Here is a 72089-nt window from a genome sequence, read left to right on the forward strand (position 1 = left end):
CAGTTGTGAGACTTTTATTTTCAAGAATAATTTTAATGACCGCCCCTCTGAGGCAGTTCACTTTCAATACCTAAACTTATAAATTTTCAAGACTTGCAAAACACAGATCCATTATTTTCCCACCTTCATTGGAAAGGAGACAAAGAAATTGCCTCTGGCATTAAGAAACCCATGGGCTGAAATAACTTGAAGCCTGTTGATTCTATTAACAATAGCCCACTTTGGACAATTTAGCTAGAACCTCTGTCTCCCAAAAGCTCTCTGCCTGGGGAGTGACATAGGTTTTTGAGGTGCTTGCCCTTCCCCTGCACCTCTGGAAAGCTTAGCAGTTAGCTCTCAGTCCTTGGATGATTCTGTAAATATCTGATAGGTTTGATACAATCGCTTGATCATTTTTTTTCCCCCTGAAATTATGCTCCAGAAAAGATCTCTGTGGATAGTTTTGAAGCATAAGTCAAGACTATTCTTCTGTTCTTAGTAATCTTGGCCCATATATTAACATTTAATATAACATTTAACTTGACTTTTGACTAATGCTCGCCAATAAAAGAGATGGCACATTTCACAATGTAGACTTCTACATTGTTCCTATTCATCTCAGCTTGTATATCCTCAATGTTCATATGCAAGTTGAACTGGGCATCAATGCTCATTTTGTCTGTTGGAAGAGCCATGCTCTCCTCCATGACATTCATCTTGGCCGTCTCTCCCACTGGCCATACTCTACCAAATCAGCTAGTGAAACACCTATTTTTCTTCCTAATTTGATACCAAATTCTGACTAATTTACCACAGGAATTAAAGCAAGATAACCTTTAAATCGACTATGTAAACCCATAAAAATTATAAGCAGCGGAACACAATCTTACCGCTTAATACACAGTATGTGTTAGAGTTTCTATGACCCCAATTTAAAAACTCATGAAACAGGTACCAGTCACAGGCATGAAGGTGACTATAAATTCTTTCAGGAATCCTTTCAAGACAACCTTTGCTATTAAAGTGAATCAGCTGTGGCCTTCAGAAATTCAACATCTTCAAGGAAGAGAGGAACAATGAGTATACACTAACCACCCCCCCCCCCAACTGCCCCCTCACCAATTCTACCGGTTTTGCTTCTTGTGGTTTCAGTTACCCAAGTTCAACCATGGTCCAAAAATATTAAATGAAAAAAATTCAAAAATAAACAATTCACGAGTTTTAAATTACATGCCATCCTGAGCAGCGTGATAAAATCTCGCACAGTCCAGCTCTGTCCTGCCTGAGACGTGAATCATCTCTTTGTTCAGTGTTTCCTGCCCGTTAGCCACTTAGTAGCCTTCTCAGTTATCAGATCTACTATCAGGGTATTGCAGAGCTCGTGTTCAAGCAATCCTTATTTTATTTAAAAATGTCCCCAAAGCACAAGAGTAGTGAGGCTGGCAATTTGGATATGTCAAAAAAAAGTCATAAAGTGATTCCTTTAAGTGAAAAGGTGAATGTTCTTGAAACAAAAAAAGAAAAAAAAATCATATGCTAAGATCCTATACACAATGGGGCACCATGATGGAATCATAACATTCTTCTGAAGAGCACTAAAGCACGAAATGAGATAATCTTTATACTCTTCCCAGCTCTAAATTTCTATGACCAGGTGATTATTTCATTATACTTCATATTCCTTCCATCTTTCTCTTTCCTACAATCTTCATTTATTGAGCACATAACATATTCTCCACACTGGCAACAAAAAAGAGAAAAGACAGTTAAATACCTCAGCCTGCTAAAACCCTTTCTTTCCCAATCAAATACCACTTATCTGTTTCTATCTCCTCAATATGTCCAGTGATTTTCTCCTAATCTCAGATATATGTGCACTTCTCTTCTGGAACTGATTACCTTTGTCTCTTTGTATTATAATGATTGTTTCTACTTGTCTTATCCCATCTGTTAGATTACAGTATCATCAAATTCAGAACTGTCCCACTGGTCTTTGCGTATACATGGAATCCTATAATAACAGATATGATATGAATTGTATATTTCTAATTACTATAATAATACTATATAGTACAAAACTGAACATTACCAAAAAAACTATATAAAACTAAACAATACAAAAGTATATGAGTAAGAAAGAATGCTTCATCTTGTCCCTCACTGCCCTCATACCCAAGTAAGTTTACTTCTCAGAGGTAGGTAATTGTTAACATTTTGGAATACATCTTTCCAGATTTTTTCTATATACACACATACACATGGGATCATTTTACTTTTTTTTTTTTTTTTTGGAAAACAAAAATATCAGAGCCTGCTAAATATATTGTATTGCAATTTGCTTTTTTTTTAAAAAACTTAATATATCTTGAGCATCCTTTCATGTCAGAATATATAAAACTATCACATTCTTTTTAAAGGCTGTGTAATATTTTTGATGAATAAGTGCATGACTCAGTACAGGATGAGCCCAGATAGGGTCTTAGTAACCAATATCCTTCCACTAAGGTGAAACATTAGCTGCAATGTAGAGAAAGTAATGGAAATAATGTAGCACTGTTCTTCATAGAAATAAGGCCATTGTCATATATAATAAAATGTGGAGGGTAGAGACAGGGAGGTAAGCTGTGCATTGATTTTTCTGGAAAATTTGACAGTGAATTGTTTTATACTATTTCTGCTAAGCTCTCAAGTAAAAAGCTACAAAAAAGAAGGAAGACTTGTTTTCCAAAACTCTTCCCAGATAAGGAAATGGTTCTATATTGAGACATATTGCCTAGGATGAGACAACTGGGTTCAATACTGAAGCACAAGTTGTGTGATATGAAATTCATTCTACTGTGTTTGTTAGTTCAATGTGACAGGGAGGAGGAAACCAGGGGAATGAAATGAAGAAACCATTTTTTCCTGATGCAAAAAAGGTAGTGTAGGGCTTGTGTTACAAAACAAGACAAGACAGGCTTGGCGGAAAGTAGGTCACTAGCATGTGTTTACACAGATTTTATTATGTACGTAAATTGTACATATAGCCATTCTGCTGCCTAGAGTTATAGAAAAATTAATATGTTGACATTTAAATATTTTAACTTGTATCTTAAATCTCTGGAGAATTTGGACGATATTCATAATAGCGTGCAACAAGTTCTACTGTAAGAGAATCGTTTATAAACAAATAATCATTAAACGATATTAATCCTAAAAGAAAGTGCTAAATGAAGGGGTTTTTTAAAGGTAAAATTAAGAAGAGGATCAGATGTGAAAATATCCCAGTAGGACAAGAAGACAGAAGTAGTAGTGATAACACTACCTACTGACAGTCACATTTTATTGAGTAGAGCACAGTGCCTGGAAGTTTAGTTTCTGTAGGCAGACTGCCTCAGAGTTAATTCTGGCTCAGAATTAACTAATTAATTAATTAATTGCTGCTTCTATAGCCCTGGGAAAGATATTTAATTTCTCTATGCCTCAATTTTCTAATCTGTGAAATGGGCATAAAAGTAACTACTTCCTGATTTGGTTTAAGAGTTAAATGAGTTCATACAGGCAGTGTTAGATTATTATTTTTTTAGCATGACTTGCTGAGAAAAATTAATGTTCATTTAATTCATATGTGGCACGCATATAATGCCCAAATCTTACATGCCATTCTCTTCACCCTTTCAATGTTATTATAAGGTAGACATTACTATTCTTTAAGAATGGTGAAATTAGCAATCCAAATGCCAAAGAAACATACACAGATAGAACAGCTAAGAAGTCAAAGAAGAGGGATTGTACCCAAGCCTTTGTGCCACCAAAGGCCAGTCTCTTTAGACCACAAGATGGCTCCACAGAGAAAACATTTTCAACGTTTACTTTGGGGACTTGGAAGCATGTAGACTGGCTTTGAAACAGTTTTCCTTCCCCCCTTTTATTTCATATTACTATTTACTCTAAAACAGAGGCTGACTTAAAGGTTCTAATACTTTTCTCTTTTGGCCACGCATGTTCCCTCTGAGCTCTCTCACCCTTTTAATCGTGGCGTCTTCTCCTTTCCTAGAATTAAGGTATCCATGTATTGGAGGGGTAGCCTTTCAGCAATGTAAATTATGTAAATAATATATTGAGACTGGCCAAACATGAAGCCCACTGGATGCATCTATGATTAGGGTGAAGCAAAGTAGATGGGCAGAGGTCTTCCTGTACTTGCAAGTCAATAGTTTATTCAAGGCATCTCTGCATAACTCCTCTGTCCCTAGTATACACCTCTTACTTTCTACCCCCAGCCACAAACACATGAGCACACACATACAAGTGCATGAGGCGTGCATGCTTTTGCTTTGCCTGTGTCTGTATATCTCAGATGCTTTTACCCCTACACAGTTGCAAAATCAACTCCTTAAAAACAGGGTAAATAGAGTTCTCTGCATAAAATAGTACTAATAAGCATGCAAAGGTACTAATGAGGAGGTCTTCATAAAATAAAATTTTTCTAGGTTGTTTCTTCTTTAAGGTGTAAGGATTTTTGTTTTAGACTTGAGACACTATCTTACTTTTATGACACAGTTTATTAGAAAGCTCTCCAGAGAGGGATCCTATTTAGAAGATATAAACTCTTATGGAAATAAGGTAAGGGAAGTATGGAAAAACAAATTGTCCGGTTTGCATATCCTCGAGGCCAATTGCTGTATAGTAATAGTTTTATAATTTATTACCAAGGCTTTTTTCCCCTTTCCTGACTTTTACAAGGTGGGCAGTGACAAAGACATGTACCACCTACCCCTCAGTTCTAAACTTTAACCCCATCTCTTTAACAAAGGCCTCCTTGATTCTTCTAACTCATACCAATCCTCACCTTCTCTGGACCTCTGAATACATTGCATTATAATTGGTCTTGTCACCCTAATGAAGATGCAAAGCTGTGTGTAATTTCATATACCTATTTTCCCCAATAGATTTTACATTTCAGAAAAACATCACGATGATTGACAAATCTACTTTCATGCTTTCAACATCCTGCCCATGCCACTGGATACAGTGAATACTTAACTTATGTCCATTAGATAAAAATGAACCAATGGCTAAACCAGCAAGGAATTTATCTTCCCAACCAGCTTGGGAAATCTGGCATAGAGAGCAGGAACCTTCCAAATTGTCCAGGTGCAGTCAATAACCTTTGAGCATCCTTGGTCCTTTCAATACCATTCTTCCCTGTTCTAGAGTAGCAATCAAGGCTAACCCTAGGATAACACATAATTTTAATACTTTCAAACAAACGTTCTCATATTTTCTATCTTATTTCATTATGTCACAGAGAAAAGCTGCATGCTACTGCACCTTATATAATTCTTAACTCCAATGTGATCAAGAGTCTTAGGAATTCACTTAGGGAAAAATCATAGATCTACCCCAAAACAGTTAGACATTAATTATAAGGAAGTCTAATAACACAGATGAGAAACTAGGAACTTTTCTGCTCTCTGTCCACACAACATTAGGGCGATATTGCAGCAAAGCCTGTCAGGGAACCCACTGCAAAGGCCTTTTCTTTCTTCCTGCTTTTGTTCTAGCAATCATTTAAAACTTTTCTACTATGCATAGGATCCTCTTGGCACCAACCATATCTATACGTAAATTTAGGTAAAGTTAACATCTTCAAAGCACAAGAAATAAGAGTTGATTTATACATTTTGGAATAAAATGCCAAAATAAAAATCTTGGAATACAGGCAAGATACTATACAATCAAAGAGTGTCTTATAATCAATTTGTTCCATAATTTTGGAATTTAATATAAATGAGTAAATTGAAAAGCTACAATTATTTTGCTTCTATAATATCATCTTGAAACTAAAAATTAGGTCTGAGGCAGAAGCATGATTCCCATCACAGTGGCCAACACGTACAGGCATTTTTCCATCTGGAGAGCGCTCTTATTTTTTTTAGTAGCACTTGGAGGACTGGTATTATAAGGATGTTAATACTACAGAATCACTTTTTAAAGGCCTAATTTGTGATTAAATTGAGGCTATTTCAAGTATGGCGAACCCTGTCTAAATGTAACAAAATAGCCCAAATAATTTAATCATGAAAATACAGGAACGTGTTACTGTGTGGTTGATGCAATAATAGAGCGTTTCCAGTGAGACAGCAGGTGAGTAGTTCTGGATCATCCCTCCTGGATTCAAATGTTGGCTGTGGCTTGGCACCAACATTTGCAATTTTTTTCCCCAGCAAATATCATTGGAGATGACCTGGGGTATTGACTGGCTGGGGGTTCTTCGACAACAGCAGAAATTCCAGAAATTCTGCTTAATTTGTGACCATTTCCTCAGCTTGATCCCCAGAGACTGGGCCAGAGAACCTTGGGAACAACATAGAGATCATATTTTTGCCTACCTTTCACACCCAACACCATTCTAGAAGGTGAGACTTTTTTAAATTGAAGGATAGTTGATTTACAATGTTATATTAGTTTCAGGTGTACAACATAGTGGTTTGATATTTTTATAGATTATACCCCATTCAATGTTAATATAAAATATTAATTATATTCCCTGTGCTCTACATTACATCCTTGTATCTTATTTATTTTATATCTCTGAATCCCCTTTCTTTATCTTGCCCCTTCTCCCACCACTCTCCCCATTGGTAGCCACTAGCTTGTTCTCCGTAGACTGTTTCTGTCTTGTTACATTCACTCATTTGTTTTATTTTTTTAGATTTCACATATAAGTGACAGCATACAGTATTTGCCTTTCTCTGACTTACCTCAGTAAGCATAATACCCTCTTGGTCCATCCACGTTGTTGCAAATGGCAAAATTTAATTCCTTTTGTATGGCTAATATTGCACTGTATATATATGACACATCTTTTATTATCCGTATGTCTGCTGATGGACACTTAGGTTGCTTCAATAACTTGACTATTGTAAATAATGCTGCTGTGAACACTGGGGTGCACATATTTTTTCATTTTAGTATTTTTGTTTTCTTTGGGTAAATACCCAGGAGTGTAATTGCTGGATCATGTGGTAGTACTATTTTTAATTTTTTGAGAAACCTCCATATTGTTTTCCATAGTGGCTCTACCAATTTACATTCCCATCAACAGTGGATGAGGGTTTCCTTTTCTCCACATCCTCACCAAAATTTATTATTTGTTGTCTTTTTGATGATAGCCATTCTGACAGGTGTGAGGTGATATCTCATAGTGGCTTTGACCTGCGTTTTCCTGATGATTAGTGACGTTGAGCATCTTTTCATGTGGCTATTGGTCATCTGTATGTCTTCTTCGGCAAAATATCTATTCAGGTATTCTTCCCAATTTTTAATCTTTTTTTTTCTATATTGAGTGGTATGAGCTTTTAATATTTTGGATATTAACCCCTTATTAGACATATCATTTGCAAATATCTTATCCCATTCAGTAGGTTGTCTTTTGGTTTTGTTGATTGTTTCCTTCACTGTGCAAAAGCTTTTAAGTTTAATCAGGTCCAATTTGTTTAATTTGCTTTTATTTCCCTTGCCTGAGGAGACAGATCAAAAAAATATTGCTAAGACAAGTCAAAGAGTATACTACCTATGTTTTCTTCTAGGAGTTTTATGGTTTCCAGTATTACATTTAGTTTTTAAATCCATTTTAAGCTTAGTTTTTATGGTGTGAGAAAACGTTCTAATTTCTTTTTTTTACATTTAGCTATCAATTTTTCCCAATATCATTTACTGAAGAGACTGTCCTTTCTCTATTATATATTTTTGCCTTATTTGTCATATGTTAATTGACCATAGGTGTGTGGGTTTATTTCTAGGCTCTTTATTCTGTTCCATTGATCTACATGTCTGATTTTGTGCCAGTACATTATTGTTTTGATGTCTATAGTTTTGTAGTATAGTCTGAAGTCAGGGAGCATGATATTTGCAGGTTTGTTCATTTTTCTCAAGATTGCTTTGGCTATCTGGGTTTTTTTGTGATTCCACACAAATTTTAAGATTATTTGCTATAGTTCTGTGAAAAATGTCATGGGTATTTTGATAAGAATTGCATTAAATCTGTATATTGCTTTGGGTAGTATCAACATTTTAACAATATTAATTCTTCTAATCCATGAACATGGGATTATCTTTCCATTTATTTGTATCATCCTCAATTTCCTTCATCAGTGTCCTAGTTTTCAGAATATAGGTTTTCACCTCCTTGGTTAAATTTACTCCTAGGTACTTTGTTCTTCTAGATGTGATTTTAAATAGGATTGCTTTCTTGGTTTCTCTTTCTGATAGTTCATTATTAGTGTATAGAAAAGGAACAGATTTCTGAATATTAACCTTGTATTCTGAAACCTTACTGAATTCATTTCTTAGTTCTAAGAGTTTTTTTGTTGAGACTTTAGGTTTCATATATATATATATATATATATATATATATATATATATATATAAAATCATATCAGGTGCAAATAGTGAGAATTTTAATTCTTCTCTTCCAATTGGGATGCATTTTATTTCTTTTTCTTCTTTGATTGCTGTCACTAAGACTTCCAATATGATGTTAAATAGAAATGGCAGGAGTGAACATCCTTGCCTTGTCCCTGATTTTAGAGGAAAAGCTTTCAGTTTTTCAGCACTGAGTGTGATGTTAGCTCTGGGTTTGTTATAAATGACTTTCATTATGTTGAGATATGTTCCCTCTATACCAACTCTGTTGAGAGTTTTTATTGTGAATACATGTTGAATTTTGTTAAATACTTTTTCTGCATGATGATCATTTGATTTTTATCCTTCATTTTATTAATGTGATATATTACATTAATTGTTCTGCAGATACTGAACTATACTTTCATAGCTGGAATAAATCCCTCTTGATCATGGTGTGTGATTCTTTACATATATATATATATATTGTTGAATTAGGTTTGCTAATATTTTGCTGAAGACTTTTGTATCTATATTCATTAGGGATATTGGCCTGTAATTTTTTTTTTTTTTTTTGTAGTGTCTTTGACTGGATTTGGTATCAGGGTAATAGTGGCCTCATAAAATAAATTTGGGAGTGTTCTGTCCTCTTCAATTTTTTTGGAATAGTTTGAAAACAATATACATTAACTCCTTATATGTTTGTTAGAATTCCCCTGTGGATCCATCTGGTCCTGGACTTTGGTTTGTTGGAAGTTTTTTGGTTACTGATTCAATTTCAATACCAGTAATCACTCTGTTCAGATTATCTATTTCTTCCTGATTCAGTCTTGGAAGACTGTATGTTTCTAGGAATTTATCTATTTTTTCTAATGTCCAATTTGTTGGCATATAACTGTTCATTCTCTTATGATTGTTGGTATCTCTGTGGTATCAGTTGTAATTTCTCCTCTTTCATTTCCTATTTTATTTGGGTCCTCTTTCTTTTTTTCATAATGAGACTATCTAAAGATGTATGCATTTTGTTTATCTTTTCAAAAACCAGCTGTTGGTTTCATTGATCTTTCCTATTGTTTTTATTTGTTTTTGGTCTCTATTTTTTTTTTTTCCCTCTCTGATCTTTATTATTTCCTTCTGGAAAGGGAAACTTTTAGCCCACTCTTCTTACAGAACAAAAGCTATGTGGAAGATGTGAAACAATTCCAAGTAAAGTGATATTAAAAGCTGTGTTACCTTCAGGTTTTGGGGGGTTTTTTTTAAGATTTTTTTTTTTTTAACGTGGACCATTTTTAAAGTCTTTATTGAATTTGTTACAACATTGCTTCTGTTTCATGTTTTGTTTTGTTGGCCACAGGGCATGGGGGATCGTAGCTCCCTGACCAGGGATTGAACCCACACCCCCTGCATTGGAAGGTGAAGTCTTAACCACTGGACCACCAGGGAAGTCCACCTTCAGGTTTTAATTTATGTTACATCCATATTACAAATACTGTGAGGTGATGCTTTGAAGACTATCACTGATATAGAAACTGACTCATGAGAGATTCAATATTTATAAACAGGGAGTAGACTTATAATATGGTATATATGAATGTATTGTGGAGAGATCTATGAGAAACTGGAACAAAATACTTTAAATGCTTTTTCTAGGAGGAAATAGAAGAGATGATTTTCGTTTTCTTCTTTAGAGTTTTCTTTCTTCAAAATGTTCTAATGTGGCTTCCCTGATGGCGCAGTGGTTGAGCGTCCACCTGCCCATGCAGGGGACACGGGTTCATGCCCCAGTCCGGGAAGATCCCACGTGCCGCGGAGCGGCTGTGCCCGTGAGCCATGGCCGCTGAGCCTGCGCGTCCGGAGCCTGTGCTCTGCAATGGGAGAGGCCACAACAGAGAGAGGCCCGTGTACCGCAAAAAAAAAAAAAAGTTCTAATGATGTTGCATTATCTTCCTCACCATGGGGGCGGGGGGTGGGGGGAAATGTACCCTTTCGAAGATTTAAAATGGGAAATAAATACCTCTTCTTTTAATTATAATCTCTTTGCCCAAAATTATAATCTAAAACTAGTGTAGAGAGTTAGGAATCTGGCTTGATGGGCAAAGACTCCGTTTTGAGATATATGGAGTCTGCTTAAGCTTATGGAATGTTCTTTCTGTTTCCAAAAGGTGTCTTAAAACACATTGGAAATTGACGACTATAATTCAACAAAGATTCTCCTTTGCTTTAGCAAATTCTGACATGTATTCAAAGTAGTAGAAAGAGCTCTAAAACCCAGGAAGCTCTTCATTTTATTGTGACTGTCTTTACAAAATTTTGATTAACGCCTCTGCTTCACTATAGAAAAATACACATGGGAGACAAATTGCTTTGTCCAGTGAGTCAAGTTCCATATGAACATTGTGCAATTCTCATTCACATGTTTCGATGGAGTCTTCTCCAAATTAAAATCTGACACAGCCCTGAAGCCAACTGGCCTCTTTGGCTTTCATTATATTCCTATGTGCTTCACTCACAAAGGGCCAGATTGTAGATGAGAAAGTGAAGCTGAGAGCTCTTGAACTAAGAGCCGTGGAACATTACATATCCGAGGGTAGTGCAAGTGACTGGGATGCCTGGAACAAATAACTTTCTACTGATCCATTGTGAAAATTCAGCAAACTCAATAGCCCTCTGAATTCCTCATTTCATTCCTGGAGACTAAAGTTGATTCTTGTACTTATTTGCTGGCTAACATCCTGTCCAGAGTCTTTTAAGAAAGGATTCTTATAAATTATCAGCAACATTCTGCCTGAGTTTCAGTGCTTTAGATAGTGAGCACTGCAATTTGCTGGCTGACACTGCAATAGAAAATATTAACTTTCTGGCATTTCCAGTTCAATATTCAGAAAGATTGGGCACTCTTTAACACAAGATCTGCTATGTATTTACCAAGGGACCTTAAATGAGATGACTAGTAAATGGATCTAAATTTCTCATTTGTATTAAGGGGATAATATTACCTTTTTTATGCCTATCTCATGGAGTTTTGGTGAAGAAATAAGAAATTGGAATAACTTGAAAATATAAGAAACACAGTATTATGTCACACTAACTTCCACAAACGTCCCGATATGTCTACCTGAAAATCAACAAAATTCCTGATTTATCTCTTCTCTGATGTTGCTACTTCTATACTTTTATAACAAGCTATTTTGTACTGGCACCTTCTTTCTCTCTCATTAGTATAAACTCCCTCTACTCCTATCCTACTTCCATCCAGACTCCAAATGAATTTCTAGAAATCTCTTCATATGCATTTTTTTTTTCTATGACTGGGGAAATAAAAGAGAAGTTTAATTGGAAGAAAGAGTTGGATACTTGCCAGGTACCTTGGGCTGGTTTTTGGTTCCCAATGGAGAAAGAGAATGCAGAGGCAAAATCTAATGGAAGCAATTTTTAGCAAAGATATGAACGTTTTGGGGCACATTCAGACCTGACTCTGTCCCAAGAGACAAAGTATGTCAGAATCAGGAAGAAGATCCTTCTCACTACATCTGAATGGGACTCAACACTGTGCTGACACTCAACATTTTTGGTAACTCTAAAGACAGAAACTGTGGCATGCACATTGACTTTTTTAAAGGGATAGAGCGGCAGTAAACTTCACTTTCTAAAAGGATTTACAAAAAGCAGGTGCACAAGCTAGAAAAAGACAGGAAAAACAGGGTACAAGTTTCATGGTCACCTGTTGGTAACAGGTGGGCTAGAATCATACATGAAACATCCCTGTGGGTGCTCTTACCTTCCCAGGAGCCCTTGACAGAGGGGCATGCGATGCAACTCTTACTGAGTTAATCCAATCAAGACACGTTGGACTATTTCTTCCACAGCTATACCTCTCTGCCTCTCTATTTCCTCTTCTCTTCTCTCCCTCTTCTTTATTCTCTTTTTCAGGGTTCATAGTATTTAGTTGTATTTTCTGAGTTATTTCTGGATTCACTTAAAATTCTGTTTTCTCATCTACATATGCAGTTGGGGTTATATCATGTTCAAGAGTCCTTTGCCAATCACCAAACTATGATTTTTTGAATCTAATGACAGAGGAGATCATACAAAAAGTGTATTGCATGGGCGCCAAGTCTGGGCTCATACCCCCTAATCCTATTCACCAGGGAGAAACTTTAAACCTGGTGGAGTAGAGTATGTGAAAACTGGAATTTCACACTCCCTTCCCTTATGCAAAGCCATAAAGTCACTTCCAAAGCGGGTTTCTGCCAACTTCCATTCTGACAGGAGGTGGTATAAAGGAGGGATTAAGGGCATGGGCTCCAGAGCAAGGTTGCCTCCGTATGAAACTCAGTCCTTCTACTTACTAGCTTTGTGGCTTTGGCAATTTAATTAACTTCTTTATGCTCCCACTTTCCTCAACTGTAAACTGAGGATGACTGCAGTATTACCTAAGTCATGAGTTTGTAACAAGGGTAAATAAATTTATATACAAGTGTCTGTTACATAATTTATATAATATAAAATTTGATGATAATCAAGAAAGAGTTACTCTGACAGATTAGAGTATTTGTCACATTAAAATCATTGTCTGATTATAATTTTAATATTCCCTCTAAGTCTGTGCCTCCCACGAAGGCTGGACCAAATGGCACGTGAAACATATTTGATGACTGTTAGTTAAATAACTGAAATCTTCGGGTGAAGCCCTTCATTTCTTTCATTAAAGGAAAAATTCTGATTGACAAATAAATTGAATATTCTGCACATGGCACTACAAGTTATAGAGTTAAATAAGTCACAGTCTTTGTTCTCTGAAATCGTTTAGTCTATTTCTTTTAATCCTTAAGATCTCAAATCTTGGATTCTCAGTTTATAGAATAGTTTACAGAATTCAGATCTCATATTGACGTAGAAGATTCCTACATGGCGAGGAGTTGGAGAGGACGAGAGCAGCAAGCTTTAGAGGGAAAACTAGGGCCTGCCTCCTGCTACCACTGGGCAAGTTCATGGAAAGGACCCAGTAGGATTAGGTCCAATCAGCCCTGGGCAGGGATTATGTCTTCATTTTGCTGTTTTTCTTCCTGACTCTGTGGACTGGCATTCGGAGGACCCAGGAACAGGTTGTTGTTAGCTCTGCTACACATTAGAATCACCTGGGAGCTTTCAAAATGTATTGACTCTAATGTATTTGCTCTTGGGGGAGCTTGAACATCAACACTTTAAAAACCCTCCCAAGATAATTATAACGCATAGCCAGAACTGGAACCCAGGGGAGGAAGTGAAGCTGTTGTAATTAATTATAGCCTTACTAAGGAGGTAGAAGTTAGCACAGTGATTTCCAAAACATGTTTCGGTGGTGTAACTAGAGTTACCAACTTGTCCTGTTTCGCCCGGAACTTCCCAGGTTTATCACTAAAAGTTCCATGTCCCTGGAACACCCCCTATCCCGCAGTCCCAGGCAAACCAAGATAGTTGATCATCCTAGATATAACAAAAAATGACAGAAAGTTATTTTATTTATAATATTCAGTATGAAAATGTACTGCAAATCTATGGATATAAACAATTATATTTAATGCCAAATTTTTAAATAATGGAAACCACCAATGTGTTAATTTTGTGAGGTAATTGTATTTGAGCGCATGTCAGACTTTATAATAAAATGACTCCTGTCACTTCTGTACCTATATTTAAACATTTTAAAAGATGTTTCCAATTTGCAAGTTTGTTACCCTGCACTTTATTTTTAAAGTCATCCCTGAACAAGTCTGTTCACAAAAAATTATGCGTACTCTCACGAAAGTGTATCACGTTCAATCAAGTGCTGAGAAGGTTTAAGTACATCTGCTCCATGATTGCTCTTTTAACAGCATCAGAGTCAGTTATGCAAGAACAAGGAAATGCACAACAATCCACAGTGGTATCATTTTAATAGATATTTTAGGCTTCATTTTAAATTTTAGGTGCTTTTTTCTGACTTTCATTTTTAATAAGGAATACAAGCAATTGTAAAATGTTCGATGGTGTTAATTTTATTTTGAATTATTAGTAAGGGTTGGTACATAGTAGGCAATCAATAAGAATACGTTAAAAGAAAGAAGGAAGGAAGGAAGGAATGGGGCAAGGGGGTGAAGGAGGGAAGTCTTTTCTACTATTCTTATGGAAAGCTCTTTGGGGCTACTGTATTTATGGAAAAAACAATCTTAAAATTGCATTGTAAAGTCTTTAGAAAAGTTTCATTACCAAACTTCTAATCTGTGTGAATTCATACTTCCTTTTTGATATCTAGCCAAGATAAAACAGTAATAATTAGATGTAAATGCTGATTTCAAATTTGTTCTCTAATTGAAGAATTATACACACACATATATATTTAAAGCGTTCTTGAGCTAAAGTGACACTGAACTAGACAAGGCATAAAATTAAGTTTCTGGGTTTAATCTTTCTGGATCAGTTCTGTGGGGAGACAAATGGATTACTTCATGGATTGAGAACACAATTTAGCTTCTAGATACATGAGATAATTCGTCCCCCCCCCCATTTATTCCTGGAAATTAAGTTCCACAGTTCTCTTTGCAGTATCTGCCTGATGGGGCGTGTTCTAGCACAGAGGAAAGCTAAAGACGTTGGCCACCCAAGTCAGAGAATTTGTACATATTCACTGGGCTCAAGGTAGATCTTAGTTGCCTGAAAATTGCCGAGAGGTGGTATGTCTCTCAAGTTAGATGCTGAAACTTGGCAGTTTACCCGAAGAAACACCAGTTTTGAAAGAGTAAGAGATGGGGAGTTTGATTCTGGTATTAGAGGGCTGCTACCATGACTAAAAACAGCTTTGGAGATTCAAGGGAAAAGCAGATAATAACCTTGTCTACTGGGACAGCCCCTCAAAGGGCTCAGATTACATGCACGTACATTGATTTGCTTCCTATTTTTCTGTCTAAATCCAGCTGAAGCTGTCAGCTCTCTGACACACTTGAGATCTTGAGTCCTGGTCACACTGTAACTCTAGCACATAGTGATGCTTGATGAAAGTATGTCGGATAAACCTTCCTTTTCACAGGCCATCCTGTACACCCAGATGGAAGGGTGGAAAGGTTAAGATGAACAGGAAATTTGGAAAAGGTTCAGCAGTATAAGTTATTACAAGTCTTTTGATAATAGAGCAGTATTAAATTCATGAGACACTGAAAATTGAATTGCTGAGACAAGAGCTATTGTGACTAGAATAGCAAATGTCAGATCATGAATCTATTCACATGGCAAGGATCAAAAGATGATTAGTACAGGTGACAGAGCTGATCTACTTTACTTGAAACATTGAGGCTTCATTTGGTTACTAGGAGGTAAGAAGATGGGCTGCAAACATTTCTTCCATGTTATCTGTGCTCTGTGTTCCAAACTCTTTTAGCCTTCAGAGTTTGGGAGATAAAAGCATAGCAAACTTGTTAATATCAATTTCATAATTTCTTCTTACCTATTTCTTCTTTCATGACTTTTGAAAAATGCACAACTGGTCTTATATCAATAGGCATTTATATTTTCAAAATGGCTCTATATCTTATGGAGAGTAAAAATGAAGTCAATAGTGATTCTCTGGGTTCCATTTGCATGAATGCATTTATATAGGGTCTATGGCAAGAGAAAGGACTTATAGAGTGAGAGTTAATCGCATACTGAGGTCAGGATTTAGAGCTATTAAAAAATAAGTGGATAAAAATCCTATTATATAGGAGTTTTTCCTTAGAACACCAAACCCAAAAATCTGTAAGAACTTCCTCCCAATCCTTGATTGACTGATTGATGGATCAATCTGTGTATTTACTTATTAAAACATTATCAGAAATATCTTTTAGGAACATCTATATAAGATGCTATGTGTCTAGGCCAGAGGCTTTCAAACTATAGCCCATGAGCCAAATCCTGACCATTGCCTCTTTTTGTAAATAAAGTTTTACTGGAACACAGCCATGCCCATTTGTTTACAAATTACCCATGGCTGAGTTGAGTAGTTGCCACAGAAACTGTGTGACCTGAAAAATCTAAAATATTTACTATCTGGCCTACGGTAAGCAGAATAATGGCCCCTCAAAGATGTCCATGTCCCAATTTCCAGAACTTGTGATTATGTTACCTTGCATGGTAAGAGAGACTTTGCAGGTATGTTTAAGGATAACAAGTGTCCTTATAAGAGGATCAGAGTCAGAAGACGTAAGGATGGGAGCAGAAGTCAAAGAGGAAAACAGATGCTACACTGCTAGCTCTGAAGATGAAGGAAGGGACCCTAAGCCAAAGAATGCAGGCAGCTCCTAGAAACTGGGAAATGGATTCTCCCCCAGAGCCTCCAGAGGTAAAGCAGGACTCCTCATGGCTTGGTTTAAGCCCAGTGAAACTGATTTCAGATTTCTGATCTCCAGAATTCTAAGATAATAAATTGGTGTTACATTAAGCCACCACGTTTGTGAGTTACAATTGCGGCTGAGTTTGTGAGTTTCCTATTGCTGCTGTTTGTGAGCAGCAACAGGAAACTCATACACGATCCTTTACTGAAAATGTTTACTGACCCTGGACTAGGATTTAGTGTTTCCAGAATAATAATCTGTTGTGATAAACAAAAACCTTCAGCCAAGGCAAGGAATCCAAATATAGAGAAAAGCTGCTTTTCAGCGTGGTCTTGGGCAAATATCTTACCCAAGTAAATCCTCTTTAAAGCATTTAAGACAGACCAACTAGGCAAGATAAGTGAAGGGACCTTTAATCCTTCTGTAAACGTATAGGGTGTCGTGCATTTCCTCAACAGATAGAAAGGTATACCTATGCTCTCACAGATCCCAGCGGGGGACAACTCATTTGGCTAAATTCTAAAAAAACGACCATGAACTTTAAGGCAGGTTAATTTTTCCTCTAATTAACTCACCATTTCTGAGATGGAAGCTGGGAAGTCTCACAGTTGTGCAATATTATTTGAGATAAACAGGTCAGGAAGCAGAGGAATGCCTTATTAGTAAAGTCAATAGCAAGGTAAGCTTATTAAGACTTAATTCTTAAATTCTGAACTTAAATTATATGGACTTATTCCAGGAGGCTGACATGCTTTTAGTTGTGTGATAAGGAGTAAATACCTGGACACTTTGCAAAAGATTAATATCTCAGTTGTCTGGAATAATCAGCAGTGCTATCTTTAGATATAAAGGAAAGTTAATTTTTTATGTCCATGATTATTATTTTTATTACAACCCATTTTAAATGATATACATAAAATGACAAAATTTCCTTCTGTGATAACACAGTTTCATTGATTTACCTTAATAAAAAATCTTTAAATAATACAATGCTGTCACAATGAACATCTATTAGATCTTTCAATTTTACACTGTTCTGAAAGTGGTATGAAGTTACAGACTAAGTCTGTACTGATCTTTGGTTATAAACATGAACTTAGTTCCTCAAATAAGTCTCATCAATGATGCAAAACTCAAAAGGAAACAAATTTTTCCAACACCAGCGTGCATATTCTTCTGAGTCACACAGAAATTAAACAATTTTCCCCATGTCGTTTAGTAAGTGGAAAAGATGAGATCTGAACTCCAGCGATAATTCTTCCCTTGACTAGCTCACAATATGGCTCAAGAATCAATGAAGATGATGTAAAATGAAAAGGCTTTGCTAACTCCAAGTATTTATTTGTTTGTGGGTATATTACAGAAATTCATCACTTAGCACTGAGTCTTAGTTTTTAACAGCAAAGCTCTCCTTCCAAAAAGCACCCAGGGTTAACAAAATCAAATAGCTCAAAAACACTTTTTGTCTTGTCAGCAAATATTGGAAGAGATGGGGTATCTTTAAAAGAGAGTCACACACACAAATAAATGTTTTAAGTGTTTGATCTTATTTAGGCACAAGGAAAGATGGCATGTCTACCCATAAAGAGTTTGACTGGCAATGTTTTCTTAGTCTTATTATCATAAAATGCAGAAATGCCAATTTTGGGGAAGCCCTTAAAAATACATGAAATGGGAATATCTGGCTTTGAATCTGAACTCTACCACTCGCTATGTGGTTTGGGCCCATTATTTGATCTCTTGGTGCCTTGGTTTTCTCATCTGTTAATGAGAGTTACTACAAATACCTGCTTCTATTCCTCAGTGCATCTCAGTTCCTTCATCCGTAAATCAGTGTAACAATACTATCAATCTCATAGGGAGGTTGTGAGGATGAAAGGCCATAACACAGGTAAAACACAGCAGAGTCTGGTGCATGGCAAAGAAGCCTTAAACGGTAGCTATTACTTTTATTATTGCTTTAGGCCAGACACCCCAGATACCATGCAGAGAAGCTGCAAATGGTAGAAACAAATCAAAACAAAACAAAACAAAAAACAAAAATCAAGCAAACAACAACAGAAAAGAAAGCAGAAACAAACACTGAATTTACCTCTAAGGAGCTAGTCTCTGAATTTAGAGTCTAGTAGTAGTATTTGTGAGTAAACATGATCTAGAGCAGACGTGATTCCATTAGCACGTTATCGGCTCATCCTTTCATTTCATCATTTCAAAGGACAACATTTCATTAAAGACCTTTGTGTACACTTTACCTATTTTCATGTCTGCAAGTATATATATATATATTTTTTTAATAGAGAATCAGAAAGTCCTTTAAGTTTGCAGACTGGCATGGAAGAAAGAGAGTAAGTTTACAGTTGGAGAAGCCCAAGTTTGCCCTCAACTCACCTAGGATTCTGTTCCCGCTGGAGAATGGAGGTGAAGGAGAGGAAGTTTTCAGATGAGGCTTAGTCGACCACAGCTCATATTTCTTACATGATAGAGCAAGGCTTCAGACCGGGGTCTATCTCTGCTTCACGCAGCATTAAACTCCCAAACTGCATTTAGTCTGACGGTGTTTGTGCCTAGGATCCTTACAATTCCTTTCTGTTCTTTCTCTTCTTTAGACCCCTCTATCCTATCCTTCTCTTCTATAGACTCCACTCCCATCTGTATCTCTGCTCAGGCACCCTCCATGGAGCATGTGGACTACCTGCCAGTTCTTGCTCTCTGGCCTCTGGCTTCACTAACAACCTCTGTTCCCTTCCTCACTACTGCTCTGTCTCCACACTGCTTTACTCCTTCCAAACTGCAGCTTCTCTTCCTGGTCACCCACCCTGCTGGGATTGTTCTGCCTTTTCCTCCACCTTTCCCACACTACCTGAATAAGAGTTCCACATTTATGGTTGGCCTTGTCTTCACTGAGTAGAGAATTTCCCAGATTCCAGTCCTACTGATGTTACCACCAATATGAGGCACACCTTGTTACTGCCTTCCAGATGCTCACAATATAGCTTTCATGAAAGAAATGACATTCTTGTATTAAGAGTCCTATAAGAGTGGGCAGAGGTCTATGACAGTGGAGAAATCACCTATGAGTGTGGTAATCTGGGAGGGCCTCATGGAAGATGTGGCACTTAGGCAAGGAAATGAGGATATCTGTCACTCATTTTATCACCTATTTGACTAATCTGATCTTGACTTTAAAAGTTGGGAATTTTTGTTTTTAAAGAAAAAATCCAGAGAAGTGGGAAGAGAGAAAAGGGCATAGTAAGTAGCAAGATAAAGAACTGATGGCATGAATAAAAAGCAGGATCAGAAAAATGAAGGACACAGCCCTGAAAAATTTCCTTTTTGATATGTAATTTTTTGTAAAGGATGGAGGCTTAGGAGTCACAAGGCGGCTTGGAATCCTGCCTCTGAAACTAGCTGAGCAATCTCGGATAAATTATTTTCACTTTCTAAGCCTTAATTTCAGTATCAGTTCAATGTGGATAAAAATAATAGAAACTTGCTCCATGAGGTATTAAGAGTATTAAATGAGATAGTGTGTGATAAACATTTAGGTGTTAGCTGTTATGCAATAAACAGCCAATTACCCTGAGCTATTTTTATGGGGATAAGAGAGCCAGGCAGATAACACTGTATAGAGTCTTCTCTGAATCATCCATATTCAGACAAGGCAATAGAACAGTTAGCCTGATGGACTTCATTCCCTGTGATACTGGTTTCTTCTTAACTGGTCATGGAAGAAATTTAAAGATATTACACACCAAGGCTCTAAGTATGGTGCTTTGCAGATAAAAATATCACAGTTCAAGAATTCCCAGTAAAATGGCTGCTGCTTCTGGAGAAATGTGTGCTTAAGAAAGTACATTTCTTAAAGACTTTCTCCTCTAGGAAGTGTCCAAGGATAATTAAAAGGTAATGTCAACGAAGTACAGGGATAGAAGACTCAAATGGCTAAGAATTACATCTTCCCAGAGACATAAGTATCCTTGTCTCTTTATTTTTGTTTACTATGTATTTGTAAAATTTACTGTTCAACTGAACATACACTGCTCCCTTCAGTTTGCCAAAGCTGTGTTAGCCTGTAGGGATCCGTGGCTTTCAATGTCAAAGAAGACACTGGGGACATCACCCAGCCTCCTTGAGCCTGGCACTGATGAAGCTTAGTAAGTATTTAGGTACTGGATGTGTGACCTTGGATAAATTACTTTCACTTTCTCAGACTTTCTCCCATCTGCCTTTCACAAGCTCTCTTCTGCCTTCCCATCCTCCCATGGTCCTTCCAGCATGTTCTTCGAGCACAGTGTCTCTGAACTCAAGGATGCTGGTCACTGTTTCATTTGCATGGTGTCCCTACCCTGACCCTAGTCATTGTGCAATTCAAGGAAGCAGTCTGAGGCATGTGAACGCAGGATTACTCAAACCCCTTGCTTGTGACTTAACCAAGCACTATAACCTTACATAGGTACATCTACTTCCTGAGCCTCACTTCCTTCATTTGTGGTGATAACCAACTCCATGGCTGTTGTGAGGGTAACAGGAAATAAATCACTAAACACAGAAATAGGCACAAAACGCTTTGGGATTATTTTGTTTTTGTTGTTATTTTACTTTCAGGAATCCTGAAAATAACTATGGGAATGTTATGGGAATCTATGAAGTGAAGGCAAAGTACTTTTAGCCCAGAATTTTATAGCAGCGTATACTAAATATTACAGAAATGAACTCAGTAGTTTGTATGTGAATGTAAGACTCCCCCCTCCACACTGTGCTCAATGCTCTAGATGTCTGATCCTGTCTGTATTTGACACTGGTATTTGACACTGGACTTTCTTTCTGTTTAAGTTTGCACCCCAAAAATATGCCCCAATGACACTACTGCTGGCCTGGTTACCGCCAGTCACTCTATATGCCCACTGTTTCGCTTAATCTATGGATCTTTGCTTAACCTGTGGCTCCTCAGGCCTATGTCTGTCCCCATACTTTAGCTCAGATGTCAGTGCTTGCCTCTAGTCGTGTGCTTTGTCCTGCATGTCCTTTACGAGCTCTCTTCTACCCATTCACCGTCCTCCCTCCGTGCACTCTGCATCCACCCTTCGACTCCATTCCTTCTGACCTCCATTCTCCCCAGCACCTTCCCATGGACACACACGCATTTGTATACTTTGCATCACACTGACTATGCTCCAGTGCAATTTTTTTTTTTTTTTTTTTTTTTTGACCAGTACGCGGGCCATTCACTGCTGTGGCCTCTCCTGTTGCGGAGCACAGGCTCCGGACGTGCAGGCTCAGCGGCCATGGCTCACGGGCCCAGCCGCTCCGCGGCACGTGGGATCTTCCTGGACCGAGGCACGAACCCGTGTCCCCTGCATCGGCAGGCGGACTCTCAACCACTGCGCCACCAGGGAAGCCCCCAGTGCAATTTTTGTTTAGGTACCGTTGCCACTGATGATCCTGCAGCTCCTACTGCATGCTGACATTTTTCTTTTGTTTTTTGTTTTTTTGCAAACTTACTCTGTACCTGATAATGGGCTAAACAATGTCCTATATAATTGTATTTCATTCTCAAGTATTTTTATTAAATTTATTTTATAGATTAAAAAAAGGTCAAGGTGTTTACAATAATTTATGCAACTTGTATATTTTGGACCATGGGCATCTGACTTCAATATTTTAACAAATATTTATTGGTTAAAAATAAGTGAATGAATAAATGTCTGAGAAGATGAATTCAGTCAACAATTCTCAAGGTCCTACTCTGAGCAGATTTATCAGGAGATAAATATGAAATTATTTTATACATACATATCATATACATGTCATATAATATGTATTACACATAAATACATATATGTGTATATATGCATATACATACATATGTGTATGTTTTTATGTTTTTGTTTTTGTTTTTTTTTGCGGCACGTGGGCCTCTCACTGTTGTGGCCTCTCCCGCTGCGGAGCACAGGCTCCAGACGCGCAGGCTCAGCAGCCATGGCTCACAGGCCCAGCCGCTCCGTGGCATGTGGGATCTTCCCGGACCGGGGCACGAACCCGTGTCCCCTGCATCGGCAGGCGGACTCACAACCACTGCACCACCAGGGAAGCTCTCTTTGTTATTTTTTACAGAACACATTTTTCAAATCCGAGGTGTCTTAGCCATCTCAAAGTCAGAGAAAAGAGCCTAAATATCAAACCACTTACTGTGTGTCTCTCAACAGTGTTCTGAAAACAGCATGGCCTCATACTATTCTTATTAAGATGGTCAGATATAAAGGGGAGAAGAATTCAATGGCTTAATTTAACATGACTCAGAACCTAGTTACATCATCTTTGGAAAGTTTTGGAGCTTAAGAGAGCCTCTGATTGTTCAATGCTCCTTTAATCACTGCATGTGGAGAATTGGAATGTCAGGTTATTTGCCGTTGCTACATCAATATCTACCAATGTATTATTGTAAATGCAAAGGTTAAATGAAGCAGCCAGAATTGATTTATGCTCTATGGCTGATGTCAAAAGTGCATGGGAGAAAGTAATGAGATTTTTCCCATTTTCCTCAGCACCTTCCCACAGACACACTTGCATTTACATACTTAACATAATCCTGAGAGAAACCCAAAATACCTCCTGGCGTTGTGCATAAAGGCATAGGGCAGATAGCAGTAAGAGACTGCTTTTCTTTACCATTCTGTAATTTTGCAATGCTCTCCAACTGTGTGTGGGATGATCTGCCCTTACTCTGAATAGGCTTGGCCAGGGGCCTTGCTCTGATCACTAGAATGAACCAGAAGTGATAGTCTGCCAGTTCCAAACCTGAGCCTCAAGTGTTTCTCTGGCTCTCTGCACCATGAGAACTTGCCAAGGGTGAAAGTTCTGGAGAATGAAAAACAGGAGGGGCAGAGACCCAAGTTTCTGGGTTCCTCCAGTTGAAGTTAACCTGTATCCTGATACTCAGCTGACCCCAGACTCTTCAATAAGACCAGTGAAGATCAACAGAGCCATCTAGCTAATCCCAAACCAAGAGATGCTAGTTGTTGCAAGACTTCATTGAGGGTTTGTGGTTGTTGGCTTGACAGGAAATGGCGATACAAGACTCAATTTAACTGGGGACGTAACTGATGAAGGAGAGAGAAATGAAAAAGATAATAATAATAACAGAGGAAGCCAAACAGTGCCTTACCTAGAGAGGCAGATGGCTCTCCTTGAAGAAATCCCAAGCTGATTTACAGGAGACCAGCTGGAGTTGCCTCTGGGGTCTCACCGGAAAGTCTAAGAGGTCGCTTGGAATAGGAAAGATATAGAAGTTGGCCAAAGGAAGGATTTGGAAAATGTAATAGGTCCAAATGAGCCAAAATTAAAAAGGTCTGGCTTATTTATTATTAAAAAATAAGTGTGAATTCTTATACCAGAAAAAAAAAATCAGAGTTGAGGATTATGGCTAGTGCTGGAGGAGTTAATTAGCTATTGGAGCTGAGATAAAAATTAGAACTAGATTTTTTTTTTAAATTTGAAAGAGATTTGGAAGTGACTCAATACAGTTGTTCGTTTTTAAAAGCTTTTATGCCTCACCCCCTTTCTTCAAGTAACTATCACAGTGGGATCCTCATATATAGTAGATAAATGAGCCCCTAGCTGAGTTCGGGATGGAGTAGGGAGCCTGGAACCTTTTTCCCCAGTCTCCATGGTGCTCTCTGAGTCACTGCTGTGGAACTTCTAGGGCTTCACTGATCACGTGTGCAAACCAGCCACAATAGCAATGTTGGGACTTGAATGCCTCACAGAGAGATTTATTACACAACTGAGCTCCTCTAAATGGCCTAAAAATTATTTCTATACTTGTGAACATTATGATGTTTACATTTTTCCTCTTCCACCCAATATAGGATACACTGAAGGCTGATTTGGGTATCTTTTCTTTGAAAAAAATTTCAAGGACTATTCATCCACTTAATTGTTAATATTTTACATGAATGGTAGTTTTTCAGAGGACCTTTCCTTATGAATAATCACTCTACGTTCTGATTTTCCAGTCTCTGCCAAATGAAGTTTTCTTTCCTTCTGGCTTAGAGTTCAGTACCTCTCTATTTCCAGCATAATGTTTTATTTCACTGGCTGATGAATCTTAACATTTAGTGTCCATCTGAGGGTGACATAGGATAGTTCTCCTATATCACCTTTAAAATGGTGCCAACTACAACCACATCTGGTTAAAGTGAATGTTGGATTAATAAACAAAGCCAAGATACACTTACAATATAATGTCTAAGTTAGAACAAACAAATACTAGAGTCCTTATCCTTTTACCATAAGGTTCAAGCTCTTCGGTATGGTAAGCATGACCCTTCATTACATAAACTCTGCCCATTACTTCTCCATCTACAACTTTGAAAGCATATTCAAAGTTTTTGTACTTCATCAAAAATGCCACGATGCCTAATCTTGTTATATCTTCACAAATGCTGTCCCCTTGCCTGGGATGCTCTTTCTCACTTGTTGACATATTAAATTTCTCTTCTTCCTTTAAAACACTGCCTCAGCCTTACTTCCTACAATGAAGTTAAATAGTCCCTCTTCTCAACTACTTGTTATATATATATATATATATATTTTTTTTGCCATTACACTGTACCATAACTGTGTATGTGTCCTGCCTCTACCCAATGAGAAGAGCAAAGTCCAATATAGCATTTTCTGTATGGCAGACATTCATCACATATATAAACTCATTTAATCTTCACAGCTTTATGGGAGTAGGACTATTATTATCATCTTCCCCTTTTACAGATGAGGAAACTGAGGTACCAAGGGTTTACATAGTTAGTTGGGATCCGAATCCAGGCAGGCAGGTTCCAGAGGCTATATATACTATGTTGTCTCTTGACATTGTGGGCTCCCTGAAAGCACAGAGAATGTCCTGATGCTTCCATATTTGCCAATCTGAACCAAAGTTAATATGGCACACACAATTTCCACTACTGCTATTAAGAGGTGCAACAGTATCTTATCTGGGATAATTCTTGCATTCCAGGGGGATACTAGTATTCTGGCAACTATAAATCCCTCCATGAACTTGAATGGCAACAGTGAAGACAATCTGTATGCATTCACTCTGATCACAGCAATCTAGCCAGTTATATGCTCCTTGGCTCAGATCATGTTTCTTCAAAGACCTTTTATTACATGATATCCTATATGCATTTGTTTAACGAAACTGATGCTATCACCACTCACATATGGTTGTCCCACAATTCTGCTGCTAAAGCAGACTGGGGAAAAATATTTTCTTTGATTCCAAGAGATGAACTGACTTGACTTACCAACGTATGCTTGCCTTCCTGATTTTACTTTGGCTATTGGAAGAATTGCATCTGGGTAGACTTCCCATTCTAATCACTCAGAAAACAGCTGTGGGGTCCCTGAATATTAACAAACAAGGGTTCCGAGGAAAACAAGATGCTGGCTTGAGGGCATTTGCAGTGATCTGACAGGTCAGCAAAGCATTCATGTTGCGAACCCCTTTCACAAGGTATTCACAGCCAGCACGATGCTGCTGATTCTCAAAAGTGGTGCACAGCAAACAAAGTAGAGAAACGCTTCAGAAGGTGGAGAAAGGCAATAACTAAGCTAGCAAAGCCAATTATGGTTTTTCAAAATGTAGTTGGTAGGGAGTTCAGCAGTCAGTCAGTGAAATGCAATTTTCTGGGAGGTAGCAGGGATTTATTGTACTATAGTGCTCTTATTTCTCCAGTTATGGAATTAAAGGACATGACAGAGTAGAGAGTAGAAAAGAAGGATTCCAGAAAGAAGGACTGGATAACCGTAAGGGAAAGCATCCCTGATAAATATATATCCTAGAGCATCTGGTAATTAGACCGGCACTTAATTTCTGATACTTAAGTCTGGGGTTTGCATTCACTACAAGTTTTGATGTCAAATATCTACTATGGAATTTGTGCTTTCCCCGTGTAACTGTAGAGGGTCAGGTAAAAGACTCCTCTTCATTTTCTTTTTAATCAAGTAATTTCTACATAGTGTGTAAGTCATTTTCCAAGGGAACACAGTGACTATATAGTATTGGGGACTGTAAAAGTTCTCCCCTGGACAACTAGTTCAGGGCCAATGTGGAAGTGCCTCTGTCCTTATATTGCCAGTCCAGACTCATCTTACAAACTCTGTTTCTATAGTATCCTATCACTACTTTTTAACTCCATTTGGGCATCTCACAGGGCCCTCAAAACTTAACGAATCCCAAATGCAACTCAATTATTGCTCTCCTGACAAAACGTCTATTTTTTTTTATCCTCGTGGTTATTATTTCCGTAAATACTAACATATCTGCCTACTGTCCAAGTCAGAAAGCCAAGTGGATTCAGAGGATTGCCAGAAGGACTGTGGGAAGGCATAAGGCAGAAGAAGGTTATGGAAGGCATACCAGAGCAGGGTGCAGAAATAAAAGACAAACACTAAAATATGGGAATGGGCACCTAATTCTTCCCTATTCCGATGCCTGTGTTGCATCTATCACTAAAATCAGCCGTTTCTATCCCTGGGAGAGCCCTCCATCTCTCCATTTCCTTCTCCCTACCTCTCTAGTCAAGCCACCATCACTTCTTCCATTTATTACTGCATTGGTCTCCCCAGTGACCTCAGAAATCCTCTCTACTTTCTACAATCCACAGGCTCACATTTGTAATCAGAGCATTGTTCTTTTTTCTGTTCAGTGCAAAGCTTACCATTTCACCCTCCAACTTAACATCCTTCATGGTTTTCCACTGTCTCCCAAAACAGACCTTTACATTCCTAGCAAGGCTTTGACAGAACTAGGACCAGGCTTTGATTCTGCATTGGACCTCCCCACTAGTTCTTGACTGGGTGTAGATTTTGCATCTCAGGGGATGTTTGACAATGTTTGGAGACAGTTCTGATTGTCATAAGTGATCAGGAGTGTGCTGGTTTCTAGCACGTAGAGGCTGGGATACTGCTAGTCTACATTATACAGGACAGCTTTCTCACAACGAAGGATTACTTGGCCCAAAATGTCAATAGTGTTGAAGCTGATAAACCCTGAAATCACCTTATCTCATGGCCTCTTTCCTTTCACTTCCTTCATTTCTGCTATTTGTTACTTTTTCCACTTCCATGGATACACTATATTTAACCACATCTTTAATTCTTCCATATGGTGTTTCTTCTTTCTGGAATAATCTACACGTTTTCCCCTCTGACCCCTAACCCTTGACTTGACCAACTCCCACTCATCCTTAGTTTTCAGCTTACTTACTTACTCAGGGAAGCTTTTCCTGAGCCATCATACTAGATTTGTTTCCTTTGCCATATGTTCTCAGAGAATACAGTATCTTTCCTCATAAACACACTTTTATTGTCAGCTTTCCCACAATACTGTGGAATTAATTCCTCAAGGGTAGGGACCATGTCTGTCTCATTCACCTGAACTCCAGGGCCTAATATACTATAATATGCTGCCCTTAAGAGTCTCCCTATATATAATTAAAAAGTACTCAATGAGTAAGGCCTAAATTCATGCATGAATAAATGAATTAAAATTGCTTCCACTAAACCACAAAATTTTTTCAAACCAGATCTTAGCTCAAATTTCAGTTGGCCTATATTGGAGGCAGTTGGTCTGTAACTCCCATCACCACCCTTTTTCCAGTGTAGGGCACAGGCTAACTAATGACATCCATGAATGTTCTGTGACCTTTTATATTTTGGAAGTATGATGTCAAGTATCCTCACTGTGAATGAAGTTTAAGAAGCCTGAATCTATCCTTACCACTTTTTAGTACCAGTAAAAGTCTTTGAAAATCCACAACCAAGTGTGATGTGAAAGCAACAAGAGATGAAAAGTTTTTCTCTTGGAATCACAATATATGAGTTTGCCAGTTTATGTGTTTCACCCAGAAAAACATATTTTCCTAGATCCAGATACAATTGGATTTGTAAATACCCACTCCTGTCATCATCTCTTTAAAATAGCAAGGTCGGATGCCCTTTGCTTTCCTTGATATGAAGTGTTCTCATCACCTTTTATACTTACCTATTTCCTCTCTTTGGAGAAAAACACCATCTTCCCAGTGCAAGGGGCTCAGTGAAGACTTTCACACAATTTTTTAGAGACAGGAAATTTTTGCTGTTCCCACCAGACACTAGTTTCCTCAAAATTCCAGTTACAGAGTAGATGGCATTTGAATATCTTGATCACAAAGGAAAGGCCCATCTGGTTGAAATGAAAGGAAAGTGGCTGTCCTGTAGCCTTCGCAGACATAGATGCAGCTCACAAACTACTCATTCAAGCTGCAGACAATAATACAATGATGTAATTTTGGATGTATTCCATGGCGATTGGAACAATCTGTAACCCTCCTAATATTGGGCATAAGGATACTGAAGCAGGAATGACACCGGTTTCTTTCAACAGGGTGACATTTAACAGAACCATACAGGAAATTTCATGACTTGGCCAAATGTGAAAGAGAAATATTCTCTTGGGCAGGAAGAGTGTGTATCTGTCCAAGGGGTATTTATACTCTACTCTCACTGCAGAGAGAAAGAAGGAAACTTACAGAGTAGATTAAGAAAAAAAACAAAGAAACGGTGTCTGTAATAGTTGTTAGTCCCCAGCACAGACTGCGCTACACACTTTGCAGCCATTTTGGGGTACACAAACAAGATCCCAGAACTTAGGCAAGAACTTTAGACATCAAACAAACAAACAAAAAACCCAAACAAACAAACACTAGGCAAAAAGAATTGGATGAAGACAGATCAAGAGCTGAGACTTTAGGGGATTCCTAGCTGTCCAGTGGTCAGGACTCCAAGCTTTCACTGCGAAAGGCGAGGGTTCAGTCCCTTGTCGGGGAACCAAGACCCTGCAAGTCGCCTGGTACGGCCAAAAAAAAAAAGCTCTGAGGCTTCCTTTCATTTGAATGCAAGAAGTAAACAGGTTGAGAGCCCAATCTTTTGTCTCCTGTGGCAGTTCACGATCGATCCCTCACGACTGAACGACAGTAAGCAGTGTGTAATCCTCCTTGTAGAACAGTATGGTTATTCATACTTTATAACTTCTTTTGACATATTCAAAATGTGATGAGTTAAAAAACCTCTTCATGTTTATGTAAACGCCTAGACTAGGCAAACCCTATTAGCATGTGAGCTTTGTGCTCAGACTGGACCCATCCCAAATAAAAAAACAGCAACACATATCTGCAGGCACTAAGCAACCCATTTATATTAAAATATGTAATTCTTATAACAATCTGTAACAATTCAACAAGAAAGGTACTATTATGATTTTCATTTTACATCTAAGGAAACCAGGCCTAAAGAGGTAAAATGACATGCCTGAGGTCACATAGCTAGTGAACAGCTGAGACTCAAATATCTGAAATATTTGTGGTTTAATGAAGCTCATTTGTGATAAGCATGTATATTTCTTCCCTGTTCCAGCAGGAGTGTTATACTGTTTGCACCTCTCTACTCTATAGCCTCACCACCAACTTAAGCAGCTCTCAACGCTCCAGCTCAGGCTGGAACAAGAATAATGTTCAGGCAGAAGTTTTCCCTAGGGCAGGGCAGAAATTACACGCACTGTCATGCACACTACACACTCAAAGTACCATGTGGAGCTCTTTCCTTGTAATTTAGGAAATGAGCTGTCCCCCTGAAACACCAGTGATGACACAGAGAGACCCAGCATACCCATCCAAGTTAAAGGAGACGGATCAAGTATATGAAAGCAAAAGTTGATTTTTTTAAAAAAATCTATAAGTTACAATATTCCATTGGCCAAGGTGATAGTATCAATACAGATAAGTATCAAGGATTTCCCCCTAACAACCTTTATCTCAAGATGAGTCCTTCGGCTTAGCAAAGTGTTTATACAACAAAGCATTAAAGATTAATATCTATAATATTTTCAAAGGAAGGGAAATTTTCCCTTGACATATCTTATTTCCCTTAAGGTCCCAGAAGAGGGAGAAAATGATATACCCTGCAGTTCGCTATTGAATCAAACTTAAATTCCCCGTGACTAACTTCCCATAAATATTTCTGGATAAATCATACAGTGTTTCTCTTGCGGCACCTAGATACACCATGACTGTCACCCCCTAGAACCAACAGCTAAGAAATGGCAGGTAGAGATTATGGAGACATGCTAATATATTTTGATGAATAAGTTACCCTGAAACAGTGGCTGAAAAATGTAAAATACTTCATTCAGTCATATATCAACTACATATTTTACACAGCCTAATCCTTCATTTATTCTCCCTAAAAAGGGAAATAAGGATGCTAAGTAGAAACTGGTGATTCTAATCTAAAAGTGATTCACTGGACTCCAAGGGCTTCCTTTCTTTCCTTTATGTAAAATAAAGGAGGACATTCTCATTCATTTGTTTCTTCATTCAAGAAACACTTACTGCATACTATGATTATTAACTAGACCAGTACGTTACACACTTTAATGTGAATGCAAATGATCCCGTAACATTGTAAACTGCAGATTGGTTTTGGGGTGGGGTCCAAGAGTCTGCATTTCTAGGAGGAGTCGATGCTGTTGGTCTGTGGACCACCCTTTGAGTACTAAGAGTCTAGATCAGAATTATCCAACTGAAATTTCTGTAATGATAGAAATATTCTACATTAATTAGCCCAGTGTGATAACCAGTAGACACATGTAATTATAGAGTATGTGAAATGTGGCTAGAGTGACTGGGGAAATTTTAATTTAATTTACTTTAATTATATAAAGTTTAATTTAAAAGCCACATACGGCTATCATTAACTACATTATTGGAGAATTCAGTCTCATAAGGAAGAACAAGCTTACCATTTAATGGAAGATATTTAACCAGATTATTGGGATGTGATATGTTCAGTCCTTTAATGATATTATTAATAACGTGAAATTAATAAGAGAGGAAGAAATGAGGGGATGTGAGGTATGAGCAGGTTCCAGTTAAATGATCTGGTCTTCAATTCTCCTGAGCTCAAACGTAATGGCTCTCTAGCTCTGTATATATGGCTAGAGCCCTAAAAGCAAGTTGAAAAGGAAAAGAGGAATGCATGTTGAGTTTTACTTTGTCAAGGTATGAATTAGCCATGATGACCCCTCCAAATACAGGAAAAGACTCTAGTCTGAGCTGCTGTATCGCTGCAACTTTGTACCTTTAGTTAGAAGGACCAGATGAAGACACCATCTTTGCATCAATTGGATTATGATTAAATTCCATAGGAGAACAGACAAGACTCATCAATTCTCATAGGGAAAGCTGGTTGACACTCATTACGCCCCTACTCCAAGGAAGAAATAATTTGGTGTGATAGTTATAGGCAACATCTGACCTAAAGAACCACATCAAATTGTCATGACAACTGATGGTCTGTAGTCTGGAGATAACCATCTGATCTCTCTGACACTCATTAATGGAACTCCAGCTGTGCCTGCTTTTGAAGCAGAGAAAAGCAAGACAGGGAAGGGGGAAAATGCAAGAGGTCTCTGTGACTTGTTAATAGTTCTCAGGATTCTTTCCTAATGGGCTTAGTTTGACATGAAAACAATAATATTTGGTGTCATCAGCATTGTCTTTTGAAATACACACTTTTTTCCTCCTGGTACATGTTTCAGAAAGAATGAGTCGGCCATTAAAATTTACACAGTTCCGAGTCTATTGCTTTTTCTTCCACTAAATGATTGCTGACTCGAAGAGGGTAAATTTATCTCCCTTTTTGTTTTTGTTGTTTTGTTCTTCAGTTAATGGGGGGATAATTACTTCACTGTAACTATGCACCTTTTTTTCTTTCTTCTCCTGTAGTTTGGTAGATATTCAGCTTTGGGATGTGGAAAATCTCAAAGGTCTTAACCAGTTTAGCACTAAAAAGAAAACCCCAAACCATTTTCTTCTTAAGTTTTAATAGCTATGAAATACCCATTAGAAGAATAATATCACAACCATGTATGAACTGCAGAATGTTCATGTCACATACACTAAGGTTCAGTAAACCATTTTTGCTGTATCTTATCTTTTATGAAATAGGAATGGGTGACAAACTTCCTAGAAGATAGATCCAGACCCATTTAGTTAAAGCACAACTCTTATCAAATAGAACCCTATTTAAAGACCTTCAGTAACTTGTGGTTGCTTATCAGATCAATTCTAAACAGTTTCACCTTCTATTTTCACACAAAGACCCTAGGACCTTCTAGGAAATCTAAGAGGACTCAATCTTATTCAATAGATGCCCCTGCCTTGCTTATATGCCTGATTTTACTGATTGTAGCTTATATTGTTTTCCTCATCTCGTTCATGCTCCCTTCTCTATACTTCCTTCCTCTGTCTCTAGTTCCTTAATTCTAATTCAAATACCAAGGCATATGGATCTCACATATATCCTTTACCTAAATCCGGCAACACACTTTGGGACACCCTCACATGTTCTGCACTATCTACTCTAATTAATATAACACTCTCAACTTAGTCTGTCTCTTGTGTTATTGCCCACTCACCTTTCCATCTTCTGACATACATCTAATGAGAGAAATAGAGGAATAAAAAGCTGTGATCATGCACAAATGTCCTTGATAGTTTCCCATGGAATTTCAAGGGTGTTCTGAAGTATTATATTTTTGTTTGTTTGTTTTCGTGGTTGCAGTTGTGGTCGATGCTGTTGTGATTTTGGTGAGCCTCTGATAAATCTGTTCAAACAAATTCTTGTTCCAATCCTCCTGCTTCATTTAGCTTATTCATTTATTTAATCATTCATAATGAACGTGTAGTAAGTGCATCCTACGTACCATTTACCATGCTAGATGATGAAAGAATTGCAAATGAAAATACAAAATAATGCTGTCTTCAAAATGCTTAAGTCCAATAGAGACCAGAAAGTAAACAATTACAAATCAACATGAGAGGCCAAATACATATGACAACTAAATGCAATATGTGTTCACAATCCTAAACTGTATCCAATATTGGAGGTTTTTTTTAAAAAAGCCATAAATGACACTTTTGGAACAAGTGGACAAGAATATCATTGCAAATTAGATAAAGTGATTGTGTCAATATTAAATATCCTGAACTTGATAACTGTACTGTAGGTGAAAATCAAGGGGTAAGAAGGCATAATGAATATAACCTACTCTCAAATGATTAAAAATAAACCATTACATAACTGTTATAAATATATATATATATATATATATATATACACGTATACACACACACACACACAGACTATAAAACAAATGTAGCGAAAATACAAAAAATGGTGAATGTGGTTAAAGGATATATGAAAGTTCTCCAAATTACCCTTGTAACTTTTCCGTAAATTTGAAATTGTCTCCAAATAAAAAGGAAATCAATATGGTGTACCACAAAAGAGATTTGGGTCAGGATGTTCTGGATGTGGGAGAAGAGAGAGCTTCGCTCTGCTTGGGCAGGTGGGGAAAAAATTGGTAAAGAAATGCCTGACCCATGATTTTAAAGGGTGACAAGTTCAAATCAAATAGAAAGAGAATTGGGGCTGCAGGCAGGGTTGAGAAAACTGCAGGGATGCTATTATACAATTTATGAATATAAAAGCTAGTTCTCCATTTTTCCTGCCCCACCACCATAAAACAAGAACAACGGTTATAGTTAAAATATAATTATCATTCCCATTAGCCTTGAGAGCAGTGGTACTCTGTAATTAAATCTATCTAAATGATATATTATATATTTCTACAATTTATAGAGCAATATTTAGTATTTTGAACTGTCAATTAAAAATGCAAAAGTGATGAACATATAAGAATTCAAAGTACAAAATATAAAAATACAAGAATGAGACAGTTGCCAGTTTGTCAAAAAATACTCATGATGCAAGGGTGAGACCAATGTTTGCCTTCAGTTTCTCGAGTAGATAGTAACAACATAAGCTATGTTGAGTTCTAGTTCTTTCCTTGGAACTCTGTAAGCACTTTTTGCATAATACTATATTTAGTATATATCTTCACAAAAACCTCTGACATAGGATACATTTTTATATTAAGCTATATCTGAGCAAACAGCAATTTGAAGAAATGCAGTACCCTCTCCCAGGTCAAGCATCCAGGATGTGGCAGAGGTGGGATTCCAACCCTAACAACTGGTGACAAAAGCCTCCGAACTTGACCATGCCTATGTAAAGGGAGAGGAGTTCAGTCTAAGGAAATATTTTCAATTAGCCAAGCTCTTGATATAAGTTGAATATTTAATTATAAAACACCTGCAAAGCAGTAATATTCCTATTTTATCTATGAGAGAACAGAAACTCAGAGAGTACAATAACTTGCCTAAAATAACAAATGTCTGACTTTTGATTTACTCTCGTCTGACTTCAAAGCTCCTTGTAATTTTTGCTCTTCTTTCAAATCACTCTTCAGAAATCCCTGCTTTTCAACTGGCATCCTTCATTCACGATTCCAATTTCCCCCAGGGGTTTCCAAATTGAATCTGGTATCTGAGCGCAGAACTGTGGTGTTGCTTAATTGGTCATCTGCTGCTGAGTGAAGGGCTCAGCAGGTTACAGGTGGGTAATGGGTATTTATATGTATATATATATATATATATATATTTTTTTTCTTTGTTTCTGACTTGAGGAGAATGTTAGGCTCTTTTACAGAAGCTTATTCAGGAGCAAGAACGTATAATTCTGCCCATCACTCACCACCCCTCGAAACACAGTGATAGCTCAAAGATAGACTTGACAAACGGTGCCATGCTGGTCTCTTCTTTTAACGATGTCTTGATTGAATTTTCTCAGTGAACAAATTAAAAGAGGATTTGCCTAGTGCCAATGCCTCTGACTCCTTGTGGGATTAAAAAAACCCCAGCTGAACTCTTCCTGCCTCTGTGAGGATCAATGCTTAGGAGATTTTGCAACGGTAACTGACCTCCCAAGGCTTTTGATGAGTTGTAGGACAGGATCAAGTCCAGCTGGTCCTTCCATAGATATACTGGCTCCTGCAGTGTCTGCTCACAGGAGTAAAGCAGTTGTTGTTTTTTTTGTTTTCTGTTTTTTTTGTCTTTTGTTTTTTTTGTCTTTGGTGATAATATAGACTGGTTCTCAAGTTACTCCATTTTTTCCAGTTCATAAGAAGCTAGGGATAGAACTCCCATGCTCGAACCCCTAAACTTGTCACATCACTCTGGAAATAATTCCTTTTCTAGTATGGAGAGAGGATAAAACAAACTGATCAGCAGCCAGTAAAATCATGCTTACCATTTTGGAATGAATTAGCAGATAAGCATGAGTACAGCTATGCTGAGCCCACAGAAAATGCTGTGGTCATTCTTACGGAAAAACCCGAACAAACTTTTTGGCCAACCCAATAGTTATGTAATTGATGCTCACTGACAATTCTTTTAAAGCCGTCTTTACCTTTTGACTCTTAGAGCCTTGAAGGATATAAAATTAGTTTATTTATCTCTGAAATCCCAAGCCTAGGACAGTTCCAAAAAACATGAAATATATACATTGCCCATTAGGTATGTAAAAGTTTGCCAGAAATGGTACCTTTTTTGACAAAGGAAATTGAGAATTTTTTTTGAATATCTATTCTGTATCAGGCCCTGTTAGGCACTTTACAAATGTGAATCTTCATACCTGCTCCATGAAGTAGGTGCAAATATTATCTTCATTCTTCAGAGGAAGAAACTGAGGTTCAAAGCGGTTAAGGAAAATGCCCCTAGCCCCACTGCTAGTAGAAGAGAATGGTGGGATTCAAACTCAGACACTCACATTTCACAGCCCTCATGAACCACTTTGTCACACTGCAAAAAGTTAGAAACAAGGCAAAAGTACGGCACTAACTTTTACACAAAAGGGATTTACATACAACATACTAGTTGGAAGGGGTAGGCTTGAAGTTGACTTTACCTAGCATTCTTTCTATTTTTACTCATAGGTGTGTTTATTTGGGTTGACTTTGGAAATGGGGAAGATTAGCTTCCTCCCCTCAAAACATCTTCTGATGTTCTAAGTTCGGTGGTAATAGTAGTGGTGGTTTTTACACGTCAAAAATAATCAGAGAGGGCTTCCCTGGTGGCGCAGTGGTTGAGAGTCTGCCTGCCGATGCAGGGGACGCGGGTTCGTGCCCCGGTCCGGGAAGATCCCACATGCCGCGGAGCAGCTGGGCCCGTGAGCCATGGCCACTGAGCCTGCGCGTCCGGAGCCTGTGCTCCGCAACGGGAGAGGCCACAACAGTGAGAGGCCCGCGTACCACAAAAAAAAAAAAAAAATCAGAGAATCTCAAACTTGAATGTATTTTAAAGGTAATTTATTCTAACTTCTACTTGCTCAAAATCACACAATTTTACTCTCTTTCACAATGTAACCACTGATCGTTATCACCATAGCAGTGACATATGTCAAGTAGTGTGCTACTTGGTTTATAACATTTTCTCCTTAACTATTCACAACTGTCTCTGTGATAGCTATTTTGATTTTCCCCACTTTATAGATGAAGAAAGAGAAATGTTGTGTACCTTGCCCAAAGTCACACAACTTGTAAGTAGCTGAGCCAGAATTCAAAACAAAGTAGTCTCATCCAGACTCTGTGCTACTGACCACTAGAGCAGTGGGTCTGAAATCGTGGTTTGCGGAAGACTGAGGAGTCCCTAGACTATCTCAGGATTCCAGAAGGTCAAAAGAATATTTAGTTTGCAGGGCAGAAAGAGAGACACAGATGTAGAGAACAAACGTACGGACTCCAAGGGGGTAAAGTAGCGGGGGGGCAGAGGGGGTGGGATGAACTGGGCGATTGGGATTGACATGTATACACTAATACGTATAAAATGGATAACTAATAAGAACCTGCTGTATAAAAAATAAATAAAATAAAATTCGAAACAAAAGAGTATTTATACTGATACTAATACATGGTTTGCCTTTTTCACTGAGTTGCTATTTTCACTGATGGTACAGAAGCAATGCTGGGGGTACCTTAGCAGGAATCAAGGTGGCAGCACTAGATTAAATTAGTAGTCACTGTATTTCAAATACTGGTAGCAAAACAATGTCCATTTCACTTAAGATAGTCTTTAATGAAGCAGTAAATGTTATTAATTTTATTTAATCTTGACTTTTGAGTAACACTTTTTTTTTTATTCCATGTAATAAAATGTGACATACAAAGAAAGTGCTTTCTTCTGCACTAAGGAAGTATAATGGTCATCTCAAAGAAAAGCATTTGTATGATTGTGTTGTGAGCTAAACCAGATGCTTTTTCATAGAACTCCATTTTCATCTGATAAAAAAACTGACAAACAACCTATGGTTTTTCTTGTTTGGATACTTGCAGGCAAGCATTTGTTCCAAAATTGACAAGTAAGCCCATCACGTCAAAGAGAACAACTGACGCTATTTGTGTCCTATGATCAAATTTGACCTTTCAAAAAAATATTAGAATTTTGGAAGACTGTTCATCACAATGAGTTTGACAGCTTCCCAATACTTAAAACAATTTTATTATTAGATGGGTGATGATATTAATAAATGTGTTTTTTGATATCATATAATAAAATCTGTCGATAGTTAGAAGATCTGTATAACTCAGTGAACCCGTATTTTCCAAATGACCAACCCATGTTGTTAAAAAGTCATCCATGGGAAAAAGGTCAAAGGGCAAATTAGACCAATGCCTTGTAATGGAACAGATAAAGAGAGCTCATTGGTATGGTCTCATATTCTACATTGCAGTTAACCTTTAGGAAACTTCTGCTTGTTGAGCTTTCATATATTCACAATTATCTGAAAAGGTAATTAAAACAACCTCCTTTCAAACTACATACCTGTGTGAAGGTCTATATTTTTCTGTACCTAAAATAAAACGACGTATCTCTACAGACTGAATGAGAACCCAGATCTCTGCTGTTAAACCAGAGAAAGGTAAGATAATGCTACTCTTCTCATTACATTGTATTGAAAAGTAGATATCTTCATATAACTGTGCTATTTATGTTAACATGTAACACATTTCCTATTGTTATTTGAAGCCAATTACTGCCTTAAAATTTTGTTTCATTTTATTAGTAGATATAATGTACATAAACAAAAGTGTTTTTTTGATCTCAGTAATTTTATATGAATATAAATGGATCTTGACACCAAATATTCTGAGAACTGTTGTGCTAGATTATCTCAAACCCTGTCAGATGTAGGCTTTTATCTCTTTGGCTGAATACTTCCAAAGATGGTAAAATCACTACCTCTTAAGAAATTCTGTTATATTTGAAAACCAATCAAATTATATCTTTGACTTCTACCCATTGGTCCTGGTACCATGTTCCGAAACCACAAAAAGGAAAGCTAATCCCTCTTCCTTAAAACAGACCTTAGAACCTATAAGACTGATACAATATTAATTTAAAATAAACTATGAACCCACCAATTAGTACTCTCATCTAACATTTACTTTCCTATCTTGTTCGTAAGGATATTGAAAGATTTTATCAATTGTCTTTCCGAAATGCAGTCAAAGAAGAAAACTATTTTCTCCTAATCTGCCAATGAAGGAACCCCAGAGAAGAAAACTATGAAGTAAGTGTGACACCGTATCTTCTCAGAGGAGCCATGTTGGCTCCTGGGAATTACAACTTCTTTTGCTAACTGTTCACAAACTGTCCATGCCTGAAGCTTGAATGAGATCTGACACACTTATTAGAAAACTATGGCAACCAAAACAAAAAAAATCATTATAGTTGACTAAGTATTTATAAATCCAAGTTACATTTTGTGCATATGAATTGATATGACTCAGTTGTACTGCAGTACCATCTTTAATTGGATTGTTGGGAGAAATATTGGCCTTAGAAGTAAGCATGCCCTGCTCTGTCTTCATATTGGGCATATATAATTTTTTTCTCATTTTAAGTTTCCTTAATTACCAAATTAAAAAAAAACTTGAGTTAGATCATCTTAGATGTCCTTTATCAGTCCTTATGTTTGATGCTGACCATATATTATATATAATCTATCCATAATAAATTAGGAATTGGAAAAAGTTCCAGATGCGTCATTGCCTGTTTTTCTTTTTAAGCACCCATTAAAGTCATCTGTTTATGACAAAAAATAATTTAAGAAATATCTAACACTTCTTAATGAAAAGACTGCAGAATTGAAACTTCTTCATCGTTCTGTTGATTGCTTTTTCCCTTCTCCATTTTTGACAAAGGGGGTCTCAGTTAAAAAAATTCAGGTTTGAATGTTTTTTCGACTTCAGAGACCTTCTCAGCATCATTCATATTTTTTGTTCTTGTTGACAGCTAATATTTCTATTGCAAATATCGAACAGAAAAACACAGTGTTACACAAGTCACTGAAGACAAAAAGGCAGAAAGTAATGACTCTATGTTTTGGTTCATTTACTGTGAATCCCAAGTCAACAATATGATACTCAAAACTTGAGGAGTAGCAGGGAGACAATGTAAAAGCATCAGATAAACATAACAATTTGAGAATGATACGGCAGACAGTCTGTGTACAGGCGGAGAATAAAGCTCAAAATGGTCCCAGGAGCAGGAAACACTGGCCCTCAGCATTTATAAAAGCTATTATTGTCCCCCTGCTGCAGATAACAGGATCTGGAATTGAGCATATTACTATTGCTTTTCGCTACTTTTTCCTCCGAACCACTGGGAAGTACTGTTTTTAAAGAAGTTCGATGTGCAGAGGAGTGTTACTCAATTTTCCTGGAAAACTATTGATTTGCCACCCACAAACTTTGGCATATTTAGTGCATTTCAGAATTATGATGTCTTGCCACTGCCCACGTAAGTTTCTTCTTCCATAAAATTCACGAAAACAGCCTAGAGCATTACCCTACTCCTAGAAAAGCACTCTTTCCTCAGCATTTTTATTAACTAACAGTGAGGCGTGATGTGACATTGCTGGCCAATTGGCAACCCAGGCACTCCCAGGGCAGACAGCTGGCAATAGTCTCCCCAGAAGCATAAACGCTGGCTGCACTGTCGCCGTGGGGGATGCTGAAAACATGGGGGCTTCCCTCTCTAGACATATGTTAATTTGCAGCTAACATAGGATGAAGGAGAGCCTTTCAGAGTTTCTGGCTTGGAGGTCCACCACTGAGACTTGGGCGTTGTTCCTACCCAGAGTTGAAAACTCTGGCAATGTATATTATATAATTTCCACTGCTGCCTAAGGTGCCTCCAAAATGAGCTTGTTGCTGTTCCCCATGCCTTCACATTTGCAGGTCTCCAAATCCTCATGTCTTAGGAAGCAACAATTACATTTCATAGAAACTAACTTGTCCACTAAATAATTATAAATTAATCTTTGAGGTCAAAGTATTCAACCCTTTATCCCAGCTTGGAATTCCACCATCTTTCCTTCACTCTCTCTTTACCTTTTCTCTCTCTATTACTTTTCCTTCACAACTGCATTAGCCATTCTTCCCCAATGCCCTCTAACCCTTAGGCACCTTATCCTTCCCTTTCCCTTTCATTCCAATTTCCCTAACATAACCAACAGGACCAGAAACCTGACTCAGCCAGAAAATATGTCTTCTTTACCAAGACAGGCACCAAAAATGACCAGAGGTGCAGTTCAGACAAGACTGACATACAACTTACCTGTGATCTGGGAATTTTTGTTGATGACATTGTAACATCTCTCAGAAACATTTTAGAAATACAACTTAAAGTATCCCCCCCTACCCGAGAACTGATTATTTCCTTTCTCAAAGCTGTATAAGTAGGTAGACTAGGAATCAGTGTAGCCAGATGTGACTGCGCTGTTTGTGCCCAATAAGAAGCCTCCTGCATTGTCAGGTTTTAGGTCTCCACATCTTTAGAGCTATGTCAGCCCAGAGGAAAACCTGGTTCCTATTTATATAAAAGCAACTAAACATGATAGGATTCTCCTCCTATGAAATATAACAACTAATACAACTTCAGATTGATATACACAACTGCACACTGCACTTAACCATCTAATAGGCATTTCTAATTTAACACAGCTGAAACACTAACTTTTTTTTTAACATCTTTATTGGAGTGTAATTGCTTTACAATGTTGTGTTAGTTTCTGCTGTATAACAAAGTGAATCAGCTATACATATACATATATCCCCATATCCCCTCCTTCTTGCGCCTCCCTCCCACCCTCCCTATCCCACCCCTCTAGGTGGTCACAAGCACTAAGCTGATCTCCCAGTGCTATGCAGCTGCTTCCCACTAGCTAAAACACTCTCTTTTTTTTTCCTTCAAATCATCATATTTTACACTTTATTTTATTTTATTATGGAGAGGTGTCAAGAGTTGTGTTTTAGAGGTATCAAGAGTTAGTAAAATTTGATACCTCTAAAACACAACTCTTGACACCTCTCCAAATTCTGTTTCTCCTCCAGTCTTATAATTAGTACTGTTATCCACCTACTTGCTCAAGCAAAGAACCTAGGAGACATTTTTGTTACTTTCTAATCACACCCAGTCCGTCAAAAGATTTGCTAATGCTAACTTCAAAATATACTTCCAAATTTTTCACTTCTCTCCATGTCTATTACTACTTAACTTTAGACACTGTCATATATTGATCCTTGTTTTTACTTATATAAATAAAACCAAGTCACACAGATTACAGAATTATATTACATCCCAGATAAAAAAGCTTAGGAAGCTTCCCATTGCATTTGGGGCAAATGCTAAACCACTGCTTGGTCTACAGGGTCTTTCCATCAACCTGACCCAGACTGTATCTTCAAACTCATCTCGTAGTAGCCTCTATCCTCCCTCACTATGATTTGTACAGCATAGTGGATTTCTTGTCCAAAGCACACTGCCTTAATCAAATCAAGGTTGACTTTTAATTATCTTGTAATAGGATACAGGGAAGTCTGTATTAATTAAATCCTTACTTAATTCCACCGTTCTTGAGATTCCTGCAGTAGGAATCCTTTTCTTTGTGTTTATGAATCTGAATCATTCTTTTAGAAATACAGACAATGCTTGTTTTTAATAATGAAATAAAATAATTTGTGGGTGATAATTTTGTTTTCCTTATGCCATTTGGCATCAGAGGCATCCTGGGGGATAGAAAGAGGAGCAGCTAAATTATGAAGTTGGATAACAGTCATCACCTGCTCCACACATTTGCTGACCGTGGACCCTAATCTTCTCTGCCCTGGTATCAGACATGGTCCTAGTCTAGCAATTCACTGTGATTCTAGCTACCTTCAGATTTCGTAGTGTCGTTTTTGAAATTAATGAGAAAAAAATTGTCAAGGCTTTAGAAATAGTCACTGCTTTTTAATGGCAGGTGAATATAAAAGAGGTATAACCAATAGGAATGTGGTGGGGTTCATAAAGGTCAAGAAATAGTGGAGTCTGACAAACAGAATGTGACTGGTGGTGCCATTCCATGAATAGACAGGAAACATAGGAGAAGGGGTTGGCCAGGAGTGGCATGAGAAGTTCAGTGTTGGACGCTCTGAGTCACAGAGGCTTGAAGTGTGTGCAAGTAAAACTATGCAACATACAATGAGTGTTAAGGCTTAGCTCTGCAAAGATATCTGTGTGGGAGACGGAGATTTGTGACTTACCAGAATATTAAGGGTAACCGAAGAACTGGACGTTGAGAAAATCAGTAAAAAGAGTATATACTGTGAGAAGAAAAGAGAGAGAGAGATGAAATGAGGATAAAAATGGAACCACAGGGATCACCATTACTTGTGATGCAAGTTAAGAGAAAGGAAACTAGAAGAGACAGTAAAGGGCACGGCAGCAGGAGGAGGAGAGAGGTGCTTTGGAAGCCAAAGAAAGAGAAGATTTCCTAAGGCAGAGAGTAGTCAAGGATGCCGAAGGCTGCAAAAGGGTCAAATGAGATAGGAGTCAAAAGCTCCTTGGCATCCCAAAGCAATCTTTGTCAGACCTATATTGGAGGAGCAGTAGGAACTGTAGCCAGACATCAATAGGTTAAGGAGTGACAGGGATATGTGTAATTATTTCAGAAAAGTTAGTGATGAAAGAAAGGCCATAATTTGGGTGGTATCTAGGGATGGGCAAAAGACCAAAGAAGATTATGTCTCTACCTCTGTCTCTATATTTTTTAAGCTATAAGAGAGTAAGATTCCTAAGAAAGAGCAAGAAATGATGTGCAGATCTGAGGTAGAGGAAAACAATCTAAATGAACATAAGGAGGGCTGTTCCACTGTGACCAATGGTTTTAAAAATTTACTGACACATTAATAGTGAGATAAGCAATAACATCAAACCTGCAGCTATTCACTTCCAAGAAGCCCTCACTAAAGCTTCCCTACAACCCAGGCTTGGGTAGGTGTTCCTTTGAGCTTCCCAAACACCCTGAGTAAAGATTGTCTTTTTTTTCCTATTAAACTGTGATAAATGTTTTTAGAACATTATTCCTAGCATCATACCTGGGTAGATAGTATGCTGGTTCAAATAACTGATAAATTAATCATCAAGTACATTACAGAATGAGAGCTTCAGAACTGACTGTTTTTATGAGAAACTAATTATGAATTTAATATTTAATGATAAAAAAAGAATTATAAGCCAATGCCATTTATAAATTTAAAATTGAAATTAATATCTCAAACTGACTGCACTTTACAGGTCTATAGGATTTTTTGTTTTGTTTTGTTTTGTTTTTTCTTTATACAATATAAGGGTTTTCCCTCTTGGAGACAAGAAAGTGGATTGCATAACCTTTCAAAGTCTTTCTTAGGCCTATGACTTTATGATCTACTGACACGCCCTAATTCATTCTGCCCCATGAATATACCCACTCACAAATAAGACATGTATTAAAGTTCTCTCAGCTTTTCGTATCATTTTCTTAGAAGATAGTTGTGCTCCAGTGGTTCCCCTGGTCAAGATTCATCACCTGCTGCAATAGAGGATTTCAGTAACAAAGTACTGTAGAAATTCCACAATAGCAGCCACGTACAATACAGTTTGGGCAGATTTCATACTCCTTTCACTTTCTGGGGCTTTGCAATTTTCTTCAGTAACCCACCCAAAATAATTTGATGAGATACTCAATATCCCTCCTTTCCTGCATCACCTATGTATATATTAAGTTCTTAAATGACAGTACCAACATGACATGAAAAATGAATGTGGTGACTCCAATTCCCCTCTCAGCTGGCAGGAGCTCCATCAATAAAACCGCTCAAGACATTCAAAAATATGTGGAGTTTTCCATGGGAGACTGCAGATCGATGAACACACAGAACTCGTCCTTGTCACCCTGCTGCGGTACCTTCTTTTCTCAGCCTGTTGACACATTAGTAAAGCTGTCTGAGTCCCTGGCTACTGTTACAGACTTAAATGTCTCCTGGCATTAGTCTCGCTGAACAGGATTCCCTACATGCCTCCCTGTCACACTGTCTAGCCTTCTCCTCCACAGAGATGTCTAGCTCCTGAGCAGGGTACACTTAAATTGGGACCGAAACTTCAACAAAGAGATCGACATTTTAAAAAACTGTAGCATTACCATAGGTACCACGTAATTTACAGCATTTTCAAAACCATGTATGACTAAAGTGATGGAAGAATTTTTTTAAATGATTTAGAAAATGAATTTTTTGCTTTAGTCTTTGTTCAAATTTTAAGGGGCAAAATAAAAATTTAAAAACTTAAGCCCTTCAAATTAAGTACCTAGTGGATTGCTTCTGATTCACTCTAATTTTCCTTAATGGAACATCCCCCAGTAAGTGAATAAAATGAGAACTTAGTGAAGAATAAACCAAAGTTACTATACTCGCTAATCTCTATTCAGATTAATATTTTCATTTTTTTGCTATCAAACATTTTCTAGAAACCTGAAATATGCCCTGAACACTATGTACTAAATGGATGTGTCGCCTTAAAATTCATCTGTTGAAGCTCTAATCCCCAATGTGATGGTATTTGGAGATAGGTCATGAGGGTGGATCCCTCATGATTAGAATTAGTGCCTTTATAAGAAGAGACACAAGAGAGATGATTTCTCTCTTGGCTATAGGAGGACACATTGAGAAGACAGCCATCTGCAAACCAGGAAGCTGAGCCTCCACAGACACTGAATCTGCTGGTACCTTGATCTAAGACTTTCAAGCCTCCAGAGCTGTGAGAAATAAATGTTTGCTGCTTAAGCCACCCCGTCTATGATATATATTTGTTATAGCAGTTCAAGCTGACTAAGGCAATAGGTAGTGAGAAGACATATATAGGAACAAATAATGAAAATATATCATGGCAGAGATCATTAATTCAGGTAAATTTAAACTGTCTTGACTTTGCAAAGAAGGAACAGCCAAGTTTACCTAATAGAACACAAAGGCATTGGAGAAGACGTAACATTGGAACTGGTGCTTGAAAGATCAGTAAGAGTTTTGTGTGAGAGAAGGTAGAAGGGTGACAAGTAGGGTAGAAGGGTAGAAGGGTAGAAGGGTAGAAGTGGGCTTTATTGGCAGATTCATCAAGAATGAAAGTCATGCCACATACCTTCCTGGTGTGACTGGAGACTGAGCGTAAGAAAATATTCATCAGTGAAATAAAAAGATAATGTTTTGAAGGAACTTTTATGCTAAAAAAATTATCCTACATTCTGTACATCCTTAGTTCCCATGCCTGGATCATCATTAGGATCATCTGGGAAAGTATTTTAAAAGGACAGATTATTTACTATATTTTTAGAGATTCTAATTAGTAGGCTGAGTTCTAGAAACTTGTATTTTTAAGTTTCCAGAGGTGATTGTGATGCTCACCAGATGAGAACATCTTCTAATGTAGAAAATGAAGAGACTCTGAAGGACTTGGAGAAAGAGAGATGATCTGATTTAATCTGGGTTTAATAATCATCAATCCTGTAGGTAGATATATGAGCAAAAAGCTATTAGAGTAGAGAGGTTACAGACACATGGGCAATTGATTTATTTTACTATGTGTGCAAAGAATTGCTATACTCTGTGTGTGTGTTTATTAATTAGTTGCCTATACTTCACAATCTGGAAATTTCACATAATAAACTGGATTTCCTACTTCCCTTGCAAATTAGGAGATATGGCAATACTGAGCTCATTTATCACCATGACAACAATTGGCTGGAATTCCTCATAGACTTGACATGTATCCTCGTGGCTACACATTCCCCACCACTGCCGTTTTCTTTCACTGCAACTCAGTTCACTCATTTACCTCTCTGGCTGGACCTTAAAGACATTTAAGTTTGTTATCAATGGGTAGAGGGTGTTATATTTGAAATGGACAAGACTAATCTTGTCTGTTGTTTAATAAGTCTACATTTGACAGGGAAAGGTTAAGTCAAAAGGTGTCAAAGTCCTACTACGCTGGCTTAAGATTTTTATTCATGAATTTGGAAAGAGTAGTATATTGGAGAAACAGAAGAAGCATGACCATTTATTGAGTACTTACTCTGTACTAGGCACTATGCAAGAAAATTTAAATACATGCTCTCACTTAATCAGCTTAATAATCCTAAAAGTATTAGAAGATAAACTCTGGAAGGGGCAGAGTTCTTTTATTGCTAAAAATTTACAGTAGTTGGAATAATGCCTGGTACAAAGGAAGGACCCAATAAGTATTTTTGATTTATCAAATAATAGGTTAGTTGCAATTAATAAAATTGACATTCAGAGGCTCTGACCAAGGTCATACAGGTAGTAAATTTTTGAGTCAGAATTAAGTTCAACCTGTTGACCTCCAGAACCTACGAGTTTCCACTGCCCAGTATTGGCTTCTCCTTTTCACAGAGGTAAATCCTCAGTCACATGGCTCATTTCTTGACATAGAGCAGGAATAAAATCCATTGCCATATGTCAATTCAATTTCTAACCAAATCTTTTTATGCACTATCTTGTTTTTCTTTCTTTCTCTTTCTCTCTTTCTCTCTTTCTTTCTTTAGTTCTTTCTTTTTTTTATTTCATTCTACTTAGACAAACATCTTAACTTCTTAAGACATGCCTATAAGTGTGTTAGTGGTAAATGAAGTCCCTAGAGAAACCAAGTTTCATACTATCAGGAGCCTTGTAAGACCATGTTTGAAAGTCACCCAACCTGGCATCTCCTTTCTGGCCTGCCTTAAGTCTAGTCTAGGTTTTGTCTGACAAGCTAAGAGGACTTTACATAATTAAAAAAAATACACCCACAATGCAAAGATCTTCTGAATTTTAATGCAACCCTTACTTGACCCAAGATATTAATCAAATGGAATTAGATTTCTGGAAAAGACCTCGATTATTGATGAGATGATTTAGCATAGCATAGCCTGGCTACTTTCTACCTCTAACATGTATTAGGCAGTGCCATATTTGAATCTTACTCTGTCCTTTTCCAGCTTCATACATCTTTCTACTGGTCAATAAGCTCAGTTCTCTTCTCATGGTCTATAGCAGTTTCAGGAATCCAGGATTCCTAAGGAGGCTATAGATATTTGTGATCCTAAGAATAAACTGTCTTCCATTTAACATGTGTTTACATTAAAATAGGAGTCAAGCAGCTGCCTAGATTTACTTAGAGAACTTTTCCTCTTTCATTTAGATTTTTCATAATCGGGTTGCAGTTTTGCAAATCCTTCAAAGGGCAGTAGAGATTTATCACAAGACTTCTTTGAACTACTTTCCTCCGTGTACTTTGGAGTTAAATATTACAAACAAATAAGCCAACAATTGTTATCTAGTAAATTACTTCAATTTAAGTAACAGAACCTCTGAATAGAGAGCCCTATGGGGTAAGAAGATATATGCATGTAAGTTATACAAGGATCCACATGTAGATGTGACTGATTTGGTTGGCCCTACCTTGCAGGGGGTTCTTTATTCTAATGAACCCAGGGTCACTGTGTTAACACAGTCTGCCACAGATCTCTCCAAGTGCTGCTCTCAAATTGCCCTTTATTCATCTTGCCACTGGATCTTCCTGCCTTTGTTAAGCCTTAGCTGAGCAGCTTCAATTAAAATTGGAACAAACCTCAAGAGGAGCAAGGTTCCAAACACCTAGCTGTAAGTCTGGGCAGTCATCAGACAATGTTATGAGTCATAAACCTATGTCTGTGTTTCCTTTGCCAACTTCATCAAGAGCTCCTCATTACATGGTACGTAGAGAGAAAGAGCTACAAGTCACCAAATTAAGGCCAGAATTGCAAGCAGTGGTATTTCACGTTATTCATGCTGAACAATTTAGTCTAGCAGTCTTGAATAATAACAAGGCTTCATATTTCAAAGCATGGTTAAGAAGCCACAGTGATTTAGGTTTAAAGTAAACCTTATGACCATTTACCATTATAAGAAGAGGAGTAAAAACTCAATATTCAATGTTTATGATAACTACATAACAATATGGGGAAATGCTCAGGATATGTATTAAGTGAAAAAAAGCAAGAGAAACACAATATGCTTCTCATGGTTACGACTTTCAAAATATGCATAGGAATACACATGCAAGAGAATACTTTCAAATATTAATTTGAGGGCTTCCCTGGTGGCGCAGTGGTTGAGAGTCCGCCTGCCGATGCAGGGGACACAGGTTCGTGCCCCAGTCTGGGAAGATCCCACATGCCGCGGAGCGGCTGGGCCCGTGAGCCATGGCCACTGAGCCTGCGCGTCTGGAGCCTGTGCTCCGCAATGGGAGAGGCCACAACAGTGAGAGGCCCGTGTACCGCAAAAAAAAAAAAAAAAAAAAAAGCAAACAAACAAACAAAAAAATATATTCATTTGAGATGTTACATTAAGGGTATGGAGTTGAGTGATTCATTTATTTATATACTTTTTCACAAACTCCTATTATATAGATATATTACTTCTATAATGAAAAAATTGAAAAGTCACACACATAAAACAAAATAATGTGAAAAGATAATAATTTGTCACTGACTTTGTCTAATTTTTGATATGAGGAGTATTGCCTGAATAAATACAAGCACCATTACACCAGTTTAAAGGTTATAGTTTTTTCAAGTATTTTCTTAATATTCCAATACTTTTAAAATAAGATTTTTCAGAGGGAATACTCATTCAGTTTAATAAAAGCAAAAAATAAGTCTATATGTGAAGTAAGACACGTTCTTGGTTGAAAGAGGAAAGAAAATATAGAATAGGCATGTAGGCCATTATGACTATACTACAAATAACACGGTAAATGCTGATGAGATAGTCTTCATGTTGAGAAAGCAAAGTAAAGGACATCCAGAATCTTACAGTTTGGCTTTGACTTATTTGGAAATGCTACATTCACAGACACCTTGGGGAATAAGGCACGGAGGCCACAAGAAGGTTATTTGAGATCCATTTGAGATTATGTCAACCGCCAGAGCTAAGGGATTGACAAGATAAAAAGGCAAGATGTTATTCCATATCCAGGTCTTCTGATACACTTCACTAAACACATAAAAACAAAGACAAAACACAAAGGGAAACTGTTTACACAGTTTCAGTTTTGCGAATAGTTTCAAGGGAGGGAAGGGAGGTCATGAGGGCATCTGGTAGGCTGTCATAAATACTTTAAAATATTACTTGCAGGCTTCACTGGGGGTGCAGTGGTTGAGAGTCCACCTGCCGATTCAGGGGACACGGGTTCGTGCCCCGGTCTGGGAGGATCCCATGTGTCGCGGAGCGGCTGGGCCCGTGAGCCATGGCCGCTGGGCCTGCGCCTCCGGAGCCTGTGCTCCGCAACGGGAGAGGCCACAACAGGGAGATGCCCGTGCACCACAAAAAATAAATAAATAAATAAAATAAAATATTACTTGTTGTGCACAATTTGCAGTGTCCTTGGCAATCAAAATAGACTTCCTTTCTTTTGTTGGTTCTGAGGGACATCTTCTACCAGTGTCTTTTACATGTAAGGTTCCTAAGTGGAAAGAGCCCACAGGATGAATCTGACCCGAGTCCTTTAAAGAACGGCAGCCTAGTAAAAAATGACAATGTGTACTTATGGGCAGCAAATGGAGTCAAGGACAAAGAGAAGATCAAATAGACAGGTGGATAGGAAACAGGAAGCTGTCTGGGACAGAATATGGTTATAAAGAGCATGGCCCACCTACTGCTTACCTCTATAGTCAATAGGTTTGTGGAAGCTGACACAGCAGATGAGCTGGAAGACTCTTCACGTTTAGCAATGCCCTCTTTTCAGTGTCTTCCACACTTACTCTAGGGGGTTTCCAAACCCATAGCCAAAAAGGTTACTAGCACCCAGTTGAACGGCTACTGTATGTGTGGATACTTCTCACCGTGCTGGGTCCTCCTCTACTGTTCCTGAAGTTTTACTGAAACAAGACCATCTGTTTTTTTGTAGTTGGGTAGGAAATTTTTGAGCATTATTAGCAAACTGCTCCTTTTACCCTCTGCTCACTCACATGCCAGAGAAATATGTGAAAGGGTTAAGACTCATGTTAATGTCCACTGGTTCTTGAAATAGGCTAAAACAATGAAAAAGCCACCAACAGCCAACATGTTAGATTGATCACCTTAAATTTGAAAAAGTATATATTTTCTCTTTTCATAGCACATTCCTTTAGAGAAGGGACCATACCTTATTCATTCTCATATCACCATGATCTACAAAGCACAGGAGGTGACATACGGTATGTAAACAAAAAGTGAATGAATAAATGCAAAATAACCTAGTGTATTTCTTGACAAAAGTAAGCAGCCAATCACATGTATGAATGTTGAGGCCCTGGAGTTGGGTACTACCAATGACTCTCTTGTTATTAAAACGTCATGCTCTTTTTTTTTTTTGCGGTACACGGGCCTCTCACTGTTGTGGCCTCTCCCCTTGCGGAGCACAGGCTCCAGACGCAGGCTCAGCGACCATGGCTCACGGGTGCAGCCGCTCCGCAGCATGTGGAATCTTCCCGGACTGGGGCACGAACCCGTGTCCCCTGCATCGGCAGGCAGACTCTCAACCACTGCGCCACCAAGGAAGCCCGAAAAATGTCATGCTCTTTTAACCATGCAATCCTAACTATGGATACTGCAAGATCGTTAGAAAACATAGGAAAAGTGTGTCAGGGAAATCAGTTAGATCTTAACATTTTTTTGTAAAGCTTTACTTATTTTCTGGAGAATTCAGTGTTGTAGAATCAGTCAAATAACTAGAAACCATTCAAAATGAGTGCCAGGGATCCGGCAGACACCTATCTCTCCCTGCTGTGTTGTTTAGATTTAATAGTTTAACTTGAGTATCATAGGGATACTTACCTGACGTGAGGTAAGGAAGAAAACACTTCTAATAATAATTCCTGGTCACTTTAGGGTACAGAGTAGAGACTGAGAAATTGTTCTCTCTATTCTCTCTTCTCTTTCCTCCTTCCTACTCTCCTTTCCTTCCTCCTTTCCCTCCTTACTTTTTCCCTTCTTTCCTCCCTCGCTCTTTCATTTCCTTCTTTCTAACAGCTGTCAGTAGCAAACTAGTCCCAGAATTTAATGTCTAAGCCAGAAATTAGGCAAAGATAATACAGATAAGGGGTTTTCAAAACGTGTTTTACAAAGACATTTTAAGGGTTCTGTAAAACCTGATGCCGTTACTTTATTTTATTTTTGTTGATGAAGAGGCGAGGACTGAGTCTGCCATTCAGAATCCTAAATTTGAATTTGAATTTTTTGCTCATTGAAAGGGTAATGTTCTTCTGATTGACTGAGTTTTAAAATAAGTAAATGCTGTAACTTTTATTTTATAAGATGACATAGTAATAAATCACTACTACAAAGTCAGTAAGAGACTCTCAGCTTTCCTCTCCGGTCTTCAGACTCGCAGGTGAGTGCTCTTCCCTTTGCACAGTCTGACCACTTCACAGGGAGTTATGAACACATCCTTCCTCTCTTCATTGGTACTGGTGACTCCCCAGTTATCCAGCCTAATTCATCAGCATGTTTCACTGTCAAGCAGATGTCATAAAAAAGATGCAGAGGACAGAGTTTCTAGTGATCACCAAGGCATGTATTTTCCTTATCATTTTACAAATTTATCCAGATTGGTGTGCACTGCAGTTTTCCACCAAAATGACGGAACCAGAAATACTGTCACATGTAACAGAAAAATAAAAGAGAAGGAGAAAGAAGAAAAGGAGAAAGACGAGAATAAAAAGGAGAAGGGAGATAAGAAGGAGTAGGGAAAGATGAAGCTTTAAAGATTATACAACACTCTGGAACTTATTAGTATTTTGCAATGTTGTGTATTATATTTATTCATAGATTTCTTCTTAAATAACTCCTTGAAGGTAAGGCAGAGACTGTGCTTTCCATTTTGCAAGGAGGAAACTAAGACACATGATTAAATGACTGTCCCAGTGGCACCCAGCAAATCTGCAGCAGAATGAGAATCGTAATATACTAACTTCTACCACTTTCATAACTTCATCTCCAGTGTCGTCATGCTGAATATATGACTATGATCAGTTAAGCCATAAACTTGTGTTAAAAACAAACGTTTCAAAAATCCTGCTGCCAAAACAATGCCAAAGTTCAAAGACAAGTAAAAATTTGGAAAATATTTATCCTATCATGCAACAAAGAAAAAACTCCAGAAATAAACAATAACAGCTCAGTGGGACAATAGGCAAAAGATAAAACAGGCAGTTCAGTTCACAGAAAAAGAGATTCAAGGAGCTTAAAACCACATGGATAGATGCTCAACCTCACTAATTATTCTGTAAAATGCAAATTAAATAACAAAAAAAACTTTTTTAACCTATCAGATTGGCAAAGATTATGAAATTTGGCTAGGGTATGAGGAAGCAGACATTCTTATATATTGTTGTTGAGAGTACTTGGCAATATCTCTCAAAAATTTCAATGCACATATGCCTAAATGCAGCAATCCCACTTCTAGGAATTTCTCTGATAGATAAATACCCACATGTGTGCAAAGATATACTTACAAACATCGCCACTGCAGCCCGTTAAATGCCCTTCAGTAGAATGCAATGGAAATCCACTATGTCATTAAACAGATAATGTATAATACAGATATTGTTGTGGAAAGCTTTCCAGATAGATTATTTTTAACAAATAAAATATAGAATATTTTTTAGCCGTGTCTCCATTTTGTGTAAAAACAACTTATCCATCCCATCTGTATGTTGATGACTCTAAAATGGAGATATACAGTCTTGACCTCTTCCTTGAACTCTAGATTTGTATCCAAGTTAACATGACCCTTACAGAACATTTGATTTCCCCCTTGCCTAAACCTACTTTCTCATCCTAAGAATTAGCAGCACTATCCATCTAGTTACTTAGGACTGAATCTCCATCTTTTCTTTCTCCCATACAGTAAGTCCCCTCCATACGACTGAGTTCCGTTCCGAGAGTGCATTCGTAAGTCCAATTTGTTCATAAGTCCAGCAAAGTTAGCCTAGATACCCAACTAACACAATTGGATACATGTGCTGTACTGTAATAGGTTTATAATACTTTTCACACAAATAATATGCATATAAAAACCAACACAAGAAATAAAGGAGGGGCTTCCCTGGTGGCGCAGTGGTTGAGAGTCCGCCTGCCGATGCAGGGGACGCGGGTTCGTGCCCTGGTCCGGGAGGATCTCACATGCCGCGGAGCGGCTGGGCCCGTGGGCCATGGCCGCTGAGCCTGCGCGTCCGGAGCCTGTGCTCCGCAACGGGAGAGGCCACAACAGTGAGCGGGCCGCGTACCGCAAAAAAATTAATTAATTAATTAATTAAATAAATAAAGGAAACATTTTTAATCTTACAGTACAGTACCTTGAAAATACAGTAGTCCAGTACAACAGCTGGCATACAGGGGCTGGCAGGCACGTTCGCATCTTTGAAAGTTTGCAACTTGAAGGTTCGTATGTAGGAGACTTAACTGTACTCCATTTCCAATCAATCAGCAAGTTCTATTGCCTAAGTCCCCAAAACTCACTAAAAATAAGCCATTTTCTTCTCACTCCAGTGATGGCACTCCAATCCAATCCAAGCCACCAGCCTTTTCCAGAGATGTTTGTCTCATATGCCTTTCTTCCACTTTGCCTTCCCTAAATCCATATTACACACAGTAGTTAGAGTGAGGTTACTATACAAACATTACTCCTCACCTAAAATCTTCTAATGTTGTCCCATCACATTTGGAATGAGATCTTAACTCTTTAAGTGGCTGACAAAGCCCTACATTAACTGGCCCCTGCTTATCTCTCTCACCTCAACCCCTGCCTTGCAAGTGCATAGAAAACTTAGTGCAAATGCACACGATTGGATAACAGATTGATTCTAGTGAGAGCTACTTTGATATTTTGAATTTTCAGAACTTACAGCCCAGACTGCTTCCATCCTGATTGCTGTACTCACTCATACATATATCCTGCAGATCCTCCCCTCAGTTTTAGCTGCTGTTCTCAGACTGGCTCTTGGCTGATTTCAAGTGGTTTCCCTATTCTCAGGGCCATTAGTGGAGATGCTATTATGACCCCTTCCTTCCTCCTATACCAATGAGAACTCCACAGGGGTTTTGTAGCTGTCAATGGTTTGTCCTCATCTACTTGTATTTGGGATTTGGAGGCTACCTTCTCATCTAGCTAGATTGTAAATTTTCTTATTGTTAGATTTTTCAGCCCAAATTTCTTTCTTAAGGGAGGGATTATGAGAGATTCATAAACTTTTTTATAGCTTCCCCCATCACTCCCAAATCCTCTTCACATACCCACAGTATATTCTGGGTATCATTTTTGCCTCTTTATAACGTGCCTTACGTACTTATTTCTTCTTCAATTAAATTATTTTTATAAAGGAGAAAATCTCAACAGAAAGCGCAATTTAATTCTTCATCCACAATATGGTTCCAAGTTTTAAAAGACAGAGAAAGAGAAAGGATACATCAAAATAGCAAAAAAAAAGAAAAAGAAAACTCTTTTTATTTATTTGATTCAGGTAGCTATTTAAAAAGCTAAATATGTTTTGTGTTGATTATATATATATCAATTATATAATCAATCAATATCTATATGCATCTGTATATAATTTTTTGAACAGACCTTCCTCTTTCACTTTGTATATCATTATCTGGCAAAAATTGGGAAGTTGAAGGAAGATTTTTCTAAACAGTTAGGACTTGATGTAACTGAATGCAGAAAGGAAGGCTGTTTGATCACTAACAAAGATTGTCTCTAATCAATCCCTGCTTTTTGTCCAAAGAAAACAAAATTAGGAGCAGGAGACTGTGAGCCTTGCTCTTACACTAACAGCTGTGTTGCCATAAGCAAAGTTTTCAGCCCACTGGGGCAATGGATTAGGACAACCAGAGAATCTGGGGACTCGATGAAGTCTTGGACCTTAACACATGCTTAGTTTGATTAGCACAAAACAGGAAGAATAACTTGCAGATATTTTCCATAAAATGTTCAGATTTCCAGTTTCCCTTAAAGAATAAGAAGATTTAAAATTAGAGCAATAGGCTGGAGCTGAATGACTGCCACCCTTTTGGAGATAGTATGTATGTTCCAATTTATCGTTTTATGGGTTATATTCTGTCCCTCCAAAAAAGATATATTGAACTCCTAATCCCCAGTACCTCAAAATGTGATGTTATTTAACAAAGGTAAGTAAATTTAAATGATGTCATTAGAGTGGGCCCCAATTCAATAAAAAAAGGGGGAAATTTCGTCACAGAGACAGACTTGCAAAGAGAGAAGACAATGTGAAGACACACAGGAGGAAGGCAGCTATGTAGTAGGAGTGATGCACCTATAAGCCAAAGAATGCCAAGGACTGTCAGCCAACAACAGAAGCTAGAGGAGGCAAAGAAAGCTTTTCCCCTAGACCTGTCAGAGAGAGCATGCTCTGCAGAAAACTTGATTTTGGACTTCTAGCCTCTGGACCTGTGAAATAATACATATCTGTTATTTTAAGCCACCTAGTGTTTGGCACTTTGTTACAGCAGTCCTGGGAAACTAATACAATCCCAGTACACACTTGATGTTCCTTAGTCACCTAGATTGCCTTTCTAGCCCCTGGAGTCTTGGGAATATTTTGTCCTTTAGATGAACTTTGTGTCTTCTGCTTGCCTTTATAATCAATCTACGTTTCCCCACTATTTAGATAAGAAAACTCATTTAGAACATAGTACTTTAAAATAAGTAGGGAAAATTCACCAGGCATTCAAATACTGAACTCAGACTGCTTTTATACAGGCAAAGCCCTTGGATAATTTCATGTAAAGAGACCAAGAAAGTGGAGTTGGTTTGGCAACAAAGGATGTCGCCAGAAGGGAACTTGCTGGGAAACAATGCTTTGCCTGAGAAGTTCTCCAAAAGAGATTTAACAACTGTTTTTAAGGTACTGTATTGGCCAGATTCTTGCAAAGACTATGCTGTTAAAGAAGGCCTGCAAAATCATATTATCGAGAGAAATCAGGAAATAGACAAAGGGTGATCACTTCATTAAGAGTTTACTCCTCCCCCAAGAATGACTAGCCCCCTTCCCACTGCTGTCTTCACACGGCTATGGCTACGGATGCCATCGCCACCTTGGAGAGAGCCAATGAACATACTGCAAATACAGTAACAGGTTGACTCTTGGGAATGAAAGATAAAGTTGCCAAATGCGACTTGGATGTTCCTGCTTCATCAGATGGTAGGATCAAAAATATTGGAACTGGAAGGAAGGAAAGATATCATGGAAATAGCATGAAATGGACAGCTAGAAGCTCAGTATTTTAGTTCTCCCTCTGGTTGTTACTGGCTTGAAGGAGTGATTTGACCTTTCTGGGGCATAGGGAATTTACTTGTATAAGCTATGAATAAAACACTTATCTGTTCTATTTCACAGGTATCAAACAAAAGAAAATGGTTGAAATTGACTTGTAAACTATATATCAATGTCTATGGCTTATTTGTTACTATTGTTGTTAACATCATTATCACCATCATCATCATCACTACAACTTCATGGAAATTTATCTGATGGGAGTTTATACCTTTATTCATCAGAGTATTAATTTTTTTATGTTCATCTGAAACTTGCAGATTAGGATTTCTTCAGAACTGAATAAAACTGAACAAATATACCATTCATCTTTTGATACGGGTCAGATAAATACAAAGGTTAAATGCTTTGATATTCTGTAGCCAATTGGGTCGTTCAGTTCTGTATAAATTATTAAGCTGATTCTGCAAACTTGATCTCGTTTATTTTTTGTTGTTGTGATTTGCACTAGCAATTAACTACATATAAAATGTGCTATTTTAAGAAAGAAAAAGCAGTAGTTGCTGCTACCCTGACCTTCAAGACAGCGGAAAGCTGGTTATTATAGAAATACTGTGCAGCATGGGTATATTTCTAGCATGCCAGAGAAACTGGGCCTGTGATGCAAATTGATGACAATGTTCCCTGTGACACAGTGGGGCACACAGTAGTTACAGAGTCACAAGGCCTAGGTCTCAGTCCAGACTCACCATTTGCTAGCTAAATCACCCTGGTGGCTCATTAATCTCTGAGACCCTCAATTTTGCATTTGAAAGTAATGCATAACTCGCATAATTTTTTTGGAGACCAAGTAAAACAATGCACGTGAAAGTGTTTTGTAGACTTAGAGTTCCATAGTTTCTTTAGGGAACAGGAATTCATGTACCATTGTTCAGTGGAATTCAACTGAAACAGCAAGCAAACCATTCAGTGACTAGCAACGGAGCTATTGAACTATCTCTTAACTGAATCCCTGGACTCATTTTTAATACCTAGTTTAATACCTACTCACTCCACTTCTTTCAACCTGTTTCCTAACTTAGCTTTGAAAACATAACTTGTTTTCAATGTCCAGCAATTACTTTCTTTTTTTTCATTTTCTATTACTTGATGCCTTCCTTGGGCTGCAAGTTTCACAGCTGAAGTCCTACGGCTGTTGCTTACTGACTTACTGATCTCCCAATTATTAGTGATAATAATAATAAGTAGATATCTTTTAGAAAAATCTAATCTTATGAAGCTAGCACTGTACTAAACACTTAAGAGACAGTGTCTTATATAATCTTTAAAGAAGCCTAAATTTTACAAATAAGATGCTACTATTTATAAAGTTTCAGTAAATTTCTCATGGGAAATGGGGGCCAGAAATTGCAACCCAGGTCTGGCTATCTACAAGGAATCTCAACCTCCACAGCAAGGAGAATCTAAGATGAAAAGCAATGGAGGGTACACACACGTGTCACTGACCATAGTTGAAACTATTTTTCTTACCCCAGAATTTTGTCTGCGCCCAGAGCTCTTTTGAGTCTTTGTTTGGATAATGTGACGTTATAGAAGACATACTTGGCTTATGTTAGAATATCAACTTGGAGGCCCATAAAGTTTCATCAAAATACTTTACAATGGTAAATATGTCTTTAATTGCTTGCATGTGTAGAGACTATTCTTGCTCAAAAAGTGTTTTTTTTTTTTGTTTGTTTGCTTGTTTGTTTGTGTGTGTGTGTGTGTGTGTTTACCCTACTACAAGTCTGTGAAGCAAGGCAAAATGTAGGGTAAACAACCAGACTGGTTTGCCTGGGACTGAGAGGAATCAGACCCCTCAGTGGGACTTCCAGGGCTAAAACTAGTGAAAGTCCTAGGGAACCCGGAACAAGTTATTTACCATGAAAAGAAGGAGATTATTTCCATTTTATAGATGAGGAAGCCAGGATAAAGCCACACAGCCAGCACCTGGCAGAGCAAAGCTTTGATGGACATTTTCTGACTCAAGGTCTAGTGTACAATCTGCCACATGACCAGGAACAACTTATTTTAGTAAAGTGGGGAAATCGTAAGTGACTTGGGGCTAAATGAATGTCATCATGTGGGATAATAGACTAGAACAATAATCTAGCTTTTTAAGCCAGAGCAAATATTAGCACTTAAACTGCTAATTCCTGCTCTAAATTGATTTTTATCTACTTTTTTTTCTAATGGCTAATAGAGAAGGAACATTTCAGGAGTCCCCCAGTTCTATGAGAATTAAAAATACTCATTTTTCTTTGCTATTACACTATAAAAATAAATTATTTTACCTGCAGTCAATAAAAGTGATGTTGTAATAATAACTTGTTACTAAAAGACATTTTTATACAATTTTTAGGGATTTACGTCAGTGAGGGCATGCAGATGTATTTTAGGACAGCGGTCTGAATTTACTGATGTTATTTAAATTTGAGAAAAAAATAGCAAGTGTTAAAGCGGGAAGTAAAATTCTTGGGCAGGTCCTGTTGCACATTTAAAATCAATAGTACAACTGAATACATTAGGGAAATTGGCCATTGAAATAGTCCTTTAAGAAGGTACTAAATACTCAGAAGAGCCATAGCTGTATTTCTATACTAGGGCAAGGCAGGGAACTGAAAATAATACGAAAAACCTTGCACATTCTTCCTTCTCCTGGAACATCCCCTTGGAGTGGTTCTAATAAAATGGAACTAGAAACGTGAGGCTCTTCCTCTTTAAAACATTCAAGAATCTGTAGCTAGCATGCAAATACAATCTACATTTTCAGAGAGAGGAGGGCAAGCTGTAGATGGAAAACCACTTACATAGAAAGAAAAAGGATCTTAAATAACCCACAAACATATCTTATTACAGAAAAAAAAAGAGACTATTAACTCATACCATTCACATCAGGACAGTTTTTCCTAAAAAATAGGAGAAATCATACAAGGGCTTCACATATTTCTCTGTCTCAAATCACTTTAGGTAGGAGTGAAGATGATGTTTTCTGAAAAATTGTGTAGATGACTCAAGTGGCTCTACTCAGAAAAAAAGCCTTGGTAGTGGGAGTGCTATGAGAATGGGAAAAACATGTCTTTCTAAATTAGCATATAATATATATTGTGTAACTACTAGAAAAGAAGGAGGAAAAAGAGAAGCAGGACTGAGCTCCATTACTTTTCTTTTTTGTTTTTTCTCTTTTGGCTGTGTTGGGTCTTCATTGCTGCGCATGGGCTTTCTCTAATTGCGGTGAGCCGGGGCTACTTTTTGTTGTGGTGCGTGGGCTTCTCATTGTGGTGGCTTCTTTTGTTGTGGAGCATAGGCTCTAGACATGCAGGCTTCAGTAGTTGTGGCACCCAGTATCAGTAGTCGTGGCACATGGGCTCAGCAGTTGTAGCTCTCGGGCTTCAAAGCACAGGCTCAGTAGTTGTGGCACATGGGCTTAGTTGCTCTGTGGCACGTGGGATCTTCCTGGACCAGGGATCGAACCCATGTCCCCTGCATTGGGAGGCAGATTCTCAACCACTGCACCATGAGGGAAGTCCCTCAATTACTTTTCCAACCACAAATAAAGAATACTTCTGTGGATAGATGTCTCCCATTTTGTGATCTTGCTACAAATAGGTATTTAGTCCTTTTCCATTGTCCTTTTCATAACATGATTCTCAGAAGGAATTATGAGAGCATTGCCCAGCAGTGAACTCTAGAAGATGCAAGCCCAGCTCAGCCTTGAGAAGGTTGAGGCCACACTCTGTTTACTCTAATAATGATGAATAAGCACAGAGAGGTTTTCATCCTGGAGAATCAGAGAGTTAAATCCATAGCTTCCCTTTAGCAGCTCACTCAGCTGTTTTAATGATGTGATAATTACCAGAAATATGTGCATCCTCCCCTGAATTAACTTTCTTCCAGAGGAGACTTTTGCCTCTAAAATTCTCCAGCAACAGCTTCATTAGGTGCCGTGGAATTAAATATGCCAATAAAACATGGCCATGTTTGAAGGAACGGAAAGGATTTCCAGCAATGCCAAACTCACACAACTCAGAGAAATTTTAGATTAGATCAATCAAAGGAATGAATGAACAAAGCTGTCTATTTTTTGCTTCAGAGACAGGACCGTTGATATCTGAGCCAGAATTCAAAATCAAGAGAGCCTTTCACTCTGCCTTATACTGAGAACATTTCCTTCTTAGGGTGAACAAGAGTAAAAATAAAAGTTTTTTCTCATATTCCATTCCATTATTCATGAATAGCTCTATATTTGGAGGGTTAAGCAATGTCCAAAGTACAGAAGCTGAACAAACACTGGGGTCAGGATGCTCTCCTATGCTTTGCTCCTTCTTCCCAGCTACTAATACACTGGATTTCTGTTATTTTCACCTGATTGGGCAAGGAAAGGAGTTTTCATCCAATTTAAGGTTGTGAAGCCTTTATTTTCACTTGTACCTAAGGCAAAGACTTTGATTGTATCCAAGGAACAGCTAGGAAATCATGCTCCTGAGAAACTTCACACTTTTTAAACTTATATACTGCTGATCAAGGGAAGAGACGAGTATTATTATTAAGAATCATTTGTTCATTTGTTCATTAATTGAACAATTATTTTTTGTCACCTGCCAGCCACTGATCTAGGCACTGAGGTTACAGAAGTAAATAAAACAAGCTATTCTCATGGTTTTACATCGTACTGTGGAGAGAAACAGAAAAGAAATAAGATATATGCTATATAACAAGTGCTATGGGGAAAAGCAAAGGGGAGTAAGAATTAATGAAGTGAAAAATAAATTACAATGTTCTACCTAGAATAATTTCAATATCCAAATTTACTAAGTAGATAATACATATACGCACATATATATATATATATTGCATATGATATATTACAGAGGAGGATATCTGATCTAAGAGAGACATACTAATTTGCACAAGATCACATAACTATTAATTCATAGGGCTAAAATTAAACTCTGGATTTTTACTGTGTCAAGGTCTAGAGTTTGTGTGACTTTTAAGGTATCTGTGGTACATTTTCTCTTTATAGAAATAGCTTTCAAAATGATATTCCATTGCACGGGTCCAACACAGTTCCCTCTAAGATTTATTAGAGTTTAGCTTATTCCATGCATCAATGGCAGTAAAAGAGCTTGAAAACATGTTAACTGATTATTTCTCCTACAAAAAGACTGCAAGTAGAAAAAAAAAAGTATTCGTTATTTAACAAAACTAAGTTATAAAAGTCTTCCTTGTCCCAACTAAAATACACCAATAACAAAAGTGACTGGACGGAGGGGAAGATGGAGGAAGGGTAAGATGCTGAGATCACCTTCCTGCCCACAGATACACCAGAAATATATCTACACATGGAACAACTCCTACAAAACACCTACTGAACGCTGGCAGAAGACCTCAGACCTCCCAAAAGGCAAGAAAGTCCCCAGGTACCTGGGTAGGGCAAAAGAAAAAAGAATAAACAGAGACAAAAGGATAGGGATGGGACCTGCACCAGTGGGAGGGAGCCGTGAAGGAGGAAAGGTTTCCACACAATAGGAAGCCCCTTCGTGGGCGGAGACTGCGGGTGGCGGAGGGGGTAAGCTTTGGAGCCTCAGAGGAGAGCGCAGACACCGGGGTGCGGAGGGCAAAGCGGAGAGATTCCCGCACAGAGGATCGGTGCCGACCAGCACTCACCAGCCCGAGAGGCTCATCTGCTCACCCGCCGGGGCGGGCGCGGCTGGGAACAGAGGCTCCGGCTTCGGCCGGAGCGCAGGGAGAGGACTGGGGTTGGCGGCATGAACACAGCCTGCAGGGGGTTAGTGCGCCATGGCTAGCCAGGAGGGAGTCCGGGGAAAAGTCTGGACCTGCCGAAGAGGCAAGAGACTTTTTCTTCCCTCTGTTTCCTGGTGCGCGAGGAGAGGGGATTAACAGCGCTGCTTAAAGGAGCTCCAGAGACTGGCGTGAGCCGCGGCTAAAAGCGCGGACCCCAGAGACGGGTATGAGACGCTAAGGCTGCTGCTGCCGCCACCAAGAAGCCTGTGTGTCACTATCTACATCCCCCTTCCGGGGAGCCTGTGCAGCCCGCGACTGCCAGGGTCCCGGGATCCCGGGACAACTTCCCCGGGAGAATGCAAGGCGCGCCTCAGGCTGGTGCAACATCACGTGGGCATCTGCCGCCGCAGGCTCGCCCCCACACTCCGTGCCCCTCCCTTGCCCCTGGCATGAGTGAGCCAGAGTCCCTGAACCAGCAGATCCTTTAACCCTGTCCTGTCTCAGCGAAGAACAGACGCCCTCCGGCGACCTACACGCAAAGGTGGGGCCAAAACCAAAGCTGAGCCCCGGGAGCTGTAAGAACAAAGAAGAGAAAGGGAAATCTCTGCCAGCAGCTTCAGAAGCAGCGGATTAAAGCTCCACAATCAACTTGACGTACCCTGCATCTGTGGAATACATGAATAGACAAGGAATTATGCCAAATTTAGGAGATGGACTTTGAGAGCAAGACTTATTATTTTTTCCCCTTTTCCTCTTTTTGTGAGTGTGTATGTGTATGCTTCTGTGTGAGATTTTGTCTGTATAGCTTTGCTTCCACCATTTGTAGTGGGTTCTATCTGTCCATGTTTTTTTTTTTTTTTAATTTTTTCTAAATAATTATTTTAATAACTTTATTTTATTTTTTTACTTTATTTTATCTTCTTTCTTTCTTTCCTTCCTTCCCTCCTTCCTTCTCTCCTTCCTCTCTCCCTCTCTTCCTCCCTTCCTTCCTTCCTTCCTTCCTTCCTTTCTTCTTTTTCTCCCTTTTATTCTGAGCCATGTGGATGAAAGGCTCTTGGTGCTGCAGCCAGGAGTCAGTGCTGTGCCTCTGAGGTGGGAGAGCCAACTTCAGGACACTGGTCCACAAGAGACCTCCCAGCTCCACATAATATCAAACAGCAAAAATCTCCCAGAGATCTCCATCTCAACACCAGCACTGAGCTTCACTCAATGACCAGCAAACTACACTGCTGGACACCCTATGCCAAACAACTAGCAAGACAGGAACACAAGCCCACCCATTAGCAGAGAGGCTGCCTAAAATCATAATAAGTCCACAGACACCCCAAAACACACCACCAGAAGTGGACCTGCACACCAGAAAGACAAGATCCAGACTCATCCACCAGAACACAGGCACTAGTCGCCTCCACCAGGAAGCCTACACAACCCACTGAACCAACTTTAGCCACTGGGGACAGACACCAAAAACAACGGGAACCACTAACCTGCAGCCTGCAAAAAGGACACCCCAAACACAGTAAGATAAGCAAAATAAGAAGACAGAACACACAGCAGATGAAGGAGCAAGATAAAAACCCACCAGACCTAACAAATGAAGAGGAAATAGGCAGTCTACCTGAAAAAGAATTCAGAATAATGGTAATAAAGATGATCCAAAATCTTGGAAATAGAATAGAGAAAATGCAAGAAACATTTAACAAGGACCTAGAAGAACTAAAGATGAAACAAGCAACGATGAACAACACAATAAATGAAATTAAAAATACTCTAGATGGGATCAACAGCAGAATAACTGAGGCAGAAGAAGAGATAAGTGACCTAGAAGATAAAAGTGGAAATAACTACTGCAGAGCAGAATAAAGAAAAAAGAATGAAAAGAATTGAGAACAGTCTCAGAGACCTCTGGGACAACATTAAACGCACCAACATTCGCATTATAGGGGTTCCAGAAGAAGCAGAGAAAGAGAAAGGAACTGAGAAAATATTGGAAGAGATTATAGTTGAAAACTTCCCTAATATGGGAAAGGAAATAGTTAATGAAGTCCAGGAAGAACAGAGAGTCCCATACAGGATAAATCCAAGGAGAAATACACCAAGACACAAATTAACCAAACTGTCAAAACTTAAATACAAAGAAAACGTATTAAAAGCAGAAAGGGAAAAATAACACACAAGGGAATCCCCATAAGGTTAACAACTGATCTTTCAGCAGAAACTCTGCAAGCCAGAAGGGACTGGCAGGACATATTTAAAGTGATGAAGGACAAAAACCTGCAACCAAGATTACTCTACCCAGCAAGGATCTCATTCAGATTTGATGGAGAAATTAAAACCTTTACAGACAAGCAAAAGCTGAGAGAGTTCAGCACCCAAACCGGTTTTACGACAAATGCTAAAGGAACTTCTCTAAGCAAGAAACACAAGAGAAGGAAAAGACCTACAATAACGAACCCAAAACAATTAAGAAAATGGGAATAGGAACATACATATCGATAATTATCTTAAATGTAAATGGACTAAATGCTCCCACCAAAAGACACAGATTGGCTGAATGGATACAAAAACAAGACCCATATATATGCTGTCTACAAGAGACCCACTTCAGACTTAGAGACACATACAGACTGAAGGTAAGGGGATGGAAAAAGATATTCCATGCAAATGGAAACCAAAGGAAAGTTGGAGTAGCAATTCTCAGATCAGACAAAATAGACTTTAAAATAAAGACTATTAGAAGAGACAAAGAAGGACACTACATAATGATCAAGGAATCGATCCAAGAAGAAGATATAACAACTGTAAATATTTATGCACCCAACATAGGAGCGCCTCAATATATAAGGCAAATACTAACAACCATAAAAGGGGAAATCAACAATAACACATTCATAGGGAACTGTAACACCCCACTTTCACCAATGGACAGATCATCCAAAATGAAAATAAATAAGGAAACACAAGCTTTAAATGATACATTAAACAAGATGGACTTAATTGATACTTAGAGGACATTCCATCCAAAAACAACAGAATACACATTTTTCTCAAGTGCTCATGGAACATTCTGCAGGATGGATCATATCTTGGGTCACAAATCAAGCCTTGGTAAATTTAAGAAAATTGAAATTGTATCAAGTATCTTTTCCGACAAGAACACTATGCGACTAGATATCAACTACAGGAAAAGATCTGTAAAAAATACAAACACATGGAGGCTAAACAATACACTACTTAATAATGAAGTGATCACTGAAGAAATCAAAGAGGAAATTAAAAAATACCTAGAAACAAATGACAATGTAGACACGACAACCCAAAACCTATGGGATGCAGCAAAAGCAGTTCTAAGAGGGAAATTATAGCAATACAATCCTACCTTAAGAAACAGGAAACATCTCGAATAAACAACCTAACCTTGAACCTAAAGCAATTAGAGAAAGAAGAACAAGAAACCCCCAAAGTTAGCAGAAGGAAAGAAATCATAAAGATCACATCAGAAATAAATAAAAAAGAAATGAAGGAAACAATAGCAAAGATCAATAAAACTAAAAGCTGGTTCTTTGAGAATATAAACAAAATTGATAAACCATTAGCCAGACTCATAAAGAAAAAAAGGGAGAAGACTCAAATCAATTGAATTAGAAATCAAAAAAGAGAAGTAACAACTGACACTGCAGAAATACAAAGGATCATGAGAGATTACTACAAGCAACTCTATGCCAATAAAATGGACAACCTGGAAGAAATGGACAAATTCTTAGAAATTCACAACCTGCCAAGACTGAATCAGGAAGAAATAGAAAATATGAACAGGCCAATCACAAGCACTGAAATTGAAACTGTGATTAAAAATCTTCCAACAAACAAAAGCCCAGGACCAGATGGCTTCACAGGAGAATTCTATCAAACATTTAGAGAAGAGCTAACACCTATCCTTCTCAAACTCTTCCCAAATATAGCGGAGGGAGGAACACTCCCAAACTCATTCTACGAGGCCACCATCAACCTGATACCAAAACCAGACAAGGATGTCACAAAGAAAGAAAACTACAGGCCAATATCACTGATGAACATAGATGCAGAAATCCTCAACAAAATACTAGCAAACAGAATCCAACAGAACATTAAAAGGATCATACACCATGATCAACTGGGGTTTATTCCAGGAATGCAAGGATTCTTCAATATACACAAATCAATCAACATGATATACCATATTAACAAACTGAAGGAGAAAAAACATATGATCATCTCAATAGATGCAGAGAAAGATTTTGACAAAATTCAACAAACGTTTATGATAAAAACCGTGCAGAAAGTAGGCATAGAGGGAACTTTCCTCAACATAATAAAGGCGATATATGACAAACCCACAGCCAACATTGTCCTCAGTGGTGAAAAACTGAAAGTATTTCCACTAAGATCAGGAAAAAGACAAGGTTGCCCACTCTCACCACTCATATTCAACATAGTTTTGGAAGTTTTAGCCACAGCAATCAGAGAAGAAAAGGAAATAAAAGAAATCCAAATCGGAAAAGAAGAAGTAAAGCTGTCACTCTTTGCAGATGACATGATACTATACATAGAGAATCCTAAAGATGTGACCAGAAAACTACTAGAGTTAATCAATGAATTTGGTAAAGTAGTAGGATACAAAATTAATGCACAGAAATCTCTGGCATTCCTATACACTAATGATGAAAACTCTGAAAGTGATATCAAGAAAACACTCCCATTTACCATTGCAACAAAAAGAATAAAATATCTAGGAATAAACTTACCTAAGGAGATAAAAGACCTGTAGGCAGAAAATTATAAAACACTGATGAAAGAAATTCAAGATGATACAAATAGATGGAGAGATATACCATGTTCTTGGATTGGAAGAATCAACATTGTGAAAATGACTCTATTACCCAAAGCAATCTACATTTGATGGGGATTCAATGCAATCCCCATCAAACTACCAATGGCATTTTTCACAGAACTAGAACAAAAAATTTCAAATTTGTATGGAAACAGAAAAGACCCCGAATAGCCAGAGCAATCCTGAGAACGAAAAACGGAGGTGGAGGAATCAGGCTCCCTGACTTCAGACTATACTACAAAGCTACAGTAATCAAGACAGGATGGTACTGGCACAAAAACAGAAATATAGATCAATGGAACAGGGTAGAAAGCCCAGAGATAAACCCACGCACATATGGTCACCTTATTTTTGATAAAGGAGGCAGGAATGTACAGTGGAGAAAGGACAGCCTCTTCAATAAGTGGTGCTGGGACAACTGGACAGGTACATGTAAAAGTATGAGATTAGATCACTCCCTAGCACCATACTCAAAAATAAGCTCCAAATGGATTAAAGACCTAAATGTAAGGCCAAACACTATAAAACTCTTAGAGGAAAACATAGGCAGAACACTCTATGACATAAATCACAGCAAGATCCTTTTGGACCCACCTCCCAGAGAAATGGAAATAAAAATAAACAAATGGGACCTAATGAAACTTCAAAGCTTTTGCACAGCAAAGGAAACCATAAACAAGATCAAAAGACAACCCTCAGAATGGGAGAAAATATTTGCAAAAGAAGCAACTGACAAAGGATTAATCTCCAAAATTTATAAGCAGCTCATGCAGCTCAATAACAAAAAAACAAAAAACCCAATCCAAACATGGGCAGAAGACCTAAATAGATATTTCTCCGAAAAAGATATACAGACTGCCGACAAACACATGAAAGAATGCTCAACATCATTAATCATTAGAGAAATGCAAATCAAAACTACAATGAGATATCATCTCACACCAGTTAGAACGGCCATCATCAAAAAATCTAGAAAGAATAAATGCTGGAGAGGGTGTGGAGAAGAGGGAACACTCTTGCACTGCTGGTGGGAATGTGAATTGGTACAGCCATTATGGAGAACAGTATGGAGGTTCCTTAAAAAAACTGCAAATAGAACTACCATATGACCCAGCAATCCCACTACTGGGCATATACCCTGAGAAAACCATAATTCAAAAAGAGTCATGTACCAACATGTTCATTGCAGCTCTATTTACAATCGCCAGGAGATGGAAACAACCTAAGTGTCCATCGTCAGATGAATGGATAAAGAAGATGTGGCACATATATACAATGGAATACTACTCAGCCATAAAAAGGAACGAAATTGAGCTATTTGTAATGAGGTGGATGGACCTAGAGTCTGTCACACAGAGTTAAATAAGTCAGAAAGAGAAAAGACAAATACCGTATGCTAACACATATATATGGAATTTAAGAAAAAAAATATGTCATGAAGAACCTAGGGGTAAGACAGGAATAAAGACACAGACCTCGTAGAGAATGAACTTGAAGATATGGGGAGGGGGAAGGGTAAGCTGTGACAAAGCGAGAGAGTGGCCTGGACATATATACATTACCAAACGTAAAATAGATAGCTAGTGGGAAGCAGCCGCATAGCACAGGGAGATCAGCTTGGTGCTTTGTGACCACCTAGAGGGGTGGGATAGGGAGGGTGGGAGGGAGGGAGACGCAAGAGGGAAGAGATATGGGAACATATGTGTATGTATAACTGATTCACTTTGTTATAAAGGAGAAACTAACACACCATTGTAAAGCAATTATACTCCAATAAAGATATAAAAAAAAAAAAAGAAATCCACATGCCGCAAGTAAAGATCCTGTGCACTGCAATGAAGATCGGGAGCAGACAAAATAAATAAATAAGCAAAAATAAATAAATAAATAAAGTGACTGTTAAGGGCTTCCCTGGTGGCGCAGTGGTTGAGAGTCCGCCTGCCGATGCAGGGGACACGGGTTCATGCCCCGGTCTGGGAAGATCCCACATGCCGCGGAGCAGCTGGGTCCGTGAATCACGGCCACTGAGCCTGCGCGTCCGTAACCTGTGCTCCACAACGGGAGAGGCCACAACAGTGAGAGGCCCGTGAACCGCAAAAAAAGAAAAATGTGACTGTTAAAGAAAAAAAATACATATATTCACTTTTTCCAGAGCACCTTGTTTTTGCAAGTTTCTTCTTATTGTCAATGAAACACTTCTAGATCAGCGCTAAAGTCTTTCTTGGGGAATTTAAACTGCAAAGCAGAGCTGAGGGAGAGCAAGTTTCTGCAGCTAAGCCTTGGCAACCTCTTTGGGGTGGGGGAGTATTCCTAATGCTCCCGGCCTCTGGTTTCTCCTCAACACATCCCAACAGACTGACCTTCAACTCACATGGAACAGTGAGACACTTCATTCAGCTACTTTCCTTCTTAGGCATCTGTGTTTTCCTTCTCCTTAATTATTCTGAGCAGTAAAAACTCTTGGGAAAGCTTTTAATTCTTGTCTTCTGTTGACATCAAGGCCCACGGACCTCTACTCAGGCCCTCCTCTGGCAGGTGCCCCAGGTTCTGAGCCTCTTCCTTCACTTCTCTTGTCACTAAAAGCTCTTTTCAGCAAGCTGCCAGAATGGTAAGGAGCTGACAAATTAATAACTGATTCCAAGCAGACTCTGCACAGCAGTGAAGTAGAACAACAAGAGAGTTTATGACCACCCTAATCTAAGCAACAACTTTGTCTCAACTAGACCACCACAGAAGAGTCCAATGTGAGTCCATTCTCACTGCTTGTTTGATGTTGAGTATCATTTATGTACAGTAAAATTTTCCCATTTCAGGTGTACACATCCATAGATGTTTACATAATTATATTACAGTCAAGATATCAGGTATTTCCATCCATCCCCCAAATCATCTATGGCCCCTTTGTGGTTGATCTCCTTAACCCCTGGCAACTAGCAGACTAATTTTTGCCCCTATACTTTTGCCCTTTCTAACATGTCCTATAAGTGGAATTATACAGTAGACAATAAGTCAGATCATGTTAATCCTCTGCTTAAACCATTTTAATGGTTTCTCAGTGAGCAAAACAATCACTCCTCAGCAGAGTTTACAGACCCTACTGCTGTGGGTTGAATTGTGTTCCCCAAAACATACGCTGAAGCACTAATCCCTTGGTACCTGGGAATGTGATCTTATTTGTAAACAGAGTCTTTGTAAATGTAATTAAGGTGCAAATGAAGGTTAGGTCATCCTGGAGCAGAGCAGGACCTTATTCCAATATGACTGGTATCCTTATAAGAAGAGAAGAGACACAGAGACAGACACACAGAGGGAAGACAGGCAACGATGGAGTTACGCAGATATTGGTCAAGGAATGCCAAGGACTGCCAGCAACTACCCAAAGCTAGGAGAGAGAGCATGGCCCGGCCATGGGGCTTCCTCAGCTATACAAATGCAGGCCACATTTCCCACCTCAGATGCTTCACACGGGTTGTTTTCTCTTTCAGGAATATTCTTCCCTCTATTTCTCTGCCTGGTTAAAATCCTACTCATCTGTCAAGGCTCAGCTGAAATGTCATTTTCTCTGAAAATAATTCCTTGATCCCCTCAAATTAGGCTGATTTGCATTGTTCTCTGACCTTTTCCGTTGTAGCATCATTTCAATTTACAATTATATAAACTGTATCTGTTGACTTATTTATTTACCATGTGTCCCTCAGAATAAGTCATGAGCGGTGAGGACCAGACTCATTTTGTTTTGTCCCCTATTGTGTGTTTGTGAGTGTGTGTATATGTGTGTATCTGATTAAGAAAATTTAATTCATAATCTCCAGCTTGTATTCCTGGGAAGAAAATTCTCCAAAAAAATAAGAAAAGCCTGACCCTAGAGTTTCTCTTACTTCAAATATTATGGCCACCTCCATTCTGGTTCTAGAATGCTCTTTGTCTCTGCAGTGATAATGTAAGTAAAAAGAAAAGCAAACAAAATCCTACCCTAGACTCCTTTAACATTGCTGAGGCAGAGTGGAATATTTCAAAGACTTCACCAAACCCTAAGGGAATATAAGATTTTAATACTTTTTGAGAGTTGGTTGATAAAA

This window comes from Grampus griseus, assembly GCF_964374135.1.
Source record: "Grampus griseus genome assembly, chromosome: 8".
Lineage (NCBI taxonomy): Eukaryota > Metazoa > Chordata > Mammalia > Artiodactyla > Delphinidae > Grampus > Grampus griseus.